At 31.8% G+C, this 72,089-nt stretch overlaps 3 protein-coding genes across 3 annotated transcripts in view; 1 reads left to right on the forward strand and 2 right to left on the reverse strand.

Annotated features, from left to right (window-relative positions):
* Positions 1 to 2,070: 2,070 nt before the first annotated feature.
* Positions 2,071 to 13,884, reverse strand: LOC127710152 (dynein axonemal assembly factor 5-like). Its single transcript, XM_052215889.1, has 10 exons — positions 13,203 to 13,884; positions 11,919 to 12,161; positions 11,565 to 11,651; positions 10,032 to 10,264; positions 9,262 to 9,471; positions 8,313 to 8,456; positions 7,538 to 7,706; positions 4,465 to 4,763; positions 3,407 to 3,755; positions 2,071 to 2,312 (listed from the first exon to the last, which is right to left on the reverse strand). Exons 1-10 carry the CDS (start codon positions 13,831 to 13,833, stop codon positions 2,191 to 2,193), a joined length of 2,487 nt encoding a protein of 828 aa, XP_052071849.1. The 5' UTR covers positions 13,834 to 13,884; the 3' UTR covers positions 2,071 to 2,190.
* Positions 13,885 to 14,090: 206 nt separating this feature from the next.
* On the forward strand, positions 14,091 to 29,653 carry LOC127710154 (palmitoyltransferase ZDHHC6-like). The gene is made up of 8 exons (XM_052215890.1): positions 14,091 to 14,518; positions 18,492 to 18,583; positions 19,094 to 19,250; positions 19,983 to 20,165; positions 23,545 to 23,703; positions 25,575 to 25,762; positions 26,300 to 26,349; positions 26,961 to 29,653. Exons 1-8 carry the CDS (start codon positions 14,273 to 14,275, stop codon positions 27,074 to 27,076), a joined length of 1,191 nt encoding a protein of 396 aa, XP_052071850.1. The 5' UTR covers positions 14,091 to 14,272; the 3' UTR covers positions 27,077 to 29,653.
* A 28,414-nt stretch (positions 29,654 to 58,067) lies between these two features.
* The window catches only part of LOC127708796 (diencephalon/mesencephalon homeobox protein 1-B-like), a 15,271-nt gene continuing 1,249 nt past the window's right edge, over positions 58,068 to 72,089 (reverse strand). The window contains exons 3-7 of the mRNA XM_052213922.1: positions 62,174 to 62,265; positions 61,381 to 61,482; positions 60,207 to 60,886; positions 59,331 to 59,410; positions 58,068 to 58,292 (exon numbers count right to left, since the gene is read on the reverse strand). Of these exons, the coding sequence (XP_052069882.1) occupies positions 58,132 to 58,292; positions 59,331 to 59,410; positions 60,207 to 60,886; positions 61,381 to 61,482; positions 62,174 to 62,265 (1,115 nt within the window). The 3' untranslated portion in view covers positions 58,068 to 58,131. The remainder of the gene's footprint in view (positions 58,293 to 59,330; positions 59,411 to 60,206; positions 60,887 to 61,380; positions 61,483 to 62,173; positions 62,266 to 72,089) is intronic.

A 72,089-nucleotide genomic window follows, 5' to 3' on the forward strand; every position in this document is an offset into this window, starting at 1 on the left:
TTTTCATTGTTGGGATATGAATGGATGAGTGATCTACATTTAGTTTTCGCAGCCAATTGCATATCTGAAATAATATAGGCAAAAGGTCTACCATAATTGGTGTATGGAATGTTTGTTAGGTGAACATGTCCATCTGGCAGGGTTAATCTGACCTTGACTTCATATTCATTGTTTATTGGTTGATGTTAAGTTTTCTTTAAGTTGATTTGACATTTCACGTAAGTCCTTTCCATAAGATACTATAAGCAATATGGAAAAAAATGGTGGCAGGTACAGGTGGGATACAAATTGCTCTGATATTTTTATGTTTTATTCTACAATTCGAAACCACTAGACTATGAAGGAAATACAAATTAAACCAGAGACAATTTTTTTTTATGCCTGCACAACAATCTTTAGAGAGAGCAAATTCAACTATGCTTCTTGATAAGCTACGTCCAAGGCCAAATCACGACTGGGTAACCGCCCTGCATTTCATATATTTTACAGATAAAGAATTTTTGCTATGATATGATGTGTAAGTTTTTAGATTAGGCACCTATATTTAGTGTATGGAATGATTGTAAGGTGTACATGTCTGACTGGAAGGTTTCATCTGACCATGGTTCATTGGACAATGTTTAGTTTTTGTTATTTGTTTTTTTCTCAGATGCTAAAGCAGTAGGGCCATTATATTTGGTAAATTGAATGATTGTAAGGTGTATATGTCTGCCTGGCAGGTTTCATATCACAATGACCCCCTTTTCATGGTTCGTTGGTTAATGTTTTTTAAAAGTTTTCATGGTTTTGTCAGTTTATCAGATACTATATTTAGAATGATTGTATTGTGTACATGTCTGTTGAGCAGGTTCATATGACCTTGACCTCATTTTCATGGTTTATAGGTCAATGTTAAGATTTTGTGGTTTGGTTTGTTTCTTAAGTGCTGTAAGCATCAGAGCCACTGTATTTGGTGTATGGATTGGTTCATCTGAACATAACCTCATCTTCATGGATCATTGATAATGTTAATGTTAAGTGTATGTGATACTTTTAGTAAAACATTCATATTACAGACTTTCAACATAAATTCTATCATGATAGGTAAACCAGGGGAGACATTTTAGTGTGTGCAATCTTGTTTAAGCAGTTGCTGAACCATGAAAATGAGTTCAAGGACATTGGACATATGACAGAAGAAAAGTTTGTAGCATAACTCATCTACATCCAATGTATTTAGTATCAAGGTCTACTACCTTCTGAAATACAAAGCTTTAACAAATAGTTTAAGCTGTTACCACTGTCAGAATTGCATCCCTGAATTCTGCATCAAGTGTCACAAGTGAAACAAAAATCACTGAGAGAAGACCAAAGGGACTGAGCTTTATATTGTCTTTGAAACTGAGAGCCAAGAAAGGTCACATATCAAAGGCCTGTCATAACAGGCTTTATCAGAAAACTTTAAAAGTCACAGGAGCAGGACTCCAGGGGGCCTTATATACTAATTTTGGAGAGAAAAAAACCGAGGACTATACAAATTTGATATGGTACTTCATGCAGTTGAGAAATCAGATACATAATATGTAAACAAAATAAAAATGATGATCTAAGAAGATTTCTTTTGAAATGAACCTAATCAGGCCTTATATTGATATAGCTATGCAGTATGGGTTTTGGTCATGGTTGAATGCCGTAGGGTGACCTATAGATGCAAACTTTGACGTTAGTTGGTCTTTGGTGGAAAGTTGTCAAATTTTTAATCATACATCATCTTTTTTTTATACTAATCAGAAAACTGATGTAATGTCTGGTAAGTAACTCATGTCTTGCTTTGTGACATTCATCACATGTGAGATATAAGTTGTTAAACCAAATCATATACATATGTTTTCTTTCCTGCCATCCATCATAAGGAAATTCATTCCAAGTTTAACCGTAGCCAAATTAACATAGATGTTTAAGATAAAGCTTACATATGTTGAATGAAAAGGATCCATATAAGTTTGCTTAAAAGTCAGATGAGCTTCAAATGTAGCATATCAAAACTACAACTAAATACTTAATAGGCGTGGACTACAAAGAATTCATTAACTCAGTACTGTAATGATTTTATGAATACAAATAAAACTTGACATGATATGGTGTTTGAACACATCAGCATATTATCTATCTAATATATCAATCATTATTATGTTTTGTATTTAAGTTTCGTTAAGATGTAAATATCTTTATGAGTTCATCACAATATTTATTTGTCCGATGTTTGTGTTTGACACCCTCTATTTCTGTGATTAACATCTGTGGAGAGAATTTTCCTGCTTCTTTCAGTACATCTGTAAAGAGAACACAAAAACAACTAAAAATCAAATACATTAATACATCTTTGAAACATGGTCCCAAATTTTTTTTATCATGCTTTTAACATCTAATAGACATTTAAGCCAATCACGGAAACACTGGGATATCAAATGTAAGAGATGTTGGTCACAAATCATGAAAATAAATAACTCATACTTTGATAGAGATTCAATCGACTAACAGTCCATTCCTCAAATAGTGGAAAGTCAGTCGAATTAAGAGTGTGCATTCCCATTATCAATGTAGTACTGTAACCAACATATAAGAAAGTTTACTTTTGTTTATTTAAAAAAGCATGCCTTTTCTGAAACTAGATGTTGATTTTGCAATAATAAAACTCAAAATTTATGTACATTTTTGTTAATCATCTTCAAGATTTAGTAGTTCTTTTCACATTATTTCCACATGTAAAATATATGTGTTTTAAATATTATTGATATATGTCTGTCTATATATAAACATAACTGCAGTTGCTCAAGTGTAAAATGTAGGTTATAATGACCATACTGCAAAAAGGGAGTAAAAATAAAACCATAAGTTCCTAAGAAATGACCCTAAAGATAAACATTTATCAAAGATTTTCTTCATATATAAATGTAGCTATAGGTAAAGGCAACTCATGCTGTATTGCATTAGAAAAGGTATATAGCATAATATCACAAATTTTCTTACAATAAGGCTTCAACACAACTGGTTTTTTTTTTTTGGCTCTACTGAAAGGGTCAAATCATATGTTCAAAATTTGAACTTTAATGAAATTGTTATTTTCTGTACTACTAAGTAGACTTTGTCTGATTCCATATGAACAGAATTACTTCAGATACACTTTTGATTTCAATAAAGAGTCAGTGAATTCTGAGACACCTTTGATCTCAATAAAGAGTCAGTGAATTCTGAGACACCTTTGATCTCAATAAAGAGTCAGTGAATTCTGAGACACCTTTGATCTCAATAAGGAATCTTGTCCAATTATGAAAACTGTTGTTCAAATGGAAAGTATAAAAATCTGTTTGGTCCAATCACTAAAAATACAGTCTGTATAATTCTGATATAAAATTGTTCTACCTACCTAGTATTGAACTCTGTATTTTAGGTTCAGGGTCATCAAGATGCACCAGAAGACCTTTATAAATAGACTCAAGGTGCAGCCTATACAGATCTACCTTGTATTTCCCATCAAAACATTCCAAATATGCAAGGAATGTTTTAGATACAACAATTCTAATCTCATCACTGCTATCATCTAATCGCTTAAGTAACTCGGGGTAAAAGTTGTACAGATTGTCCTGGTCGAGGGAATCCCTCATCAGCTCTAACAGCCTTGTCATCACACGACAGGATACCAGTCGTGTATTCTTGTTGTCACTATCCATGGAGGTTTTAAGTTGTGTTATTAGATCTTCAATAACAGGTTGCATCTAAAAACACATAGGTAATATTTGATTTCAAATTTCATCTTGTCCTAAAATTGGTTGGATACAAACTTATATGCAAATATTGAAGTTTAATTTAACTTCAGCATGAAAATGACCAGAAGGTGATGACTAGTATTTAAGAATATCAAAGAAAAAAATAATTTGAATAAATGAACTGAAGCGTAAAATATACACCAGTGATGGTTTTTACTCATGAGACTGACAAATAGCTGGGGACATGCTAACACAGGCATTTGTAGATGTCATTGGATTTATAGGAATTACCTCAATTTTATCCATTCCCAACTAAATACGTCAATTTTTGGGAACAGATTTTATGTTTACTCAAAATAGGTTTTCTGACAATTATTAGTCAAATATATAATTTTAACAGATAATTTTATAAATGACAGATAAGAATCCTTTAACATTTTCACTGATAATTGAAAACAAAGATGAATTAAGAAAAAGTGTGAATAATATAGCATTTTAAACCCTGGTCTTTATCAACTTTTTTTTGGGGGGAAATAGAAAATTCATCATTTACGAGAAAAAAAATTGCAGATTTAACTCACTCTTTATCATTACAGTTTTAAGTAACCTTAAGTTACATACAAATGTATTTGGTATAAATTTCAAACTCTTGTTAACCCTATAACATTCTCTGACAATTATAACAGTAAGATTAGAAACACTAAAAAAAATTAAAAACCTTTTCTTTGTCCAAGACTCCACTTTGTAACAAGGCCCACATACAAGACACAGCACTAGTTCTGATAGCTGATGCTATTCTTCCTGCTTGCCATACCATATTAGGTATAACTATATCCTTAACCACGGTCACTGATATGTCTCCAAACTTTCCTTGGGAATCTAATGTCTCCTTCGCATTCATCAGGAGGTGGGATAGAAGGGTGAAGAACTTAACCCTCATCTCAGCATCCTTCTTCGGGTTGAGACAGGGTACTAATATAGCCATGACTTCATCTAACAATTCTCCAACAATTGGTCCTAAATTGAGAAAGACAGTTCTGCATAAATACTCCAATTTGTTTAAAATGTCCAAAATTGTGGACTTAACTTGTTACCGGTACTTCAAAAAAATACATGTATCAAAAGTATATTTACAAAGAAATCTAAATTTGACATAAATCATATAGTGTTTCCTCTATCACACAAAAAGGGCATGGTAACTTTATTGAAAAAGGGCATCTAGAGCACGTTAATATTTATAAAAAGGGCACCTACAGTGTATGGAAAATTAACAAAGGGGCACCTACAGTGTATGGAAAATTAACAAAGGGGCACCTACAGTATGCTGAAAACAAGAAAGGCAATAAATTGTCATATTGCATTGGTAGAGTATGGACTGCTAGTTGTTGATGGAATCAGAACTCAAGATAGCAAGTGTATTGTTTCAAAATAATATTGTATATGCATCTTTAAATAAAGATGAAAATCTACATTATTTCGGGTAACAGCAAGGGACCAAGGATATATGTATCTTACTAGCGATAGATCTTTGTCAGACTTTGAAGGTTAAAGGCATAAATTTACTAGGCAGTAATTACATGATTTGACTGATGTGGCACTTAAATATGAAGATTAGGATATAAGATCTGAAAATCTAGTTCAAAATTTCACTTCAATTAGTTTCAGGGGACAGTCCTGATCAACAAAAGTTGGGCCCCTTTTTTTTAAACCAGGATTCACAGTATAAATGAACTTGTAGAACTTTGTAAGACTATTACACTGCATAATCATTATCCTTATAAAAAGTTTAGATCGGTTTTTAGAATTCATTTCTATAAAGTTAGAACCAAAGATTTGTACAAATTCTTATTGAAACGATTCTAATAACTGTAAATTGTAAATTAATCGAGAATTGATCACGTCTACTTTCGATTTACAAATGAAATGTAAACGGGAAGTGACAAGTAGATAATAAATTCAGAATGAATCCGGATTCATCTACAGATTGGTTCGTTTTAAAAAAAAAAAGGCAGTAAATTATCATTTTTTGAATTTGATTTGCTTATTAAGAACTATATTTGTCTCTCTCATTTATTTTAAACTAAATTTATTTCGTATTTTACATTTTAGTGTCCCCAAATTCACAGGAATACTTTCATGCACGCCCAGTATATCGTAAACAGTACAGGAAGCACCTGTTTGACTCGTTAAAACTTTTCTGAACGTTTTGAATAAAGTTCTATCTTTTTAATCGAAATTGAATGTTTTATACCAAAGATCACGAAAATACGTACATTTGACGAAACTATGACAAACGAACTGCAAATTGTGATAGTTTTAAAGATATTAAAATTAAAAAGCGAACTATCTGGGGGAAAACATTTATGTTCAAATGACGAAACTACGACAAACGAACTGCAAATTGTGATGGTTGGCCTTGAGAAATATTGAAATTAAAAGGCTGACTGACTGATTTTACTGGGGAAAATTATTATGGTGGTCAGTTAAGAGGTTTATTAATAATTAACGGATTAGTGACCCATCCGATGGCGATAAGTGGATTAACAATAACTTTATAGCAGCTGTTGTAAATGTTAATTAGCTGAGGGTCATAAACTTATCAAAAACATGAAGACAGGAAGAAAGGGCATTTTTGAGACAATGGCATCATCCAAAAAAGTGAAAAAAGGGCATGGCGTCATTTATTAAGACAAAAAAAGGGCATGGCGTCATTTAAAAAGGGCATGGCGTCTATCCATGCTAAACATGCTTGGGGGAAACACTATCATACCAAACATATAAAACACAACTTCTCTTGAAGACTGTATGTTTGACAGATGTCTGTTGGTTATTTTTGTTGTTTTGTAGCTTTTTCTGTCTGATTGATGATTACCTCACATCTCCTCTTTATTCTTTTTCAATACCATAATATAAGAAGAAGTTGCACATGATGTTATGCAAGGTAAACTTCCACCTATTGTTTGCCATTGACCAAAATTTCAAAGTAAAGTCAAACAGGAAGTGACTGCCCCTCAGATTTGACAATTGCTTACAATTAGATATGGTTGATATTAACATGTGTTATCTAATTTCAATAATAATAATGAACTTGCAACAGGTTTGTTTATTTTTATATTTTAATTTAATAACTCAAGTTGATATTAAGCAATATCCAGTTCTCACTCGTTATAAAATATTTAAATTTTGTCTGACATTTTTGCATAGCCCCTGTCACTGCCGTCATATGTTTTGTCCAGGATTATCTGTATATTATATTTTCTTCAAAAGAAAATTTACTTATGTACAGGTAGGCCATAGGATTTTATCAAAGGCTACATAACCATCCTCTGGTGAAATTATGTTTTCAAAGTTTATCAATTGAAATAACAATTCTAAGAGTATCATTGATAATTTGCATATTGCTTGTTAATTGGCAAATCACAAAATTGATTTGTATGCATAAACTTGATAAAATAACGTATGTTTTCAAGGTTTAACTCATATTTCAAGTATTATATATTTTGTAGTCATGGGAACAAAAAAGCATGAAACTCCAATTTTTACTTTTTGTTTTAAAAAAAATAAAAATAAATCTCAACAAAGGTTCTGTAAACCAAGAAATTAAAAAACCAAGGCCTAATTCCTAATATGAGAATTTTGGGCATAACTAATAAATATCTAGAACTATCACTTGTCTCCATAGTAACAAAATATATAGTCTTTTGTAAGAACTGGTTGACAACACCATATACTGCATCATTAAACATCTGAATAGTGAATTCTACTTTATCAATGAAAAAAAATCAATATACCTGACTCAATCAGTAGAGTATCTAATACAAGTCTTTCTGGTGTATGTGTATTCCACATAATATAACTATCTTCAAATGAATTTATCAATGGCTTAGTATGTTTTCTGAATAATTCATCTTTTGTTGAAAAGCCTTCCACCTCTGACAACTTGCCAAGCAAATTATGAGCCTGTAAAAAAATGTACAAAAGTTGAGTTGTCTCCCTTTCTATTCGAAAGACCTAATTTTGAATAAAATAATATGATGTACAATGCATATTATAGTTTTCAAGATATTTACCTGATAAAAGTGAAATATATCTATTTGGAAGTTTCTGAGAAATTTACCCAATAAAAGTGAAATAAATCTATTTGAAAGTTTCCAAGATATTTGATAAATTAAATAAATCTATTTGGAAATTTACTATTATATACCTGTGTAACAGTAATAAAAAGATGACAAAGTTACCAAAAAGGTTGAGCTGTTAATGTTAGATGAAAAAAAATACTTCACAATTCTTATAGTAAGATACCAGTATATCATTTAAATTATCTGAAAAGTATAACATGTTTGCATGTTTGTCTATGAGAAACTGAAGAAATCCATGTGTTTTCCCCTTCTGTAGAAGAATCTGTGCAAGTTTGATTAACTTGATTTCCTCAATCCTCTAGTTATACATAAGATTGTGAATGAACTTATATATGTCTTACAAGAAGGATTAGTGGTGTATCTTTTAGTGTAGATTTTTCTCTACCATTCATGTAATACACAAATCTGCTTAATCATTATTAAATACCTCTTCAGCTGTGGATTCTGCCTGTTTTAAAGCTATAACAGTTATCAGTACGTTGAATATGATCTGGCCAACATCCCTCACATCTGTCTGTCCAACCTCCATCATTGTACTCATACATTTCAATAACTGTTGCTGTAGTGGAGTCTGCAAGTACAATGATCAATTCAGTTTCAGCTTATGGTAATAAAAGTCAGAAAATTTCTTTAAATTATATGATTTTAAAGTTTTGAGCGGGAGAAAAAAGGATATAATCAATTATCGGTGTTCCCACTGTCTGTATCACTCTGCTCAGCTCTTCATAAAATTGCATATCAAGGCTTTATGAAGTCAAATACGTTGACCTGGCCTTAATAACTTTGACCTGGACATATCACCGACTTCATAATGAATGAACCGGCGTTGATAAGTTTGACTCAAACTTATCATGTCACCTCTCGGTTTGCTGGTGAAACAAAAAAAATACTTTTCTATCATGCAAATCCGATAAGTTGATTATCAGGTTGTCTGCATATTGATATAGTAAAATATTACCTCCTCAACACAATATAAAGCCTTTTTGAACTGAGCTCACTCAACAAAAAAATTCAAATCGTCACTCACAGCTGATATTTTACAATATCAATATGCAGAACAACCTGATTATCATTACATATAAGTCGGGACTGTCAATTGTCTGTTGTTTTTATGTATTCAATTGAATATATTAAGTAAAATGTGACAGTTCTTTTCTAAAACAAGAATGTGTCCATAGTACACAGATGCCCCACTCGACTATCATTTTCTATGTTCAATGCATTGTGAAATTGGGGTCAAAACTCTAATTTGGCATTAAAATTAGAAAGATCATATCATAGGCAACATGTGTACTAAGTTTCAAGTTGATTAGACTTCAACTTCATCAAAAACTACCTCGACCAAAAAATTTGGAAAAGAAATATTATTTCAATACCTGAATAGTTAAGCATATGTCAGGATTTGCCACAGTACAACATATGTCTGATAGATATGGCTTCAGTTTACTTCTTTCTGTTCCTTTCATGATGTGTGCTAGAATCATAAGTGAGGTATATGACTGTGTAGATTTGATGTTCCCTTGTACAAGTTTCCACCAGACTTCTGGCTCCACAAAGTAACCTACAAGCTCTGCACTTCTCTGTACCTGCAAATAGAAATTTATCAGTTTAAATTAAGTCTTTAAACATGTTAAATGTTATATTATTTTACCAATTTTGTGTAATGTGTAAGGTTTCCTGTTGAGGTTATGTATCAATTTTAGTTGATGCTTGATGTTACTTTATACAAATATTGATTTTATGCATTTTTAAGTTATAAATTATGATTTAATATTAAACAACTAGTTTTTATAAATCTCAGTACTTCTTCAGTATTGTCAGATTATTGATACTTTACAAAAAAAAAAAAATCTATTATAAGAAGTAAAATATATATTTAAGTGCTGGTTATAGAAAAAAAAAAGAAAAAGCTTATTGTTCTGCACATAAATCAGGCCATTGGTTTTCTTTTTTGAGTTATTACACATTTTGTCATGGGGCCTATCATAGCTTACTATGCAATTTGAAGTTTGTGCAGTGGCCTAAATTTGCTTACATCTATGTCATATGGTATCTGGTGAATAGACTTTGTCTCATTGGCTATCATACCACATCTTCTTATTTTTATATTAAATGTAGAACTATTAGCTATAGCCATAAAACTTACATCTTTGACAACTTGTACTTCCTGGTCAGCACATGCTTTATTCATGCCAGATATCAATGGTGTCATGTGTTGTGTAATGTAATCCTCAGCATTTAGTAGTAGTACATAAAGCAGTGATGCAGATTTCAATCGGGTGGGTGCCACCCAGTCCACAATATCCCTCATTAAGCCATTAACTATCTTTGACAGATTTCTATTAACTAATACCCGACATCCAAGGTTGGGTCTCTCAACTGGAACACATGAACACTATATATGAATATGATTCACAAAACAAAATCGTTCCATGAAAACCTGTTCTACACCAATATTTTAATTTATGATGTTGAACTCATTAATAAAATGCAATACATGTACAAAATATCTTTAATAAGTTCATGATCTATCAGATATCTGACAAGGATTACATGTAAGCTTTCTTTTGTTTGAATTGTACAAACGAAATTTTTGCAAAAAATGATTAATTTCAACACAAGCATGTCTGATATCTGAAGCTTCTATTCAAGAATCATACAACATATTAAAAATTCAACTAGTGTTCTAGTGTTAAATAACAAACACATGGTGCATAATCTCATCTGTAGATTCATTTTAGGGCTATGTACCCCTTTGTTTTTTCAATACTATAAACATATGGTCTATTCATATTTTTTGAGATAGAAGTCCCTGGTCTCATGGTTTTTGTGAAAGAATGAGAACACTGTATGGAACTAGATAAGAAAATTAACAGCCTTTCTCATTGACTCTCAAATTTTGAAATTTGTAACTGAATCAATAGATAATTACTGAATGCAATGCTACCAATGATTTCTCATTATTCTTTTTTATATAGACAACTAAGACGAGCACAATTATCAACCCTATTTAAGTTCACCTTTTGATGTGTGATCAACTTAATTCACTGAGCACAAGACTTTTTGGTTATTAAAGGAGTTTAGCACGTTAGGTGAACAATAAACAGTAGCATAATAAACAAGTGAGAAATCTACATTCAAAATATTATAACAAAGATCCCTCAAATAGTCTGTGCCTTTTTTGTCTGGACTTGACACAAAATCCCATTTTCTATTTAATCCATAAAATAATAAATATCATTGCTGCTAATCATGTTTTCTTACAGTATATGTACAAAATCATTAATGTATTTGCTATGTTGATAATATGAGGCAGTTGCCACCTGGTGAGCTTCAGAAGGTTATTTATTGGCTTTTAAAAAGTGGATTTTTTTGTACAAATTTGCAGGACATCATATGCTCATTTTTTGGTGTAATCAATTACAAGAGGAGGGGAATAATATGCTCCTTTGTGATGTTTAACAAAAAATAAATAGCTTAAAAAAACAGAAAGAGGTTTTATTGACGATATGTTGTTGAAGGTTATTTAAGGCCATAGTATATAGACCCATCTCTACTCTTGTACCAATAATGCTCAACCAGGAGTATATCATTGCACTTTGAAATTTTGTAATACCTAGCCTTGGAAAAAGGGCTATACATTTGTAAACCTTAATTATATATAATATGTTATACTAACCATTTGGAGGATAATGACTTGGAGCTTCTTTTTCAAAATCAAGTTTGTCTTTGAAGTCACTTTCATTTTCTTTTTCATATTTTAAACCTGAAAGACATTAAAGCATGGGTACAGAATATAAATTATTATTTGTTAGAATTATCATGACAGTTACAAATTTTTATGTATTCAAAGGAATATCTATAACAAAATATAAACATTCTTAATTTATTAGAGAAACATGTTAACATTCAACTGTTTAAAAAATTATAATTACTGCCCATTCAATGAAGGTATATTTACATAAAAAAATTAATTGAATCGTTCTTTGCCTTTATCATGAACATTTATTGAAAGCTGTTTACTGGTACTCACCTACATCATACCACAATGAGTCTGCCACTTCCTGAATCTCAGGCTGACTATCTGATATACCGGTCAACAACAGTGGCATTAACTTATGATGAAATGAGTACCTATCTGGCAAATCTAATAACCAATGACCTGTTACCATAACAACAGCTTTTCTAACAGCAGGGGAATCATCAAATAATCTTTGGGCAAAATGAGACACAATTGTGTCCACTGCTTTACCATTACCATACTGAATAACATCACCTGTAAAATAGACGAGAATACAATAAACAACTGTGTACACATGGTGTATACATGTTCATACTGAACTAGTATACATATTTGTTTAGGGGCCAGCTGAAGGACGCCTCCGGGTGAGGGAGTTTCTCGCTGCATTGAAGACCCATTGGTGGCCTTCGGCTGTTGTCTGCTCTATGGTTGGGTTGTTGTCTCTTTGACACATTCCCCATTTCCATTCTCAATTTTATGCACTCTGAATTACACCTAGTCCAAATGGGCTTCTCTTTACTTATTCAAAGGGCATTGTAAGACTGCATTTGGATAAATGAGAACAATGTTTGGTCACCCTACAGGAAGGCTGAAAGTACATTTACTTGTACAAGCAACGAAAATGTGCAAGAGTAACATTTTTGTACATTGAGGGAAATGTCATGTACAAAAATCATTGGTGAATACTCAAGCTTCCCACCCTCAGATATTCAAAATTGAAAGTTGATTATGATAGAAGTCTACAAGCTAGTGGCCATTGATTTATTATTATTTGAGATGAACAGCACAAACAAGACAACTAGAGGTCATTCACTGAAGCTAAAGAAACAACAAAATGTCTAGATCTCAAGAAGTATGTTTCACCAACAGAGTTATGACATCTGGCCATGGGACAGCCTATAATTATAAGATGTGGTATGATTGCCAATGAGACAATTCTCCACCATAGACCAAAGAGGTAGAAGCTTTAAGTATACACCTATATATTTTTTTTTGTACCTGAAGAGGTTACAAAATGTATCTCAGCAAAAACTCTTTTTGACTTTGAAACAGAATATAAAATTTTAACCAAAGTCAGAAAGTTACAATCAATTACACTAACAATGCTAACAATGCAGTAGAGTGTATACTGGCAAAACAGTACATGTATTATCCAGTATTTGGATTTTACACCAATAAAATGATTTGATTTGATTTATTTGTAACAGCGTTCTGAAGATCCTAAGTAGGTTGGTAGGTACATACTGTCATACATATATTCACTGTGCACTTTCTCCTTTAAGAACAAATACATACCGATTGTTTGAATGACAAGTGTTCTAACTTTTGAATGTTGATGAGTTATGGACATCAACAGTGGTTTGATTAAAGATTCAGACTGCATATGAAAATATTCTGGTACTGATTTTGCTATGGCAGATGAACATCGACAGCTTTCCTTCTTTACTTCAGGGTATGCATCTATTAAAGTTCTTTGTAAGATCTTTATAAAGTCATCTAAGTACACATGAACATCTTTTCTAGAAAATTCTACAATTTCCGAGCAGAATTCCACTAACAACAATCTCAATTCTTCTGAAGGTTCTGTGATGTCTTGCTGGCCTAATCTTTGTACAAGAACTGGCATAATGTATGGTAAATTTCTCACTGGTTTTTCAATAACTTTGCAGTAATCTTTTACTGTACTTATTGCTAGGCTTCTGCATTTTTCAACTGGATCTGAAAAAGCTTTCAACAATGGTTTAATGATTTCGCTTAATATATGAGTCAATTCCGACTCTTGCAACGATGGTTTTCTATCCAAAGTGTCCTTCCTAATCCCTTCTAAAGCTTTCTTCCTGGTATTTCTGTTATCTTCTGTCAGACAATTGATATGCCTTGCAATTCCTTGCAGAGTGGCATTGGAATTTTGGTCCAGGCTCGCCATGTTGTTGATCGCAACGCCTCGATTTGGATTCCCTTTGATAAAGGTAAACAAGTCAGAGAAGTAACGAAAGGTCTTTCAAAAATGCTATAAAATGGAATCATCTTTTCATATTTACTTGGTCATCATTACAAATATCATCAATTTGAATTTATCTTATTATCCTCAAAATATTGTGATATATATTTTGAAATAGTTTGTTTCTATTTTAAGGATTATTTAATTGCTTTCTTTTAATTTGTGATCAGATTTAGTAGCTGTGTTTTAGAGTGGAAAAATTAACACGAGAAATGCGAAAGCTCGCACTGGTTCCGGTTTGCAACCAAAACAAGTCAAAACACAAAAACATGAAAAAATGCCATTTAGACCAGTAATATAACAGAAATAGTTAATTTTCAGTCAAACATATTAAAAGTTATAGTTTAAAAACAATATATAAGCTATGGCGACGAAAAGAATAGAAATTAACTTATTGCAACTTTTGCATTGGGGTCCAATAATAGCTTTATCAGTTATTTTCATGATATCAGCAGCCTCTGTCAGAAACACTTTGATGTGGTGGCCAATTTTTACATTAGGAGGAGTGATAAATTTGATGATATTTCTACTTTGGAATGTTTTGACGCTGTATAACTATCTTTTAGCAGCATTCAAAGGACCAGGATTTGTCCCTTTAGGATGGGAACCAGTAAGTTTAATTGAAATTATCATACTCTAGGCATGTTGAGAAACCTATAGCAGCAGCTTTGAAGTACATTTTTGTATGCTGCTCCTGAACAAAATGAATATTTTCTGTGAAACTTTCACACTATCTTACTCACATGATTTAGTATTGCACTTCCTATTTCATTTCTTCGTCTGAATGATTTTTGGGGTTTACTTTGACTGGTATATATATATGTGTTTATGTGGCATGGGCTGTGTGTTATGACTGGACATATATAAAAATCTGTTTAAAAGTATAAAATAAATACTGAAATTGCTAGATGTTAAATAACCTAAATGTAAATAGAGACATAGAAAAACAATGGAAACAAACACAAAAAATAAATCTGGTTTTGATATTTAATCTATTAATCGTAAGTTATAACAATGATATATGTATAAACACATTTTATAAGTTATATTGATGTCACCAATGTTATTTTTTAAACAAAATCATGCCCATTTTTTGTCACTTCTGGTCGTTCAATTCAAAGAAGCTGCCTGGTCTCCAGAAAGTGAACAAATTCCTGCATAAACAAATGGTTTATTAATTTGATTTGCATCTCTTTTATTCTGGCATCAAATATAAAAGATAAGTGATTAACAAAAGCTGTCAAATAGTTAATTATCATTATCATTGTTGACACCTCTTTGATTAATTCCAATTAAAGTCAATTGAATCAATTTCCAATTTAGAATATAAATTTTCAGTAATCAGTATGGATAATTGTATAGTCTTAACATTTATTAAGGGCTTATCTTTAATTTCTAATCTATATAAGTAAGTAAATAGTTTATTTACATGTCACATATTAATTGACATAAAAATAATCAACATTTTATAAATATATAAACTTCCAACAATTAATATCCAGCCATAAAAACAACTTTTGTGACACTTTAAAACTGTTAAAATTTTTTAGAATTTCAAATCTTTCACTTAAAAACATACAAGTATCAAAATTGGCCATTAAAAATTACTAATCAATATACATGATATATTCAAATTATTATTATTTATATATTTCTAAAATTGTCTTATATATATCTTTATTCAATACCATCATATTTAAGTGTAAACAATGACCTAAATAAGTTTAGAAAGACTGAACTTTGATTACAATATTATTAAATTTTAGAATATATTTCTACATGAAACCAGATTAAATATTTACAACACATGACATAATCTTCTTTAAAAAAAAACTTTGATTTGGGTAATTATACATTAATATTAAACTACTTCAGTGGTCATGTGGTAGCATATTCACCTCAAGTGTGTGCAGTCTTTGGTTCAAACCCCAGCCTGGTAAAACCAGACTTAAAGATTGGTATTTGCTGCTTCTACGCTAAGCACTCAGCATTATAATGAGTAAGAGCAAAGACTGGTAAGCTCTTAGTCCAAATAATGTGTCACGGTAGCATGGGTAGGGTGACATGTTCCTGTGGTTTTTACCTTGTGAACTAGCACGTTAAAAATCCGGCTCTAGAGTGTCGGTCTAGTACAAAGCAGGGAAAATATTCATCTTGCATTAACATTTTCTCATCCTGAATATGCATTTAATTTGCTGGTGGACATTAAACAGCCATCCATTATCATCATCATCATTTTACATTAAATGAAAAATCAGATTTATGATTTAAGAAAATAAGAGCGAAATGAGTCACTATTTGGGGCAAATTGACCAAAGGACCTTTATGTTTTGGCATGATATGGCCTTTTTTTCTATCAGTACGCTACAGTACACATAAATATCCACTTCTAAACTTTTGATCAGAATTTAATGCAATCTAATTAAAATTAAATCTCCGCACTTGCTCCTCGTTGTTTATATGTCGCGCGACATATGTTGTTTTTTTATCTGAAATTATTATTTGGGGTTTTCCTAAGCAAATCATAGACTTTGCCATTACTTTGTGTGTTGTCTTCCTCCGTCGTTGTTGTCACTAACTTTTACAAACATCTTCTCCTCTGAAACTACTGGCCCAGATTTAACCAAACTTGGCCACAATCATCATTGGGGTATCTAGTTTAAATATGTGCCCGATGACTTCGCCTGCCAACCAAGATGGCAGAGATGGCAAAAAATAGAACATAGGGTTAAAATACAAGTTTTGTCTATTATTTTGAAAACCGTTATAAACAGAGAAAATCTGAAGAGAGCAAAAATTTCAGAATGTTGAGGCAATGAGCTCTACCAATTGTCCATATACATCAAAACTGTCAGAAAACTTTAATTCTGCATTGTCGAAATCGTCAGTCAACTCAATATTAGAGTTATTGCCCTTTGATGACGATTTTTACCATTTTTTTGTGTTTTTGCCTTATATCTTAAAAATTATAATAGATAGTTAGAAACTTAAATTAGCAAATATGATCAGAAAGACAAGATCTACAATTAAGACAATATGGAGGAAATCGTCCGACAATTCCTTATTGTAGTTATTGCCCTTTAATGGTGATTTTTACCATTTGTTTTGCGTTTTGCCTTGTATGATAAAAATTATAATAGATAAATAGACACTTTAAATCACAAAAATAATCAGCAAGGCAAGATCTACTAACAAGTTAAATTTTGCCGATATAGTTAGTAGACTGTCACTCTTTATAGGAGTGATTGCCCTTAAATGAGGATTTTTTTTACACCCTTTTTTGTTTTGAGCAAAAACTAAAGAATATAGAGAGAAACTAAACAGACTAAATGATCAGCAATACAAGATCAACAAAGAAGAGATTTTTATCATTCTTGCCTACAATGTTGGAGAGTGTCCTTTGTTGAATATGCACATAGACCAAGGTGAGCGACACAGGCTCTTTAGAGCCTCTAGTTATTATATTAGTCACATCATTTCTATGTATCATCCTATTTTATTAGATTCCAGAATACTGCTTTATATTAAGTAAACATTTTTGATATATGAATGTGTAGTATATCAACTTAAATAACAATTAACCAATTTTCAGTAACTAATATTTGTAATTGATATGACTACACAAAGTACACATCTATTTTTTTATTATATTCAGATGCAGTTCAATGATATCTGAATGTTTGTGATATTTCATAAAACTCTGAAATACCACCCAATTACATAACCTTCATCTTAAGGAGGTACATAACACTACAGGGAGATAACTCTGTAAAAATCAGCTAGACGTTTTAATCACGTTCTATTGTTAAGGAAATATTAAGCTTCTCAATGATCAAAACAAGTGTTTGTGAAACTGCTATCTATCCAATGAAATTTTTCAGATAAAGTGTGTTGTTCAAGTTTTTTGAATTTTATACATTTTTGTCAAAGTAAATATTTTGTCAAAATTTTATGGAAATTAAACGAGCCAAATTAATTCTAGTCAAGGTGTTTGGTACCACTTTAAGTCAATTTTTGAAATGCATCTCAAGAAAGCAGTGTATTTCCACTTTTATATAGCAACATAGACATACTGTAATATAACACAGTCAAAGGGAGACAAGTCATGTTTTTTTTTGTTCACTATTAAAACGAGACAAAATTGATACAGAGAATATGTAATTGATGGTGTATTTTATTTGTTGTTTTCTTCTATTCAAAACTAAATTTTTAAGAAGGTATCATAGGTTATTCAAAAACCATGTCATAAAGCATTGAGTAATACTGTTTATATACATACATCAATTATGTAGTAGTGAAATTTATTACTGCCTGTGTGAAAAAAGTGTAATAAATTTTATTTCTCACTTGTTTGTTAGATAAACCTTGAAGTCAGTAATAGGAGTGACAATTGTTATATAGTTATCCAACAGTTATCATACATTAGTTAGTCTGTCTGATAATGTAATATACATGAATAACAAAAGATTACAATTGTCTAACCAGTATGACCAATTAAATTTATGTATATTTTTCAAAGCCTAATAATCAGCAACTTTTTTATTTTATTTTTTATATAAACAAAAAAAACATTTTATTTGCAGGAAGAAGAAGAAGTTAAACAATATTTACAATATTGCAATCTGTGTGAAGGATACAAAAGTCCCAGATCACATCACTGCAGGAAATGTGACAGGTAAAAACAAACACAGATAAAGGTCATGTAGGTCAAATTACAGTACATGTATTGGGTTTTGAAAGTCAAAAAACTTTTTAAACAAATTATGTCATAAAAGAATAATACAAACCAAAAAAAGAGTAATATAGAAATGAACAAATATTGGTCTTTTAAACTATTTATGAAACATTTCCATTTTTATTGAAACGTTCTACATTTACACTATGATAAAAAGAAGTCAAGGAACTGCTTGAATGTTAGCTGTGGAACCGTAGCTCTTATGGTCCTTATGATATTTTTTGACAATTTGCGAACCATAGTTCCACAGCTACTTGAATGTTAAGCTTAAAAATATCATGGAATGTTAAAGCAAATCAGTTAATATATTGCAAATACTGTTTTTAACACAAAATTTTTTTCTATAATAGAGACAGCAATTTTAGTATGATTTTGATGATGGTACTTTGTATGTCAACTTGAGTTTAATAAATATACTATATATCATGAGTATTACTCTATGTTTTTCAGGTGTGTAATTAAGATGGACCATCACTGTCCATGGATAAACACTTGCTGTGGACATTTCAACCATGCTAATTTTACATGGTTCTTGATTTTTGCACCAATTGGCTGTGTTCATGCTCTATTTATTTTAATTCCATCTACATATAGGGCAATTAATTGGGTAAGTGTATAAAGAAACATCTACATCATTTGATAGAAAGTTGACTCATTGGCAATCATACATCTTATTTTTATATTTAGGAAGAAAAGAAATTTTATATTAACATGAACTGTTGATAATACATATTTTGTTATTTTGCAAAAAATTGAATGGACTAGAAATAGTGATCCTCTGACATGAGATGATACAGAAGTTCCTATCACTAGCATACACTTGCAGTATGATTTTGAAACTTATGACCAAATACATAATACGTTGAAAATATTAAGAATGTGAATTCATTACATTTTCTTGAACAAATGCACCTGGCAGATTTATGTCACCTGTGAGTTAACCTCAGTTTAAGAGTTCATTGTGATTAAAAAAAAACAAATCCAGTATTTCAACAGTCAAAACATTATAGTTGTCAACTTTTTTTTTATTAACCATATTTTTAAGCACTTGCAATAGACAATTTATTATTTATAATTTGATTATATTAAAATCTAATCTGTTTATTTGCCATGCTCTGCTGAATTTGAAATAATAACATTGTTCAGTGTAATGATTTATGACCAAGTAAGCTTTAGAAGAACTTAAAATGGGGATATCCTCTCCTACACACACGCAGTAATAAGGCAGTTTATCATATATATTTGATTGGCTGCAAAACATTTTTTTTAATCCTAATTTTTCTTGTTATTTAAATGAAAAATGTTATGTTACTTTTATTACTTTGTGTTATATTTTCAGCAATATTATTTCTACTATACAAGAGAACCTGTTGTATATCTTGGACTATTTGGTTTTATTGGTACCATGTTTGCCATAGGTTTAGCAGTAGGTGTATTTCTAGCTGTAGGAATGCTGTATGTCATACAGATGAGAAGTATATTGAAGAATGAAACTGGTATAGAATCCTGGATCATAGAAAAAGTAGGTACAATACACATAACCAGGAGGTCTCAGTGTCCAAAACCTTTGCATCTCTAATAAATGACTACCTGTAAAGATATTTAAAATTTTACCTTTAGTCCAAAAAGTTTTTTAGAATGAAGCTATAAAAAGTGCATGTTAAATTGTGTTGAACCTTTTCCCTGACATTTGATATAAATGAAAGATTTTTAAAAATAAAATAGCTATAGAATGCTGGTTTTTCATTTTGCTAGAAAAACCTTTGTCAAATTAAGTTCACAACTGTAGCATGATTAAATTGAAAACTTATTGGGAATACATTGCAGTAAAAAATGAATTATAGACCATATGAATGAAGAAGGAAAAAAAGTAGCATAAACAATGGGGAATCACAAACAAATAAAAACTTTCTGGATCTGTTTTTGATCATTCAGAGCTCAATATTATAGAATATTTTGTGAACTCAACAACTTCAACAGCTAATGAAATTACACTGATTTACCATGATAGTGATTTATTTCTTTAATATAAAAAACAAAGATAAGATTGGAAAATAATTGCTTCTATTACAATGGGTCTGTTACAGCATTTGAAATTATAACAACATGCTTTTCTGAATTGCAAGTTGATGCAGTTTGCAATACAAATCGAAATCATTTAGGTAACCAATCAGAAAATTAGAATCTGAAACAATGTTGTAAAAATAAGATTATGTTTGCATACATTTTTATTGTCTCCATTTTCAAGATTTTGAATAACGAAGAATGATTTGCATTAATATAATGATTAATCTGCATTTTTATAACATTTTGATTGTATTTTCTTTTTGTGGTTTAAAATTGATGGGTAAATGTAGTCATCTCATTATCTCACTTAAATTAACATGGTCTCAAAATAATGAAATTCTGATTTTCTTATTACCAAAAACCAGAATGAAAATTGAAAAGAGGGCAATACATTAATACATTTGTTTCTGTATGATATATTCCTTTAAAAAGAAAAGTATGGTAACCAATGAAACAACTATCCACCAAAGACTAAAGAACAAGGATGTTAACAGTTATAGGTGTCTGTATGACCTTCAATAATGAATAAAACTATTACTGTATATTAAGCTATAAAGTCCCTGGATGACAAAATGTGCAAGCTTGTAAATTCAATATTTCAAAAGGAGTAAAAACTATCTGCACTGTAATCTTTGTGCCAGTGAATGATATTTTAGACAAAATATATTTTGCATTAGTTTTTATACGCCCGTTTACGGGACGTATTATGGTATACCTCTGTCCGTCCGTCTGTCCGTCTGTCCGTCCGTCGTCAACATGTCGGTCATTAACTCAAAAACGCTTTAACCAATTTGCATAAAACTTTGGTGAATTGTTTATATCTATTGACGTGAGCTCACTTTCGTTTTTTATAAATTTTTGATTTTACGTTTCCGAGTTATGGGGTTTTATTCATTAAAAAAAGGGGGATTTTTCAGTTTTCGGACAATATCTAAAGAATGCTTTCACCAACTTGCAAGAAATTGTGGTGAATTGTTTATTTCTATTGACATGAGCTCCCTTTCGATTTTTATATATTTTAGATTTTACATTTCCGAGTTACAGGGTTTTATTCATAAAAAAAGGGGAATTTTCCAGTTTTTGGACAAAAAAATCAAAAACGCTTTCAGCAGTTCTTATGAAACTTTAGTGAATTGTTTATATCTATTGATGTAAGCTCAGTTTAGAATTTTATAAATTTTTCATATATCATTTCTGAGTTATGGGGTTTTATTCATTAAAAAAGGGGGGATTTTCCAGTTTTCAGACAATAACTTCAGCAGTTCTTATGAAACTTTGGTGAATTGTTTATATCTATTGATGTAAGCTCCGTTTAGAATTTCATAAATTTTTCATGTATCATTTCTGAGTTATGGGGTTTTATTCATTAAAAAAGGGGGGATTTTCCAGTTTTCGGACAATAACTCAAAAATGCTGTCAGCAATTCTCATGAAACTTTGGTGAATTGTTTATATCTATTGATGTAAGCTCCCTTTACATTTTCATAAATTTCTAATATGACATTGAGAATTAATTGAACTTTATTTGTTTATAGTCTGACAACAGATTAACTAAGTATTGTGCAACAGCACAGTGTATTGCACAACAGCAAGAAATCTTAAATTGAATATAAATTCAATTCATATAACCAATTTCAAGTTCTTTGACTACATTTATTCAGAAACCTATAATATGTCAAACATTTAATTACAATCCAAATTCAGACCTGTATCAAGCTTGAATATTGTGTCCATTTTTGCCCCAACTGTTCAGGGTTGGACCTCTGCGGGCATATCCAGCTGCGCTCAGCGAAGCAGTTTATTACAATTAGATTTAAACCAGACCTGACTTTAGAATTGATAAAAAAAAAATAGCAAGTACAGAAAATAGATAAAGACATAATTATAATTGAATGCTGATCAGTAAAAATGGATATTTGCATTAATTATGAATAAGATGAAGGGTAAATTTCAGTGAGATGTAGTACTGGAATCGAAATTGCCCAGGCCATTTTTCACAGCTTTATATTGAAATGGAATTTAAAGGATTAAAAACCTATTTTGCAGTCATTGAGAATTTGTAAATTCTGTCTTTCACTCACAAGCTTTATATACAGTTTGAGGGGAATTATTAAATTCTGATAAACTTGAATAAACTCTAATATAATATAATCCAATAATGTTCAGCTACAAAAAAGATGGGGCAGCCAAAAACATAGATTCCTTTTGACAATTTTCTTGCAACTGGTAAATTATTTTAAATTTCAATTAGTAATAATGAAACAATTATTAGGACTGAAAATAAATAATGGTCAGTCGAAACAGTGTTAAGTGACTTTGACTAAGTTTAACTGTAGTTTCAATTTGCATTATACTATTAAAACTTCATACAAGCGAGACATCTCTGGGTCATCAGTTTATTAAAACATGTCTTTGTAAGTTTTGAATACAGTCAACCACTAAAAAGCACTGTGCGTGATGATGGAAGTAAAGATTTTATCATGCAATTAGAATATAAGTTGGTACATTGAATATATGGAGAAAATTATATGGCTTTTTCAATATCACATCCACCTGAAATGCAAATATATAATACAGAGACATATGCTTGATGGATTATATTGGTTGTGTATGAGATTGAAAAAGCCATACAGTATCATATACATTTTATTATTTATTTAATAAAGGTGTTTTTTTCTGCTGGAGTTAGATCAAGCCTGTACAACCCTGACTGATATTGATATCATCACAGATGCTTGATACAGAACGATTTCAATTGATTTTACTTAAAACTTACGTGTATTTACTTCTAAATATAAAATAAATGAAAATGTGTTTGATTATTTTAAATTTTAGGCATTAGATAGAGATAGAGATGATGATGAAGAATTTGTATACCCCTATAACTTAGGCTGGAAGGCTAATCTAGCTGAAGTATTTACATGGACAGGGTATCCTAAGTCTGATGGTGTTGTCTGGAATGTCAGGGAGGAATGTAATCAGTTTACTCTTACTGTAAGTACAACGTTGAAAGAGGTTGTCATATTACTTTATAACTACTAAGCAACTGGAAAGGACTGTCATACAGGTAATATTTTTAGCAGGTGATAAAACCAAATTCAAAGCATTTAGAAAAAGCCTGTAACAAGTCAAAGAGAATATGATTGTATAATTGATGAATGTTTAAAAAGATTTTTCAAAAAAATTTGCCATTATGTAGAGGCATTGAATTTTTTCAAGCCTAGGACTTAGTCATTATTACACTTTTAAACTGGCAGCAGCAATCACAGACATTTCATATCATTACTTAATTTTGATTGGCCAATGCATTCCAAGTTATATTTTATATCCCAATAAATTGCAACATCTCTTTGATTGCATGGTATCTCTGTAAAGATGTTAAAACAGTGGATAGAAAAACAAAAGAAAGGCTTAATTTAAATGGTATAGTTCCATGGTTATAGCATAAAATGTTCAGATAAGAATTGAATGCTTCTTTTTGTAATTTTATAGGGTTGTAAAAGCGTTGAATGTATGCATATTTTTAGTAGTGCTTCAGTGAATGCTTTTACACCCCAATGAAATTACAAAAAGAAGCAAGCAATACTTAAGTAGCAATCATTTTTTGTCCGGCCTTGACGGAGTCAAAAAGCGAGACATAGGTGCTGTTTCTGGCGGCGGAGGTGGCATCACAATGTATTAGTTTGTGATTAGGTCTAGTTTATGGTGAACCACTAGTGGTGTGTCAATGGTATTTGGTATGCAGTTGTAATATCATTGGCACATCTCATTTCCATGGAGATTATTCGGCCCTGCCCCCTCAGTCATGGTCTATTGACTTTGAAACTTTTGCATAGTTTACATGTGTTAGTTTGTGATTAGGTCTAGTTTTTGGTGAACCATTAGTGGTAGGCCAATGATAATTGGTATGCAGTTGTATAAGTATTAGCACATCTCATTTCCATGGTGAATATTTGGTCCTTACCCCTCAGTCATGGTCTATTGACTTTGAAACTTTTGCTTAGTTTACCTGTATTAGTTTGTTATTAGATCAGTTAAAGATGGACCACTTATGATAAGTCAATGATATTTGTTATGCGAATGTATTGGCATTTGCAAGTCACATTTCCATGGAGATTATATAGCCCCACCCCCTCATCATGGTTCATTGACTTTAAAACTTTTACATAGTTTACAAGTTAATGTTTGTTAAGGTTTGTTTAAAGGGAACGACTTATGATAAGTCAATGGTATTTGATAGCAGTTGTATTAGCATTGGCACATCTCATTTCCATGGAGATTGTTTAGCCATGCACCTTCAGTCATGGTTCATTGACTTTGAAGATTTGCATAACTTACATGTTAAAGTATTGCTAATTTGATTTCAACATTTGCATTATCAAAATAACAAATAGGCGAGACATATCTCTGTGTTTTTTATGCCCCCGCTGTAGGGGAGGGGGCATTTAGTTTTACCCTTGTCTGTCTGTACGTACGTACTTAAGTCCCAAAGTTGGTTTCCGTTCTTTGGTTTGACTCAACCAAATGTTATGAAACTTATACACAATGCTTATTACCACAAAACACAGATCAAGTTTGAATTTTGGTGGTGTCACTTTTACTGTTCTAGAGTTATGCCCCTTTACAAACGGAAAAATTGCTGTATTTATTCGTTTCTGTTCTCTAACTTAAGTTTGCATCAATCAAATGTTACGAAACTTATACACAATACTTATTACCACAAAACTCAGATCAAGTACAAATTTGGGAAGTGTCACTTTTACCGTTCTTCAGTTATGTCCCTTTATCACTTTATATGATATGCAAGCGGGGGCATCATTTGTGTCCCATGGACACATTCCCCATTTATTTACAATATTTTACAGATTGAGCAGATACAACAGAAAGCTCAAAAAAGGGAGAGGACCTTTGAATATAGTATAATGGAAGACTATTCAGGTGCCTGGTTTCCCATAACTAAAGGTTGTAGAGTGTGCATTAGGTTTCCGTGTACAGATGAACCTAGGATACCAGTCACAAAGGGAGATAAAGTATTAGTTACAAGGTGGAAAAGGTAATAAAACCATACAAAAAACTTAAACTCACTATATGTTTCTCTTAATATTTGCTGTTTATTAGATCTGTCACTGGGATTGCAAACAGATAAAAAATTAACATAACTTTCAATAATAAAATACAGAGTACATTTGTACATCAACAAACATATTCTTTCAAAGATTTGTCATTTAATAGCAACCTTTTAGACAATCTATGTCCCTATCAATAAATTGGTATTTCCTCTTCATTATAAAATGAGGAGATGTGGTATGATAGCCAAGAGACAACTATCCAACAGAGACCAAATGACGTAGATGTTAGCAACTATAGGTCAACTTACGGCCTTGTTTGGTTGTATGCATTTCATAATTGGCTACAGCCTCTTTAAAGATTTAATTAATTTGTTGTGGTAAACATTAAATATATACCATCAGTAGAAAAGCAGTACAATTTTATTTGCCAAAAGTCTTCAGCAGATATGCTAGTATATACCTTATTGTTTCAGGTAAAAATTTCTTATTCATAACTTAATCTCAAATTCATTTATGTGTAGACACTGGTTATATGGCACAAGATTAAAAAGAGAAGAAGAAATGAAAGAAGGTAAGATAACATATATGGATGCTTTAACAAATCTATAAATCTGTTGTGGGTGTCAATAATATCAAATATTGGTTTTTGTCTCCCCTTGACGGAGTCAAAAACCGAGACAAAGGTATGCTGTTTCTGGTGTTGGTGGCAGCGGTGACGGCGGCGTCAAAAATGTATTAGTTTGTGATTAGGTCTAGTTTATGGTGAACCACTAGTGGTAGATCAATGATATTTGGTATGCAGATGTATTAGCATTGGCACATCTCATTAGTATGGAGATTATTTGGCCCCACCCCCTCAGTCAAGGTCTATTGACTTTGAAACTTTGCTTAGTTTACATGTATTAGTTTGTGATTAGGTCAGTTTATGGGGAACCACTAGTGGTAGGTCAATGCTATTTGGTATGCAGTTGTATAAGCATTGGCATATCTCATTTCCATGGAGAATATCTCTGTTAAGAGTTTATTTTATTGGAACAGCATATATGATGGCTGTTATTCACCTATTTCTCTTGTCATTTCTTAAGATCTAATATAAAGTTGATAAGCAACAACAATTACATGATAAACTTTGCATGTAATTTAGTTTCTGCCTTTTAATTGAATATTTTGTATGAATTGCAGGTAGTACTAAGAAGCGATACAGAGGATGGTTTCCTAGACGATGTGCAGTAGAAGTAATATGTGATGACCAAAACCATGCAGGGGAGGATATTAATGAAAACAAGAAAGACAAATGATGAATTTGATGATTAGGAGCATTTAAATCATATAGCATTTTAACTATAGAAACTGTTAATGAATACTAGTCATTGAGAGGGGTTGGTCTATATTTCTCGAACTATACATCTTGAAGATGTTATTACAGGGATGGTAATTTCTCAACAAGATTTTGTGTTTACTGATCTCACTAATACATGCACTGTCAGTAATTGATGTTACTAATATTTGTAAAATTTACCTTATGGGTTTTTGGTGAATGTTCTATTAGGTGATTTTTAAAATGGATCAGTGTCCCTTAGAAATAATTTGATACTTTCATAATAATTAGTTGACGATACAAAAACCAACTTTATTCACAATAGATCAAAATCCAGATTTGTCTTCCAGCTGCTGACAGATATAGTATAAGTACATGGGTCTTCTTTTCTCTTCTGACTACAATCGCAAAATCAAGCATCCAAGATGGATAAAAAAAATTGTGTTTTGCAACCAAAGACAAATTAATCAAAATTGTTATTTTTAAACAGTAAGATGAAGCACAACAATAAAAGCATTGTTTCTTTGATATGTGGTTGTTTCTCAGTTTTTCAAGCACATCAGGCACATCTCATTTTAAAAATTTGTCAGCCACTGAATTAAATCATTGAACAAAAACAACAGTTTTGTTTTAGATTCATTCAAATAGACACAAAATATAGAAAGACAATAGCAATACTATAGAAGTACTGTACATTCAGATTTTTTTTGTAATGTTTTTATGATTGCGAGGGGACAGTTTTTGTATAAATGAAATCCATTTAAAATTTTGCTAGCATTATTTGTAGGTCACATTTCATGAAAAGGCAATACTTAACCCTTTTTGTTCACTGACCAACACTCACAATAGTAAATGCACATGAAACAGTAATTTGGTGTTTGAAAAAATAGAGCAAAGTTTTGTGTATTTAACTTTGTGTCTTTCATTAGTGAGTTCTGTTATGTATATTTTTTTGTTTATATAATTTCATCTCTATTATAAAAATCATATTGGGGTACATACTTTTTTATACAAGCTTTCTTCTTTTTTTTTATTATATGGATTTTTTTTAAAACTTTACATCAACTCTGATTCTACTTTTTTCTTTATAAATTTTTTTATCAGTAGATCATAAAAAATATTAGTCTTTGTACAGGCACTACTGACTTGTCTGTAATAGGCCCATAATTATGTACATTGTGTATTTCAATATTTATCTCAAATATTATGGGGTAAAACAGGGTTTTTTTTCTAGAACATTTTGTACATAAAAATAAATGAATTCTAATTTATATCAGGAAATTGTATTAGTAGCAGATGAATTGTTAGTAATTTTGATATTAGATTAGTCCTAAAGAAAGACAGTTTTTGAAATGAATTAAAAATAAAGGATCATGCAAAAGGGCATAGGAAGTGAAATATATTTTGAGAATTGATTATATTGGGAATAAATTAATGATATTTGATTTATATATAGAAAATCAGAGTTTAGATATAACCCAAGTTATGAGATGCACTGTATATTGATGTTTTTGTTTTTGATTGTTTACTTCTACTTTCCTTATTATCTTGCAGTCATATTTGACAAATAGGAAAGGATTCGTTTTATATAGACAATTTTCAAAATTGCCAGTCCTTTTCTTATGTAAAGGACAAAGGGCCAAAATACATGATATTTACAAATATATGTATTTATAACTGTATATATATATCTTTATTTTGTGACTTATTCATTTAGTTTGATTATATATGAGAAGCCCTAAAGATGACAAAAATATTGTCTGCATTACAGTAAACTTTTTACATATCAAATATATATATATAAACTTTTAGTAAATGCAAAGTGTAAATGTTGTATCTCCTTATTTAATTTGTTGTTGCCTGTAGCAAACCAAGAATTATTTTTTAAAATGTTGATAAAAATCTTTACTCAGATGTAAAAATCTTTCATTACCAATTTCGATTAACTTGACACCTGGATATGCTTGATTTAATTTGCCTTTGGATGTATGACAAACAATAAAAATCAAATACAGTCAAACAATACTGTTTTGCAGTCACTTATATTGTAACATTTTCCTTTTGATTTTTAAAAATAGTGCTAAATTTTTGCAAAGTCTTTGTTCTAACAGCATCTGTCAGTGAACAAAGTATGAATTCCTTTTGTTAGAGCTAAGATCAAATTACTGGTGTTCTTTGTTACAGTATTAACAAAAAAGTATCGAAGAAGACTTGTGGTGTTTGTATGTGTTTTTAAAATTTTGATTACTATACCTGTTTGATAAAGTTACTGGGTTTTAACTTTTTTTAGTGTGTTAAGTCTGTCTGTTTGTGTGTGATATAGCTGAGCTTACAAATAACATGTTTTGAAGTTATACTTCAAATATCTGTGTGACCGGATGCACTACAGAGCATTTTTTGATTGATCTAAAAGACCTAAGCGGTAAACAAAGAATTGTTTGTTTTTATTGTTAATTTTGATAGAGGAATGAATGTTTTTGTTGTTGCCGCTTAACTATAATGTGACAATTACTGTTAGATTTCATGTTGTAATGAAATACAGAATTTAATCTTTTTATTGTTTGAGAGAGTCCCCGGCCAGGTCAAACCAAGGACTTAAAAAATGGTATTTGCTGCTTCTTCACAAAGCAGGTGTCATTTATAAATAAGCGAAAAGAATGGTAGGCCCGGACTCGTACTAATGTGTCTGGGTAGGGTGACAAGTCTTCCTACAAACTGTTACCTTATTAACTAGCACATTAAACATCCAGTTCAGTGTAACAGTCTAGTAGTGAGCAGGGTTCATATTCATATTGCATTAACATGTTCTCATCTTGAATATGCATTTAATTTGCCACTGGACATAAAGAGCCATTCATCATCATCATCTGATGCTAAGTCCCAACATATATATGGTCATCTATTGGTAACAGTGTTAACTATTTGTATAAAGCCTAATATTTCAATAAATTAGATTTAGACAAGCCAAATTTTGTATGATGTGGTCTTAATTTCTCACTTGGATATATCATTTGTCCTTGACCTCATGATTGTGGTTCAGTGATTTATTAAAACTAGTGTTTTGTTTTTGTGATTTTTTATAACTAGTAGGTCAACAATATCATTACAGAATTACATAAAATTACAACAATCACCTGATTTTCCTGGATGTATGATTATATGTCATTATGCTTAGGACAGTTCCTTTAAGTGTTTGATAGTTTTCTTTATTTTGGTCTTTAGAAACATTGTAAGGTGTTTACGTCCATTTATCAGGGTTCATTTGACCTTGACCTCATTTTCATGGTTAATTGGTCAATGTAAAGTTTAATGATTGGATTAGTTTGTCAATTAGCATAAGTGATGTGTCAGCTATATTATGTTTATTGAGTTATCATTACCATGCACACATGTCTGTCTGACATGGGCTATCTGACCTTTAACTAATATTCATGGTTCCAATATCCCATTCAGTTTATTGATTTGGTCCATTTGTAAAGAAGTGAAAAATTCACTTTACACCATTTCTAAATGAAAATTTCACTTCTTTATACCATTTCTAAATGATGTCATGTAAGACCTAATAACTACAGAAGTGAAAATTTCACTTCTTTACACCATTTCTAAATGATGTCATGTAAGACCTAATAACTACAGGCATTTAAATAATTGCAATAGCCCTTTGTAAGTTAACTGTTACATTATTAAAATGACCTCTTAAGAGAGATTTGCAATATTTAAGCAAATATATTTTTTATTAGCTCACCTGGGGTCCGTCGTCCGTCATCCGTCGTCGTCGTTAGCTTTTTACAAAAATCTTCTCCTCTGAAACCACTGGGCCAAATTTAACCAAACTTGGCCACAATCATCATTAGGGTATCTAGTTAAAAAAATATGTCCGATGACCCCGCCAACCAACCAAGATGGCCGCCATGGCTAAAAATAGAACATAGGGGTAAAATGTATATCTCTGAAACCAAAGCATTTAGAGTAAATCTGACATAGGGTAAAACTGATTATCAGGTCAAGATCTATCTGCCCTGAAATTTTCATACAAATCTTACAACCTGTTGTTGGGTTGCTGCCCCTGAATTGGTAATTTTAAGGAAATTTTGCAGTTTTTGGTTATTATCTTGAATATTATTATAGATAGAGATAAACTGTAAACAGCAATAATGTTCAGCAAAGTAAGATCTACAAATAAGTTGTCATGACCAAAATTGTCAGTCGACCCCTTTAGGAGCTATTGCCCTTAATAGTCAATTTTTAACAATTTTTTGTAAATTTTTGTAATCTTTTACAAAAATCTTCTTCTCTGAAACTACTGAGACAAATTTAACCATACTTGGCCATAATCATTATTAGGGTATCTAGTTTGAAAAATGTGTCTTATGACCCCGCCTTCCAACCATCATGGCCGACTTGGTTAAAAATAGAACATAGGGGTAAAATGCAGTTTTTGGTTTATATCTCTGAAACTAAAGCATTTAGAGTAAATCTGACAGGTGGCAAAAATGTTCATCAGATTTAGATTTATCTGCCCTGAAAATTTTTAGACGAATCCGACAACCCGTTGTTGGGTTGCTGCCCCTGAGTTAGTAATTTTACAACAATTTTGCAGTTTTTTGTTATTATCTTAGATATCATTATAATATCTAATATCTAATACTATTAATTATGATTTTAACCTTATTTTACATGATTTCCAAAGCATCAGTAAATACAGGTGAGCGACACAGGCTCTTGAGAGCCTCTAGTTAAGTTATCTTCAGGAAAAAATTCTTTTAAATCTGACCACTCAATAAATTTTAGTTCTGACATCACATGATTTATATACATGTATTGTACAATTGGAATTCTGAAATAGTCTGTACATCTGACTGGGCATGTAAAATAGTCTGTACATTTGACTGCGCATTAACATAGTCTGTACACCTAACTGGGCATGTAAAACAGCCTTAGGCTACATCGTTTCCTATTACGGAGAAATAAGAGCATAAGAAGATACTCATTCCTGCATATTAGAATAAATTCTTAAGAATTTTAAGGACTTATAATTTATTCCTCATTTATATATACTTAACATATGGATCATCTGTATATTTTAATGTCATTCTATCTTTATAATAAAAGTGCACCAAATAAAGTTAGTTGAAATATATTTCTTTTTAGTATGTTCACCTGTATTGAAAAAAACCAGTTGCACCATGAAAAATATGTTATGGTTCACTGATTTTCTTTATATTGTATGTTTACTAAACTTTGAATGAAAGCTTGAAATTTCTCGACATGGTATCTTTAATTAATTATGTGCCTTATCTATGATAGTAGAGGGGTATCATATTTTTTTGTCTGTGTGTCCATCTTCCACTAGTCTGTCTGGTAGTTTTGAGGTAGGTTAAAGTATTGGTTAATGATAGATTATAGTCACATCACTTTCAACTTGAAAATTAGTATACATGTTCATTATGAAGAGAACTGTATTATATTTATGCTAAAGTGTTTTGAACCAAATTTCACAGTTCAAAGAACATGGAAATATGATAGATTTAGTTTGTGGTCACATCAACTTCATGTTCTTTATTATGTAAACTGTTTAATACGGTTCACTTAATATGGAAATATATATATTGAGAGTGAGGCATGGTGTCCTATGGGGACATATTCTTCTTGTATATTAATTCCAAAAGAATGGCTTGTATTGAAGAACCCTGTATTTTTGAGCCACGAGGAAATACTTTACCAAACTTTGCCTGATAAATACTCCTTGTAGCAAGGAAGAACCCTATCAAAATTTGGGATCAACAGGTCAAAAGTCAAGATTGCAACAGTTAGTGAATGACTAAATCCATTTATACAACATTTACCAAACTTGATTTGATAATGAGATCCCAATGACCTCTTATGATTTGTACGTAATTAGGTCAAAAGTTGATGTAAAAGCAGTAAGTTTTTGTAAACTGGATGACCAGTTTATTATTTTAAACTGTTAAAACTGTAGACAAATGATAAGTGTGTTGAAGGTTTTTGAATGGTGTATGATGTTTTTTCATTGAGTTGTATACAACTGTTGACCTGTCTGTTTTGTCTCACCTGCAATGAATGCAAATTTTAGAAGCTAAAAGAGCTGGATGATGTTTTTTTTTCTGGCAAATGTTCTTTGTCCTTGACCTCTTTTCCTTATTCTGTGATCAGCATAAATTTCATGATAAGGTCGGTTACTCAGATGCTCAAAGCAATTGGTCGACTGTAGTTGATATATATACTGTTTGTTAGCTGTACATGTCTGTCTGATTGGATATATCTGACCTCGTTTTCATGGTTCATTGATCACCATGAAGTTTTTCTGATTAGTATAAAAATTACAAAATCTGGTTTCCTTGCCAATGAAACAGCTACCCACCTGAGACCACACAGTAGGTCAGTTTTTCAGAAGATAAACTTTATTAGCTGGATATAATGATTGTAAGGTGTACATATTCTTCTGACAGAGTTCACCATTACCTTGGCCCTATTTTCATGGTTCATTGCTGCTCAATATTACGTTTTCATGAATCATGATTAGGTCTGTTAGATAATATGAATAAGAGGTCAACTATAATCTATGGATATAATGATTAGATAGAATAAGTTGTTGCTGTCAGCCTGACTGTTCCTTTGAGCTTGACATAATTTTCATTGTTCATATATATAAGGGAAATGATTATCTAGATGTTGGAGAACTTTATAAAGAACCGTTCAAGTCTGATAAAACTTAAATTCGAACGAGAGAACATAGATTGATAGAAACATAACTGCAGAAAGAAGTTTTTCCTTAAGTTGTTCGAGGTTTCTAAATTGCAATCGTACTACATTTCCTCACTTTCTAACCTGATTTAATGAATTATTTTCTAGCATTCTCTATCATATCGAAAATGTCTTAATTCAAAACTACATAGTTCTAAAATACAACCTTTATGTGTAGTTCTGAACATATTTGTCTTTTGGTAGAATCCAGCTTTTGCTTAATCCAAACGTTATTACATTTCTCGTGTTCCATTTGGTAGTCTATAGTCAATTTCGTGTCCTTTGGCATACGGTGAATAGTTCTCAATTCGGCAATCCAAGTCCAGTTGCCTGATTTTTATATCATAAAATAAACATGGTTGGTTTTGGCAGTCTGTATCATTTGAAACTGTGTTTCTTTAGTACGGCCTTTTAAGTTACTTTCATACATTTTGTCTTTTGTAAGAATCCAGCATCTTTGAGTCTATAAATTACCCTTTCTATAAGTTCCTCGTATGGTTGTTTTTGTTCAATTTATTGCCATGTGGCATATGGTGGACAGTTATCGTATTGGCAATCCTATTAATTTTTTTTTTGTCAAAACTTCATGATTGTTTTTTCAGCAGTCTCTATAACTCCAAAAAAGCCTAAATTGAAACTACGGTCATCTTTAGTACACTCTCTTTAAGTGATTTTATAATTATTCACATTTTGTTAAAATCCAATGAATTTGAATCTTTAGCATTCTTTATCACTTCAGCAACCTCAATCACCCATTTAAATGCATTAACTTGAAACTAACCATATCCTTAGTTCAACCTCTGTGTAATTGTGTTTATATCGGTACTTTGTTAGAATCCAGCTTTTTCGTGTTTATAACTTTCCTTTCCTCAAGTTCTCATTGTGGAAGCCTATGTTCAGTTTCTTGCCGTTAGGTATACAAGTGGTGAATAGTAGTTTGATTGGCAATCATTTTACATTTGATACTTTTTTTATTATTAAAATTACATGATTCGCCATCACTTCGAAAGTGCCTTAATTCAAAATTACAGATATCTTTAGTACAAACTCTTATTAATGCAATTGTGTATATTTATATATATTTGTCTTTAGTTCGAATCCGGCTTCTTTGTGTCTATTTTTTACCTTTCTTTAAGCTCTCCTTGAGGTAATTTTTGTTCGATTTCTTGTTTTGTGATATATAGTGGACAGTTGTCTTATTGTCAATCAATTTCTTTATTTTGGCATCACAAAAGTACATGATTGTTTTTTTTTCAGCATCTCTATCGCTTCTAAAATGCTAAATTTCAAAAATACGGTTATCTTAAGAAAGACTATATGTGTAGTTGTGTATATAGAATCCAGCATTTGTGAGTCTTACCTTTCTTGAAGTTCTCTGTGTGATAAGCTGTTTCCAATTTCTTGTACTGTATATGGTGGACATTGTCTAATTGGCAATTTTTTTATGTTATCATAGTTACATGGTTATGCAGATTTCGGTATCACCTTGATACTGCCTTCATAACTTCACAACTGTCCATTTATATATACTACAGGACGAGAAACTGGGCATATAATAAGGCTACCGTACGGAAAAAAGACTCATACTGCAAGGAATACTTTAAGGTGTGTCTTGTAACAGAATTAGGAATAAATGAGCACCCGGGTAATCCCACATACAAAAACATCATTTGACAAGGATGAGATTTTGGCTAAATCATAAGTCCTTCAAGGCTTCTTTGAACATTTCATTGAACAGCAAATCTGAGAACTTACCTTGTTTGTATTGGATACCTAAGCTTCACAAAATTCCGTACAAACAACGGTACATTGCCGGCTCATTTGCATGTTCTACAAAGGAATTGCCCATTAGATGACAAAAATTCTGTCCGCAGTGAAAGAGGGTCTTCAGAAATACTATGAAACTGTTTACTCGCGTAGTGGTATAAACCATATGTAGATTCTAAAAAACTTCTTGATAATTTTAAATCCCGATCTTTCTCTGAAATTAATTCTTCCAAAACTTTTGATTCTTCAACCCTGTAACCAACCAATGTGAAATTGAAAAATCGTCTACAAGAAATAATCCACAATGCTTTTCAATATAAAAATGGTAGCTTACGCTATAAATTTATTGTTTTGGGATACCATACGTCATATTTTGTTAATAGTGAACATAAAGGTAAAACATGCTACACAGAGGAACAAGTAGTCAGTATGCTGGAGTTTCTTATTGACAACATATTTGTTTAATTTGGATGTAGACTTTTTCTACTATTGCCGGCATTCCTATGGGAACGAACTGTGCGCCTCTCCTTGCTGACCTCTTCTTATTTTCATATGAGTCGGAGTTCTTTCAGACACATGTCAAAAACAAGAAGATCAAAGAAGCCAGACCTTTAAATTTCACATTCAGATATATTGATGATGTTCTTTCCATTAACAATCCAACCTTTTCTGATTTTATTCAATTAATATATCCTCCAGAACTAGAAATTAAAGAAACAACAGACACGGCTTCCTCTGCCTCATTTTTAGACTTATACCTCGAATTGACATAAGCGGTCATCTCAGTACCAAAATCTATGACAAACGAGACTATTTTAATTTTGAAATAATAAATTTCCCCAACCTTAGCAGCAATTTACCAACTTCACCTGCATATGGGATGTACATTTCCCAACTCATTCAGTATTCAAGAGCTTGCATCTGCTACTCAGACTTTTATAAAAGCGTCACTAGTGTCTGAGTGGAAAGTTGTTGAGCCAAGGTTATGTCAAAGAACGTCTCGTCCTTTTTTCTAAAAATGTTCATTGGAAGATACCAAAACCTTGTTGATAATTATTCCGTATCAACTTCACAAATAAAACATGATGACCCTGAAGTATAGATTATAGGTACTGACGTTGTTTATCATCTTAATTACGTGTTATAGTGTTCTTTTTATTTTGCTTGTACATTTTTAACCTTTATTGATTTTTTTAGTCTATTTTTGGTAATATACTTTTGACGTGGCTCGGTACTTATGCATCCCGACATTGTGTTATTGTGCTATGGTCAATTTTGTATTCTTGTCTTTAATTTTTGCTTATGTACTTTGTCTATAGAGTGTCTATATGCCATTTTGTTTTCCTTGTTGAAATATTTATTTGTTTTTATATAGTGATTAAGATTATATTACAATGTTGACTGCTGTACCCCAATTTTTGACATTTTTACCTATTATGTCTGTTTGTTTTGCTCACACATTGTTGTCAATATAATGGAATTCTATGCGACTGCCATACAAGTGAGAGGTTTAGCTAGCTATAAAACTAGGTTTAATCCACCATTTTCTACATAAGGAAATGCCTGTACCAAGTCAGGAATATGACAGTTGTTAGTGTGTTTGAGCTTTTAATTTTGCCATTTTATAAAGGACTATCCGTTTTTGAATTTTCCTTGGAGTTCGGTATTTTTGTTATTCTACTTTTTAAAAGACAAATAGTACAACGTACAACAAACAGCCTAAGTTAGATCAACAAAGTTGAACGAAAAAAAGCTTTCATGCCCCTGTTGTGAATAAGGGGTAAAATGCTTACTGGCACTAACTCCCCTCCCCAAAAACTGTTGGCGTTTATGTAAGAAATCAATGCAGCAACTGGTGAAAATACTGATTAAAGATTCCGGGTGTAAGTACTCTGTTGGCTTGGTATGCAGTGCTTAAAGTTGGTGACAACAATACTGATAGGTCAGATAATACCAACAGAAATGCAACGAGGGGTGAACCTTCCAAGTTTTCAAAAGTTAACAGAGGGGAAAAGTGTGAATATGAATAAAAAAAAAATGTACATGATACGTATAGTATCTAATTTGTGGAAAGACTTATTTCCACATGAACACATTTTTTTATCCTGGAGTCTGGATTACTGTTACAGTATAAACAGACTATGAAATAAGAACGAAAATGATGATTTACGTAAAATATTTTCACTTGAGCCACAAATTGCGGTTTTAACGAAAGATGCATTATTAAGGCACTTCTATTAACTTAGGATTCAATAGACTGAGATATTGAGCAATATTATACTGATCAACAGTCTGTCATTGTCCCCCAAGAAAGTGGGCACTAGTTGGTTTTAGCTAAAAGTAATTATATCTTTTTCGGTCATAAAGTTCGCCAAGACTTACTATTTATTCATCCCTATATAGCTTTCATCTTTTTTTTATTTGAGACTTCCTGATGAAGGTCAACCAAGAAAAGCATATCGGACGCACCAAATTAATGAAGTGTTTTGTTTTCCTTCAATTTTTGTCAGTAATAACAAAACTCATTATATAAACGACATTTTCTTTACATGTTAGAAACAGATTATAAACGACGTGAATACTACAGATCATGATCAAGAGATAAAAAGTACACGGATGCTTGAAGATTGATACCAGGATTTTAATGGTTGTCCTAAACATGGAAATTGTAGTATTGACAAACAAGGTGAAAAGGGGAAAATAAAACTACAAAAAAGGAAGCAAAAATAACTTCGATAGAGTTATTTCATAGATTGGAAGATATATTGATAAAGTCTGTGATGTAATAAACAAAACGAATATAAGTGGATATTAGTAGAAATTATTCAAGTTAGATTGTATTATCGAGTTAATTTAGAATCTTGATAAAGAACAAGCAGGCTAACAATTTAATAATCGTGTAGAATGCCAGTCATATTTCATTCCCTACTGTCTTTATTGGCGAAGCTAACACAATTATTTCTGGGTTTATATTTTATATAAAGACTAATCGCCTCAGAGACTATAGAAAATCATATTTTAAAACAATAATTTGTGTGGTGTACACAATCCAGACCCGAGATGTAGCTTGATTGACGGGAAGACGGTAAGGGTCAGTGATATAATTGGTAAAAGACAAAATTTTCTTCAGATACATTAAATAAAGGATTGTTAATAAGACGGACAGAATAAGATTACTTTCTTATTAAATTTAATCTTCATTCTGTTTCAGTTTGATTTAATGCACTATAAATTAATGGAATACTGTAACATATATCACTTTAACATTTGAATAGATGCCTTTTTGTCTTTTTCGAAATTTGTAAGACAAAAAGGGCGTTTGAAAGAAAATGACACGCTGAAGGTTTTATTTCACACTTCTGCGAGGTCAGAAAACTTATTAGACTTAAATAAGAATAATTGATTTGAATCGAGAAATATTGAAAATGAATTCTAGAATTTTCACTATGTATTTTCAATTTTAGTTTATGTGTATTTCTGTTGCAATAGGAAAAATAATTTATCATGATCACAATTTCGCATTCAAACAAAAAAAGAATCAAGAGACTGAATATGTTCCTGATGTAAATGTGCAAAGAAACATAACTTGGTGGATGTTGAACAACGTTTTAAGATTTAATTATGCATCTGTAAACAAAACACGATTTTCCTGAGTATTTTGGAAAAGAATATCCATTTAAATACACCTTTTATGTATCTTAATATAATAACTCTATAGCGAAAATTCTTACCATAATTAATCATTAATGAGAAACAGATTGTGTTTTTCTCAACTTTTTATTTTCACTTAAATTGGTTACTTATGCTCCACTCCAGATGTGAACTATTTTTATTTTTCAGGGGGTGTTTGTGGTGTGGGTATATATAATTGGTATTATTGGTATGATTCAGTAAGTCACAAAGATCCCTTTTTTTATTCTAATTTCCTGATACCAAAAACACAAAATACAAAGTTGAACTTATAGAGTAGTTTGTATTTTTTCCGTTTGTTTTTGTAAAGCTCTCCATGTCTTTCTACATCTAAACACTTTCTATCTTTTTTGAAACCAATGTTCACAGTGAAAGTCACATAGAAGAAAAGTTCGAATTATACGGCTATACTTTGATTTTCAACCATTTCGTATATACCACTTATAAACTGCAAGTTTTTGGGAGCTACGCAGTCCGTGCTCGCCAATAATTTTTCACATAATGATCTGATAAATTTACAATCGATAAAATTTGCACACAAAGCAAGGGCCCACGAGGGGCATTGCTACATTTATACAATTATAATTGTTAAAACAAGTTACATGTCTCGAGAAAAATACACGGACAAAAAATATCCTGATAAATTAAAAAAAAAAAAAAGTGCATTGAAAGTCTTTATGACAAGACGGTTACACCAATGACAACATACTGAATTGTTGCATACTATTCTGGAGTTTTTGATCCGAATAACACTGATCATTAAGCAATGAAAAATCAATCAATCAATCCTACTAGCTACAGATATTGCCAAAACGTATCTGTGAAATGAAAGTCAGTGGTCATGTATAATAAATTCATTTTATTGTACATTACAAGGTAGTTTCGCATACAAGTATTACATTTCGAATATAATTAATAAAATAATAAAAAGATAAGTAATACGCCTATTTCTATGATTAAAAACAAAAATAAAGTACTTGCAAAGCGTTTTGGGTCCGTACCGGCAGACAAGACAGCCAACAACGTGGAAGTGATGTATGACGTAAATACTACATGGAAGTTCTTACAAATTAAATTATGAGTTCTTCAATGTACAAGGCCGTTCGCTCCACAGTGAGTCAGATAGTAAACAATCAAGTCACTACCACATCTCAGCTTAAGGCTTTCTATGAACATTTGAAGGTCCTTACTGTGCATTTGCTACTTAAACTACATACAAAATCGGTCAACCGTCGTTTCATCACAGTTTCTAGAAAGTGTTTTACATCTAATTTTCTATACTTTAACTAGTTCCCCTACTACAACAAAAGAACGTCTTGTTATAAACCTTTCTAATAAAGCATATGAAAATAATGGAGTTAATTATTTCTGGAGTGTCAAAATCTCTTTAGATGTTATGGATTTATAAATTACGTGCTTTTGATGGTCCGTTCAATTCGGTTGACAGTTTTGACATGTTGAATATGTGCACTACGCTTCCGCAAAATCTCATCAAACAAAAGTTCTTAAATGTTCCTTTGAAAATTCTGATTGCAGATTTGTTTGCTGCAACTCATATAAAGCCTTCTTCTGCAATGAAAAAGGTAAATATTTTAGAAATACTAGCCGAAACTGTAATGAGATGATAAAAGCTGTTAATTTTCTCCGTGAAAACAATTATACATGTTTCTAATTATATTGAGGAAAATTTATATGAGGGAACTAACTTTAAATAAATCTAATATAAACAGCAATAATTGTCCTTGTTTTATAAGAATATTTCAGTTTTACAGGGGAAACTTATTATACAAAATTAAGATAATTTTGCGTTCCCTATTGCTATTTTTCCCTTTTCTGGACAGTGAAGTTCCTTATGGTTGTATATTTCCCCAACTCGTTCGCTATGTATGCGTCTGTAGTGATGTTTTAGATTTCAATGAACGAAATCTATTTATAACTGGTAAATTGTTCAGTCAGGGATTTCGTTATCGCAAATTACTTTTACTAAATTCTTTCATAAATGCAATGATGGTTTGGAAGTTTGACTGTATCTTATAATTCTTATTCAAAACTTCACGTGATTTCACATCCTTATTTGAATGATTTCTTTAAAGCCCGTAAATTTAGATAGGATCCATGTAAACTCAATGTTTTATATGTAAAAATCATTCTCTTATTGTTGATGCATGCATAAAGTGACATTTCCCGTACCACACTGAACGGAGTGTGATATGAATAAGTGATACGAAACTGAATGCTTTAATTTGGTTGGCCTATCCTGTTATGTGTTACGAAATTGCAACATTTTCATTGGCTAATCGTAAGGTCAATTATGACTTTCAAAAGTCATCCCCCCCTTGACAACTTAGATTTCCGATTTCTTCAATAATATACAAAACACTCACATGTTTCACCTGAAAATATTCTTTTTTTATAAAGTTGATTCCATTTTGCAGCGTTCAAAAAGTTGAAACGTCTGATTTTTGCCTGGGTTCCTGACACAATATTCTCAACATATTGTTTAAACGGACTTATATTTGAAGTGAAGCTTGCGAAATCGAAAATATTTCAACAGGACAAAAATAATTTAATAATTTTAACCATAATAGAAATAGGTTTAACAACTCATGATAATTGATTATCGCTTGATATTTATTCTCGTTATTTAATTTTGATAATAACAAGAAATTCGCGATGACACTTGTATATGTTTGGGTGACCTGAATACATCAATATGAAAATGTTTTATGATTTGAAGTTTTTTAACGTTATGTCTTTGTCCATATATCTAAAACTGAAAAGAAATATACATAGACATATTCCTTTTCTACATAAATAAGTTCCCGTGATTCCACTTATATTAAAAGTACCAGTTGCCATTATCTGAAATAAATATTTCCCCGTTAATTCCATCTCACAGTTGTTTCTACATTTTGTGGTCTGGCAATTACATTATTGTCCACTATATTTCTCCCGTACATCAATTTGGCTTAAGGCAACAAATAGTTAATGTGAATAATAAAATAAAGTCCGACTGAACACCACACAACAACTAGGTTATCAATAATTTAAACAAATTTACCCATCAGAGATTTTAGAACTAATTAAGGTGTCTAATTCATTTAGAGCTAGAAAACCCATAAATTACGCCTGAAAATGAGACAATTCCAATTACTTTACTATGAGTTTAATAAATTACAGGGATAATTTTAGACCTTTGGACGGCCAATTAACCAATTCCTTTTGCAAAATGTGACAAATTTCTCTTCCAGTGCACCAAATTATAGTGAATATTCAGTTAAAGCAGAAAGCTAAATGAGGAATAGTGTTTTACTATTGAATTAATGCCGGTCGCTTCGTGTTGTAATTCGATTACAGCGAGTTTTGGCGAAGGAAAAGATGGACGGAATAGCCACTGGGACCTATCACGTGTCCCAATTAGCGCCGTTTATGACATTAACCAGTCTTAATTTAAATATCTAACAACTAACTTCGATTCCACTCTCAAAAATGATCTAGCATGATTTATTTAATTCTATAACAAAAATAATTAAAATTGATATATACTTTCTATGTATACTTATTCTTTTCTGTAATCAACAAGTATGTGCATTCAAAGTCTTACAGTCTTTGAAAATTATAAGATATATCTATGGGCGTGAAAACTAAGAGACAATTATATTCCACAAATAACTTTCTTAAACCATTTTTGTTTCAAAAACAGTCAGTTAATCTTTTTGGAATAAATGTTTTATTTTTTCTAAAGGTATGTTTTTTTTTTAGATAACTGTAACTTAGCGTTCTTTAACAAAACAATTCTATGAATATATCATAAAGATACAGAAATCAAATTTACAATTTTATTGTTAGTTGGTGATATGATAAGCTTTGTTTAATAACGTCTTAAAACAGAGAATATAGAACAAATCCTTTAGCATTTATTTCAGTCCAGGGTCATTCTTCAAAAATCGTTTAATCTTGACTAAAGTTTTCAGTATAAGGGCTTCATTTGTGCCTTTGAGGTTCTAACACTAGTTTGTAATAACTAGTTTAAAATACTTTTAGGTCGATAAAAATTGCGATTAGTAAAATTTACCAGAATTTAAGTTTAGAAACAAATTTATTCCTTTTGGTACCGAATGTCATTTTTAAGAGGAAGTGATAAGACAGAGAAGACGTTAACCGTTATGTTCAATAAAGTAATAAAAAAAAGATTTACAAAAGTTATACAGTGTGCGTATATTTTTTTACTTCTAAAATTTTATACGTATGAGATCATCCCCTAAAAACAATCAAAATATAAAAAAAAAAGACTTTAGAATCACCAAATGACCACTGTCCTTCAAAGGACTAAGATATTGTTAATTTCTTCTCGGCATGATACACTTGACACTGGACGTTAAGCAACACGATCTATTATATAGTAAGGTCAAACGTTCTTGATGTGTTTTTTTAATATTTGCTTATGGTCTTTAAGAATTGAAATTTCTTCTTTCTTCTAAATATGTGATTGAAAGGAGCTAGCAAATTGCACTAAGACGCATATAACATACGTAACATTTGCACATCATTGACAACATAAAGGCGGAAAGGAGTAAGCTGATGAAACTGAATGTTAAAGGCCACTGGAAAACAAAGGCTTAAATTTTTGGTTGCTTAGAAATTCTCACTAAAATCTTTCAATATACAAAGTCTTTACTCTCTTTATTCTAAACATATTCGATAATAAGAACAATTGCGTCAAATTGTAAAATTAGGGGTTATAGCTCTAGTGCAAGATAATCTAGGTAGAACTTATAGTTAAAATTGATGCGGAAAATGCCTGTACCAAGTCAGGAATATGGCAGTTGTTTTTCACTTATTTCGTTGATTGATAGCTTTTGATTTTGTCAGTTTTTATGGACTTCCCCTACTAGTATTTGAATTTGCCTTGGAGTTCGGTATTTTTGTTATACTTTTCTATGCATCTGTAAAGCGATACCAAAGATAATTTTCATCTGTGCTTGAGGTCGCTACAGACCACTAATCTAATCACTTCCACAACTCGCTTTATGTTCTTCAACTTCGCTCGAAAGACAACTCACAATCAAATAACTGAATGGTTGTTTTAAAATTCTTTATTTTCAGGAACCATTTTCAGACATTTTCGATAAAGCTTTATTTAAACCTTACTTTATCTAATCGCGCAAGCATGGTTGTACAGGACACGTACAACAGATATATTTATGACCACTGAGTACAGCGATATCATCTATTCACAGGCGGTTGGGACATGGACCCCCTATTTTACTCTTCCTTTTTCTTTATGTTCATTAAAAAAAAACAATATTCTTAACTACTGGCAAGAACTGATAGGTGACTTAGATCTGAAGAAGTTACATAAATCTTATACCCCTAACCAATCAGGCATCTTTGAGTGCCTGGAGATGTCTGAATGTCAATTAAGTTATTGTGTAGAGCTTTTTGTTTAATTTCTCATCATCCGTCCTTATCCAATTCCACTGCGATTCGTGCCATTTATTTTGTTAAGATTTTGACTCCTGTTATTCACATTTTACTGTAAATAATTTTCACTTAAAAATATCTCTAAACAAGAGGCTCTCAAGAGCCTGAATCGCTCACCTGTATTTCAGAGGAGAAGATTTTCAAATGTAAGCAAACTTGATGAACAAATTGTGTAAAATTGTCTTTAAAGGGCAATAACTCCTTAAGGGGTCAATTGACAATTATGGTCATATTAACTTTTTTGTAGATCTTACTTTGCTGAACATTATTGCTGCTTACAGTTTATATATATCTATAATAATATTCAAAATAATAACAAAAAACTGCAAAATTTTGTTACAACTACCAATTCGGTGGCAGCAACCCAACAATGGGTTGTTCGATTCGTCTGAAAATTTCAGGGCCGATAGATCTTGACCAATTAAACAATTTTATCCTGTCACATTTGCTCTAAAAGATTTAGTTTTTGAGATATAAGCCAAAAACTGCATTTGACCCTTATGTTCTATTTTTAGCCATGGCGGCCATGTTTGTCGATGGATACAAACTTCGGATACAATTTATAAACAAGATACCCTAAGGAACATTTAGTTAAAGTTTGAAGGTAATTGGCCCAGTAGTTTCAGAGGAGAAGATTTTTAAATGTTAGCAAACTTGACGAACAAATAATGTAAAATTGTCTTTAAAGGGCAATAACTCCTTAAGGGGTCAATTGACAATTATGATCATATTAACTTTTTTGTAGATCTTACTTTGCTGAACATTATTGCTGCTTACAGTTTATATATATCTATAAATAATATTCAAAATAATAACAAAAAACTGCAAAATTTTGTTAAACTACCAATTCGATGGCAGCAACCCAACAATGGGTTGATCGATTCGTCTGAAAATTTCAGAGCTGATAGATCTTGACCAATTGAACAATTTTACCACATGTCAGATTTGCTCTAAAAGATTTAGTTTTTGAGATATAAGCCAAAAACTGCATTTGACCCCCTATGTTCTATTTTTAGCCATGGCGGCCATGTTTGTCGATGGATCAAAACTTCGGATACAATTTATAAACTAGATACCCTAAGAAACATTTAGTTAAAGTTTGAAGGTATTTGGCCCAGTAGTTTCAGAGGAGAAGATTTTTGAAATAGTTTACGACGACAGACGACGACAGACGACGACGACGACAGACGACGGACGGGCCCCGGTGAGCTAAAAACACGTGTATGAAGGTCAACCTGATCTTCAAATTGTGTCAAATCAGCAGAAAATAATAATAAAGCAATTCTACCACTAAACAAACATTAATGTCTCATTGGCAATTATACCACATCTACTTATTTTTATAATAGTTTAAAAATTTAGTTATACAACGTAACCTCCGACTACTAACCAAAATTTGTCGTTATTAGAGGTTTTCTGATCTTGCAGATATTTTTGCATTTTGCCTATTTTTTTCAAATTTCAATGGTCTTTGACTGAAATGTTATTTCAAATACTAGACAAATTATGACCGCATTTGAAATGCATAGTAAACAATCTCAAATAATGTATACTGGATACTGTTTTGTTAATTATTAATTTTTTACCAAACGGGTCACTTAGTTTTCCGTGTTGTGTTTTGTATACTATTATTTGTCTTTTGGTCGTTTTTCATTTTATGCCATGGCGTTGTCAGTTTGTTTTTGACTTGTGTGTTTGAATGTCCCTTTTGGCATCTTTCGCCTCTCTTTTAATAACTCCTTGTCTTTAACGAACTAATTAAAAAAAAGGGCTATCATAGTTAACATCTGAATTGCTAATGCAGTACTTATAAAAGTTATAAATGAATAGGAGTTTCCATTACATTTCACACAATAATTTTTTTTTCACATAAAATTGCCTTGCATAAATGAACACATAATAAAAAATGAATATTAGCTAACCCTTTAATTAAAGATGCATGGAACTCTTGCACTAAGATGAAGAAATTAGAAAAATAATAAATTGAGATGACGGGATTTGTTTGAAAATTAGCCGATTACAATATTAAACATATTAAAAAGTGTTAAGCGCAACAAAAAACAATTTGAAATTTGAAATCTCATAAAGACAATCATAAAAAATATTGAGCTGACGTATCTGTTGTAATAAAGACGAAACCTAACAAAATAAGCAAGTGAAGTATTCATCAGAAACATAAATTGTATTTACACATTCTATCAACAATCATTAGACGAATTAGGGGAAATACTCCAACGATGGGATTACTGATAAATGTTGCTATCCAATCTATTGATAATAATCAAATGCTAAATGATTTCTCTCAATCAATGCCTTCAAGCAGAAAAATCCCTCTTCATTCTATTAGTCAGAACCAAAATTGTGCCTAACGATACGAAGTGTAGCAAAGTACCTAATAAGCTAAGGAATCCCTATAGAACCAGTAACTAAACATACAGCTTGTGTTTGTCCGCTCAACTCTATTAATGCCTCTTTAGAGATGATAAATTTTCTAATTCACAGAACCAACATAATGTCTTTAGTTGGTGAGTGAACATATTAGATTAGGGATGTTAAGCGGGGCTAAATTAGAAAATACCATTTTAGTTATGAACCTACTTGAAATTGCAAATTGATCAAATACGAAGCGTACCAAGCTAATATTACATTTACTCCCATTGAGATAACATTTAAAATACAATTTATTTCTCGTCTGGGATAGAATTTGCTTCTGTTTTGTATTTGTCGGAGCATTACTGTTAAGTTTTAAAACCCAAACAAGTCAACTTTTATAAGCTAATTGCATTTAACATTTGATGTTTGTACTTAAATGATAAGTTATCAAATACAATTTCTGAATGCTAGTCTATACAACTATTGAGATTAGCCAATTTTTCAAGAAACACAGATATCTTAGATGAGTATTTTAAACGAAAAAAAACCAAATAAATATATATGAAGAAATATTGAAATGTTTAACTTCACGTGGAATTTTATGCGACTGTCATACAAGTAAGAGGTTTAACTAGCTAAAAAACCGGGTTGAATCCACCATTTTCTACATAAGGAAATGCCTGTACCAAGTAAGGAATATGACAGTTGTTTTCCATTCGTTTGATGTGTTTGAGCTTTTAATTTTGCCATTTGATAAGGGACTTTCCGTTATGAATTTTCCTTGGATTTCGGTATTTTTTTTTATTTTGTTATTTAAAACCGGTACACAGAACCTGAATCTGTTCAATAAAAATAACTCAGAAAAAAAAATATCTTCGCAGGTTTGTCATTCTTTTTTGAACTGGCCAAAATGTTTACGTGATCTGTAAAGCTTTCATAGAACATTTGGCAAATTTTGGCACTGGTCCTGACTACGACATTAGTTTGTATTTTTGACCATAATGATTTCAATTGTTTCCCATATTTAACTTTGGCGCAGGACGTTTTTGCATTTTATTTTACATGTAACACGAAAGGACATTTGCGTTCCAAACAAGATGGACATTTGTGCTTTTAACCTTGATACACGTTTACCAAATTGCCCTGATATATGCGCCTTTTACCTATAAATGTTAACCTGTAATCTTCAATGAGTTATAATCATTACGCTTATGAAAGAGTCAGTCATTGGGACTCTCTAAGGAATGCAAAGAGTGTATATGTTAAGTAGGGAAATGGTTACATAAATTTTTCGGGCAATAATTTCTTGCAGACTAAGACGTTGAATATTCTTTTGCTGATGATGTATGATGGCTGAAGCTCAGTAAGAACGTAGATGTTTCTAAATTGCAATTTATCTGACAGAAAATTACATAACCATTGACTCTCGATTTCCCGGAACAGCTATCCGCCAACTACATCATAATTAGACACATTGATGAACTGAATGAACTGGCACCTCAGGTCAGAGAGAACAGTTATTTTGTAGTGCATTATGTAAATTAAAAAATATCACAACTTGTACAGTGTACATAGTGTATTACGTTTTGGACAAGTCATATCAAATCATATTCAATTCATACAAAAGTCTACCAGCTCTAACTCAAACTAGGGATAACATTATGTCAAGGGATCTTTAAATCAGCCCAACAGCAAAGACATACTAATTTTTTTTTACCTTTATCAAATCTTTTTAAGGGTAATCTCATTCCCCCGTACTAACTATTTTATGCTTTAATATGAAGAAATAAATTTGGAAGGTGTATGAAAGTAATTGGCGAGTAATATGCTGTCCACACTAAAAACTAAATCAAAGGACGATAACTGTGATCCAAGACCAGAATTGAAAGAGAGACAATTTAATTGAGATGTGGGATAAATACCAGTTAGGACAGATCACGCGTGCAAATTTGTTCATTCTTTGGGCTACACGAATCTAGCCAAAATCTGTGATGACTTTTAAATGTTTTAAGAAATTATTAGCTGGATATAAAGTTAAAAACTTTTAATAATATGAATTTAGCTAGTTGGTCCCAAGTCCCAAACACCAAACCGCAAATGTTATGCTGAAAAAGCGCAAATGTCTATTTTTAAATGCGCAAATGTCCTTAAAATTGAAGCGCAAATGCCCATTTAAAAAGCACAAATGTCCTATCAAAAAGAGCAACGCCGTCCCTCAATACTTTGGATAACATTCATTCAATAATATTTAATTAAATAATGAAAAATGAAAAGGCCTTATTTAACTTATTTTACCACTGCAGAGCACCTAATTGCCACAATGAAAATATGGTTTATCAAAATTATATTTTTGGTTTCTTTTTGTATAGCATTATATAAGAACAATAATTACCGATGTTTAATACTCGTAATTTTTTTTTGGGAATATTACTACCCGAGGGAATTAAAAGACCTACAAACGAAGCGAGACCGGGAGTGTTACCATGGTAAGAGTCTCATGATATGCATGCATCATCTGTCATGCAAACCAGTGTTTCTGTATTGGTATGATATCTCTTTGATATTGATATTCTTATGTAAAAATGTTTCTTTCTATGGTTATATTCGCTATTCACATATTTTTTTTTAGTTGGTATTCACGATCTTTTAGATGTTATCATTTTCTCTCTAACGTTTGATTCTTTGAAACTTGTAATATTAAAATACGAGAAATAAATATTCTTAATGCCAAATATGGCTCAAGAAATCAATTATCTTGAAATTTTGCATTATACCTGGCTGGACCCACAATAGTCCACAAGGGACACCATCTCTTTCCAAATTGTGAACAGCTTTTTTATCAGCAATTAAAATAAGAGTTACTGCGAAACTACTTACTCTTGGGGTGGTGTGCATAATATGTGGATAATAAAAAACTCCAAAAGGACATACAATATAAGTCCCTCTCCTCGTGCAATAGTATAACATATTTGACTTCTCTTCCTTTAACACAAGTATATTCCTCATTCTCAACTTAAAACAGATTGAAAGAGTTAGTCCAACTTTGTTAACTTTGTTACACAAACAATATAGTATTTTACGAAGGGACAAATCACACTTTGTAAAAAAAAATATGATTCAAACAAAAAGAAATTGACATCATCAAGGTGATTTTTTTCTATGGACAACATATTTGTAACCTTTGGAGGACATGTTTATCCTTCTCTCCCTTGGTCATGTTGGTATTAACATAAAAAAGACGATGAAAATCTTAAAGATACTGAATACATAAACTACATAAACTTCACTAAAATTTGTAGAAAGAACGAAATACAGCTGGGTCGTCAAGTTGAAGATGTTCGACTAAAAATGTTCTAAAGTTCTTACCATCATTCTTTCTACTTTTAAAAATAATATGATGAGGTATATTCAACCAGCGGTGTCAATCAGCTGTGGATTCTTAAAAATTATTAAGATCTACTGCAAAATCTGCAATCACAATGTTTATAATTTTGCAGTAATATAAAAAACTGTATTTTTCTACGCTTTAAAGTACTATTCCCCATGCTCAATTGAAATATTAATACATCGTCTCATTAAATAGTCTTTTTTTCTGATTTTTGTTTTCAAAACCAATTAAATTACCCCGGGATAATATCATCAAATGCTGTCGACAACATATCTTTTGATTTTGGTGGATTGGTATTTTAACGGACAATCGGTTTTTAAATGGGACCTAATAGTTCATCCCTTCTAGTTGAATTGTTGTTGGACACAGTATAAAGCAGAATCCATACAAAATCTTCTCAAAGAAAAAAAGAAAAAAAAATATCTTGCAAAGTTCTTTTATATTATTGTCAGATATATTGATGATGTCCTGTCACTTTATAACCTACATTTCAGTGAGTGCTTACATCTCATATATTAAATTTAAGTTGATATTAAAGATACTTCCGAAACAAGAAAGCCTCCTTCAGATCTTGATCTTTACCTTGATATTGACACAGATGATACATTTCAAACTGGAATCTATCACAAACGTGACGATTTCAACTTTCTAATCGTTATCTTCCCATTTCCAACAGTAACATACGCTCTGGTCAATCGTTTGCCGTTTACATGGACTCATGGTAATTAAATGTTATCGTGTGTATCACTGGCTGTCGACAACAAAGACTTCACGCAATTACAGTATGTCAGGGGCCTCTCAATGGGGATATACATAATTAATATTTCTACACATGTCCATTCATAAAATAAAAGATTTTGCTTGAAAGTTTATAGGAATTTGTTTTGAATATATTTATACACTCACAACAAGAAAGTTTATAGGAATTTGTTTTGAATATATTTATACACTCACAACAAAAAGTTTCTTTTGACAGAATGAGTATATTCAGAGGTGATATCTCCAAGTAATCGAGTGAAAAAAAAAGTTCTATGGCGCCTTAAAAAAATAAGAAAACATATATTTACGAGTTGATGTAAAGTAACCTACGATCAACCTTTATACTAAGATTATTTTGTTGGTAATAAGAACCCTGGACCTTCATAAAAAATGATTTTAGTCCTCTGGGCTGCATAATTTTTTGCACGGAACAAATTTGAATTCCCATCGAAGACTCCAACGATCAGATTTTCGTGAACATTTAAATATCATTCTAACAAAAAATAACTCGTGAAAATATCAAGAAGCATAAGAATCCGGTTTTGTGTACAAAATTTACATTGATTGGTGCTTTTGTGGAAACATTGATATTTTTTTTAGATTTTGTTATACCTGAACACGTATAACAAAAGTTACGGGATCTATATTCTTTTACTACAAATTAAGCAGGTAATTTCAATGAATTCGGTCTTACTTCTTTTTTTGAGGACGCATATTTGAGACAATTCTGCATAAACGTTTATTTGCAATTTTATTCATGCTGATTTGAAAAGTCTCTTGCATAGCCACCCCTCTCTTATTCTTATCAGGAATGGTCGCCCCTTACAAGTATATTGTCTTGGGGAGGGATAAATCCTACTTTGTAAAGAATCACTCTGATTCAAACAAAATATTCTCTGAAACTGACATTATCAAGATGCTTGATTTCTTGATTGACAACATATTTGTTACGTTTGGAGGACGTGTTTTTCAACAGACTGTCGGAATTCCAATGGGAACCAATTGTGCCCCTTTTCTTGCCGACTTGTTTCTTTATTATTATTAGGCTGACTTCATACAGGAACTTCTTAGGAAGAAAGATAAGAAGTTAGCAATATCCTTTAACTTTACGTTCCGCTATATAGATGATGTTCTCTCACTAAATAATACAAAATTTGGTGACTATGTTGAACGAATCTATCCCATCGAACTAGAGATAAAGGATACTACAGATACAATTAAGTCTGCCTCATATCTTGACTTACATCTAGAAATTGACAATTAGGGTCGGTTGAAAACAAAACTTTACGACAAAAGAGATGATTTCAGCTTCCCAATTGTGAACTTTCCATTTCTATGTAGCAACATTCCAGCAGCGCCTGCATACGGAGTATATATCTCCCAATTGATACGATATTCCCGGGCTTGTATTTCCTATCATGATTTCCTTCATAGGGGATTGCTGCTCACAAGGAAGCTATTAAATCAAGAGTTTCAAATGGTGAAGTTGAAATCATCCCTTCGTAAATTTTACGGACGCCATCACGAGTTGGTTGACCGTTATGGAATAACCGTTTCACAGATGATATCGGATATGTTCCTTATGTCGTAACTACATTACCCTTCCCTTTTCACGAATGTGACCTACCGAATTAGACTACTTATCGGATTTGTAATAACATAAGCAACACGGCGGGTTCCACATGTGGAGCAGGATCCGCTTACCCTTCCGGAGCACCTGAGATCACCCCCAGTTTTTGGTGGGGTTCGTGTTGCTTAGTCTTTAGTTTTCTATGTTGTGTCATCTGTACTATTATTTGTCTGTTTGTCTTTTTATTTTTGGCCATGGCGTTGTCAGTTTGTTTTCGATCTATGAGTTTGACAGTCCCTCTGGTATCTTTCGTTCCTCTTTTACAATTTGAAATTGTACTCACTTCTTTTTCGGTTTCTGTGTTTCAATATATATCCATGAATTTAATGATATGTACACTATACATCTGTTTTGGAATAATAAATCATTTATCATTTGCACAAGACTAAACTGGTCCACTATAACACGAGATAATGTACAGGTTATTATGTCAACATAGCAGTAACAGTGTAATAATAACCTTAAAACTGGGTGCACTCGCTTAATTGTTCTAATATAAAAGGTATTATGAACATATTTAATTCATGAATAGATACTGAAACACAAATTAAAAAAAATATTAAGTATAATTCTAAATTAAATCGCTGTGATCCGTCCATTCGTTTTTCAAATCAACATAACAGCTGCATTTAACAGGGCGGGCACATTTCCTTATACGGACATGTATTATTTAGCATACTTATGCCCCGTCAATGCATGTATTAGTGTTTCTTTACAAATAAAGCTTTTTTTTTATTTTGGCGATGGACCAATCCACTGGACGATTTGCAATGCATGATGGACTACTTGTCTATAACTGACACACTACTTAATTTTTCACTTATTGAAAGAAAAGAATTTTTCTTACTTTTTTCTCTCGATTACTTGGTGATATCACCTCTAAATATACTCATTCTTTCAAAAGAAACTTTTTGCTGTGAGTATATAAATATATTTAAAACAAATTCCTATAAACTTTCATGCAAAAAAAAAAGTTTTATGGATGGACATGTGTAAAATTAGTTACTTTAATAGTAATTATGTATATCCCCATTGAGAGGCCCCTGACATACTGCAATTGCGCGAAATCTTTGTTATCGACAGCCAGTGACCGACAAGATATCATTTAAATATCAGGTGTCCATGTCCACACTGTTATGAAATTCATTCTATGTCAATTGTTATGTTACGTTCGTGCATGTTCACATTATACAGACATCATTAGCAGAGGTGAACTCCTTACAATAAAAACCATTCTAACAGAGTTATGAGGATGAACCTCTGAAATTGACACTATACATAATTTTACGGTCATCATCACGAATAAGTTGACCGATACAATATGTCTGTGTCTCAACTGACTAGCGACATGTTTTCGCAGTCTTAAAGTTTTAAATACCAGAATAGTCATCTAATCTGTAATTTTATCTACTAGTATTCTCTCCTATTCCCGATTGTGACAGTTTGACTGAGTCGCGTGTGATGCATACATAGCAGGAAAAGCTTACCATGTTGACGCACCCGGACTCGCTTATATTGGAGTTATGAACTACTGTTGCCTATATTGAAGCAAAAAGTTGCAGACGGACTGGTTGCATCAGATGGACCCTTTAACAAGAGAAGCCAGTTACGATACGATCTGATTTATAAATTGCGACCTGCAAACATATTTTCTGTTGTCGGTGCAAACTTTTGACTACGATATTTGGTAAGGATCTCGGTTATAGCATTATGGATAGGTGAATATATGAATGAAGATGGTGCTTCACCTTGCGTTCTCTTTTCAGCTGTGACCACAGACTATTTCGTATTGGTGTAGCTGTAGAATATTTCTTGACGGGTGATATAATAGATATAAGAAGATGTGGTATGAGTGCCAATGAGACAACTCTCCATCCAAGTCACAATTTGTAAAAGTAAACCATTATAGGTCAAAGAACGGCCTTCAACCCGGAGCCTTGGCTCACACCGAACAGCAAGCTATAAAGGGCCCCAAAAATGACTAGTGTAAAACCATTCAAACAGGAAAACCAACGGTCTATTCTATATAAAAAACGAGAAACGAGAAACACTTATGAACCACATCAACAAACGACAACCACTGAACATCAGGTTCACTTTGGCTGGTTGTCCTCCTTGTCGTCTACCTTTTTCGATGAAACCATGTTTCTCTTACTCTTTCATATTTCGCCATAGATTTTAAACAAGTTGGATTATTGGTTGATGCGAGGGAACAAATGCGTTGTCGTCTTCACAAGTAGTAAATTATCGAGATAACAAATATCCTGTTTTCGAATTTACAGCGCCGGCCCATTTCCTCGAACAATATTGTCCTTATATTCACCCATTATGAGTCTGCCCCTATGGATAGAAAAGTTTAAAATATCAACCCCTGGAAAGGGATGGTCTATTTTAAAACGGTAAACTACTGTCGCCCTAATTCAAATCCCTTCAAAAACTATATTTTCTGTGGTATGCATCGACGATTGTTCTGGTAATATCAATACCGATATAGGTATTTTCTTTTCCTATTCTAGATTGTGGTTTACTTCATGAGGTGAACATTCTTGTACGAATAGCAAAAGACGGTTATATTGAGGGTCTTTTTCCGCATGGCTTGTTGTTAAAATGGTAGCCGCATTCTTTTGTCATAACGATCGTTGCTTTCATTCACCATAAAGTGAGTTATCGTCGGCACACTGATTCTGTTACCACATTGGTGCTATTGTGGTTAAAAAAAAACGTAAAAAACCCGGTCGAAATTGATATAATAGCAGAAGTATGGATAATGGGAGTGTCATTCCCTCTGATATTTCCTCTGCATTCAGGAGATGTTAAGCCTGTCGACGCAACCGGTTTTGATGACTTTAAATGTTTTTTTATTACCTTGATCTGTCTCTTCTTAATTAATTCACGAGATTTGAACATCGGTAAACTTTATCTACTTATGTTGACTCAGTGATTGTTGAGTTGATAATTCATTACACAAATTCGTGCTGTGCTTGCCTGTACACATACGCCAGTTTTTTGATCGACTAATAATACCTTATGATTCCCCAAACAGTTGAAGCATAGATATCTTCTATGTAAATTCCGTTTTTGATGTACTTTTTGCGCACTTTTTAATTCTTTAGGGAGATGATGATTATTGCAGTAAACCAACCACTAGTTGTAAGGCGTTTATCTATTTGAGTTATCTATGATCCTGTATTTTGTTTACCTATTCTTGCATGAAAATGTATTCACTGTAACTGGGAACTTTCAAAATATAACTGTGAAACCTCTCATGTTTGTCTCACGAAGAATTCTTGTTTTAGTTGTATATTATAAGAAGCAACCTTTTTTTTTTTAAACTTTAGTTAACTGGGAGATGTACATTTCATACATATACAACTGAAGTACGTCGTACAATTTAGATCTCAACCAACCATCACTGTCGGGTGACAAAAAAAAAAACTACAAAAAAAAAACAACAAAACAGCGGCCTGATTTATGACGAATAAAAGGAAAATACAATATTTGCAAGATAGCAACCAATGACAACCACTAAATTACAGGCTCCTGACTTGGGACTGGCACATACAGAATGTGGAGGGTTTGACATGTTTGTGTGCGCCCAACTCTGACCCAGAATCTGGGACAATATTGTAACAGCAAAACAAAAGAACAAAGTGTAAAATAAGTTTGAAGTTGCTAGGCTCATCAGATCGGCGCGAATCACAATAAACAACTAACATAAAAACAAAAGACACAAAGTACCGATCTAAAAGTGCTTGCTGTTACTCAGAGTTTGGTTTGGTTTTTTTTTTTTTTAATTTCATTTACACCGTTAGGAGCCAAAGGAACATCACCGTCCAAAAAAGGAAAATTAACAATAGGGAACGCAAATTGTCGCTTTTGTCATTTTCTCAAAAAATTTTGTTCGAATCAGTTTTCAGGTACAATATATGATTTCCCCTTCCTAAAACAAGATTTTTTTTTATCGAAGTTGACCATTCTTTCTTATGAAACAAGATAAAACGATTGTTTAGTTTACTGATGCTCTTATTTTATAAATAGAGTAAAAAGACAAATCAAGGTAACAAACAAACACATAGGAAATCGCATGAGCGTTCAAAAGGGCAGGACCGGGTGCGTCGACAGGGTAAATCACCTCATCATAGATACCAGGATTAAAATTTTGTACGCGTTTCGTCTACAAAAGACTCATCAGTGACGTTTGAATAAATAATATCAAAAAGAGCAAATAAAGTACGAAGTTGAAGAGCTTAGAGTACCCAAATCTCCGAAAGGTTTTGCAAAATATATCTAAGCGTCTCCTGCTATGCATGTTTCACGCGTAATGCGAATACACACTCAGACAAACTGTTACAATCTGGAAAAGAACACAATCGGTAAAACTACAGATTAGACGACTATTCTGGTATCTAAAGATCTAAGACAGAGAAAACATGTCGTTATTCTCGGTGGTGATAAGATTGTTGGAACAGGTTTTTGTTGTTGTCAGGAGCATACCTCTTTTAATGAATTCCGTATACCATGAACACGAGCGTAACGTATCAATTTAAATATGTAAACGCCATACGATGAACCAGGAATAGTTGTGACAAGTATTGAGACGAGTAAGAATTAGAGAGGAAAAAAAACGATCGAGGAAAGAATAAATCGGCTAGAATAAGAGAAAATGTGTCATCTAAATATCCAGAGGCAATTTCAAATATGTCTATAAAGTGATGTTTAGTTGGATCCTTATGACGTTATGCCATGAAAACAAAAAACATATGACAAGCAAACAAAAGATCTAAGCCATCTAAAGGACAATAAAAAACGCATACTTTATTACTTATTTTTACTTTAATATCCAATACATAATATGATCAATTATATAAGTAAAAATTAATTAGTCAATAGAAATAAATAACTAAATTATCCTTTTAAATGACTTTTCCCATCGACTAATTCAAAATAACCCTGTTTCCATTACATAAAAGTTAAATATACAAGTTATAGTCAGTAAACGTCTTCATTAAAGCAGTTGGCTTATATGCAACTGTTGGTAATCATTGATAAACCCAATTTTTATCATTTTCTATCACAGCAAAATCAAGGTTTTTTTTAATCAAATAACGTCTTTCCAGTACCCCTGACCATTAAAAGCTTGCACCAGATGTTGCCGATAGTATATCAATAGTTTCCCAACTCAATGGTTCTCATGTATCGGTGTACTACACAGTGATTCGGAATGTTCCCTGGCTCTTCTTCGTAGTTCTGCTACACTAGATGTTCTTTGGTCTGGCTGTAGCATTGGTGTTGTACATTCTGGCTTCTTAGTGTAGCATCCACAAAATGGTAAACAAGCCGCTATAATACATTGAAAAAGAACATTAATTCACAAATCACATAAGTACATAATTTGCATCTCCCCCCTCAAATACTACTAATGAATGTTACATTTGTTTACTGAAAGTTTTATAACGCAAGTCATTTTGTTTTGGTAAAATGTTTTTTATCAAAATCAAATAAATACAGTTTGGTACAATAATTAATAGTTAATTATAAAATACAGCTTAAATTGTGTAACATAAAGACAATCTAAATCGTAACCAGTCTTCACACATTGGAACATATCAAAATCTGGATATGATACAGATGCCCATGAGACAATATCAGGGATGATACTGGAGAAAATTTACCGACAATAATAATGGGTGCCACAAAACTCTCTGCTAAAAATTATTACAAGGTCCTCAAAGATAAGAAAACCCTTGCGCCTTAACCAAGTCAAGAAACACCCTGCCCTGCTTATATCATGAACATTTTTAAAAGCTAAAGTTTGAATAAAGAAGCACCATATAAGAAGAAAAAGAGGACTTAGATAGAATAATCAAAATCGTCTACCGGCAACTTTGTCTGAGGGAGTGCCAACTGTACAGTTTAAGTGCATCTTTATAATTTATGAATTGAGAGTTGAATATAAAATGTGTGCATAAAATCATGTCAGTATCGAAACACAGGCTACGGGAAGATGGTACCCTCGTTTATCCAACAACGTCGATGACAACTCGTTTGTGGTTAAAAACGCATGATAACGAATATTGTGCGCACTACACGCGTTCTGTAAACTTTAATAGAATACCAGGAAATCCCGAATCGCTAGGACAATATAAAACTAATTTTACTAAACTATAAAGGAACCAACAGAACTACGATAAGTAAACTATCATGTCATTAATTTAGAGTGTTTAGTTGTTCCGAAAGCCAGAACTGGTGTTATCCATAGTTCCGAAAGAATAGTCATTTTCTGAATTATTGTGAAAATGGTATCTAATTTCAAGCAAAATTCTCTAAAATAAAAAAAAAGTTAATCTTTGAACTTTTCTGCTTTGTGAACTGTCTTACCTTTAAAAGCCGGATGAGTCATGGTTGGTAGAAAATGTCGTGGTGTAAAGTAATTTTCAAAGTAGTTTTTGTACTGATTTCTGAAAGATATGAATTATTTACATAAATATTCAGCAAATCGTCATCTTTTTTCTAATCTTATCATTTAATTAAGAAAGTTATGTCATCGATTTTCAAAATTAACGAAACCAATTAACAATATAATCTTGTAAGACGACAACTTCATAAAAAATATTCAATGGCAAAGTAAATATAAACTTAATTCTATAGTTCGTGTTCAATTGACATATGAAGTGTTGATGAAGGGATTAGAATAATTCGTCTTTCAATTTAATGAAATAGCTATCTTTGCAAACAATTTATAGATTGGTGCGTCTAGAGACGACAAGAAATTACTAATTCTTTTTATAGAGCAAAAGTCAAACAATAAGATGAAATAGTTATTTGGTTATAACAACCAATAATATTTAACTACGCTGTCCTACTGAGTGTAGAGCAATGGAGCATACCCAACAGTCTGCTAAGACTTAGCTATAAACCTAATTGGTATGACAAGTGGAAAAATGGAAAATGAAAAAAGAAGGTTTAAAATTTGAAAAAATGTATCTTTCGAAATTCACTTTACTATAAGGAAATTTTGTTTTGTTAAACTTGATATATGTATAAACCTATAAATCTAAAGACGAATATACTTTTATAATTTTCATTTAATGACATTGATAAATTTCCTATTTTGATCCCTGTTTATATATTTTATTTCATGTGTTTTCGGTAAATGTAAGATACTAATTGTTTTTGTGTGTATTAAGTGTACATGTGTTGTTGCATGTAAAACTATTATTTCTTTTATAGAGATTTAAGGTTAAAGAAACTTACCCTTCCATAAGTGGCATCATTGGTGGTCTGGTGCTGGCATTATTATTAAGAGCTATTAACGTCTGCATGAAAGATGTTTGCAGGAATGGTTGTTGTTTCTGCAGAAATATATTGTCTTGTGATTGGTTTGCCATGTTCATCAGGAGAGATGACGAAGGACACATATGCTGAGGTGTTGACAGAAAATTAAGTCCCGTTCGCAAAGAAGTTGACTGAGTTGGAGAGGTCGGGGGTTTGATATCATTGTCTTTAGATGTGCTTGTGGATGACTGATCGTTACATATTGATGATGTCTCCTCTGTTATATTGTCATTTCTTGAATTTTCTTGTTCTTGTTGTGATATGTCATTTGATTTATTTTCTTCTTGGAAGTGTTCATTTTCCAATTCATTTGGTTTTTCTGCACTATTCGAATTTTTTTCTGCCGTTTCAACTGATCCCGGTTCCTCATTCAAAAAATCATCGTCATGATCGTCATCAGACTGACACATGTCAACGCAAATTTCAGAGCTTGTTACCTTTTCAAGGTCAATGTCACTTTGATCGTCTGCCAAAGGGTTTATTGTTGTGTCATGTGATTCCTCATTTCCAACATCTATCATCTCAGATTTGTTATGCTTAGGCTGACCAGTAAATCTTTCACTTTTGCGCCATTTAGCTCTCCGGTTTTGGAACCAAACCTTTATTAAAAAAATATTTATCGTTGAACTTTATGGATTTTATTTTGTTGAGTGTTGAGAAAAAAAATATAAAAAAATCAAACAAACGAAAACAAACAAATAAACAAACAAACAAAAAACAATTTCATACAAAATATCTCGAGCATTTACGTCATTTCACAGAGTTAATAAATGACGCTAGATAAATTGCGGATAAACCACCAAAAAATATACAAAAAAAAAACTCCTTTACGTCACGATATTCATTAATTGCATACATGTTCTCGTAAATACTTTTTTCAAAAGAAGTTTTTGTCGAAATAAAGAAAATATGTTACACATTTTGTTGGTTGATAAAACATAAATGTTTAAAAGTAAGGCAAGTTGAAAATGACTAACAGACGGCGATATCAAATAGATATGAGCTCTGCAGTATTGGTAATATAAAGAAAAACAGGAACATTATTATTATTATTATTATTATTATTATTATTATTATTATTATTATATATTACCTGAACTCTTGCCTCTGTTAAATTTATTCTCATTGCTAAATCCTCTCGTGTAAAAACGTCTGGATAATGAGTCTGTGCAAATGCTTTTTCCAACTCTTCAAGCTAAGAGGAATAAAAGGATGAAAACAGATGAAAAAGATGAATACTGGATGCAAACTTTCAAACCATTTTGGTCAGATCGCTGGAGACTAAATATATTCAATATATGACATTGGCAATATCATCACACAATTTGATTAAGTTCTTCGTAAGGTCAAGTTACAATTTAACAAAACGTTAAATCTAACAAAACGTTCATAGAATCATCATTTTTCCAAAAACTATTAATTAAAATTAAGAAGTGCTGCTTGATAAATTCAATGTAACTGATATTAAATAATCTTTTGATACCAAATTCGTTGTTGGTGTATTGTTCTGGGGTCTTAGTGTTCTTAGTTAAAAACGTCAAAGTTTTATTTACATTTTTTATACATTTACAAACAACAACTGTTTCAAAATTCTATCACAGAACTTCCCTTTCGTGACAAACATACACAAGAAATTGACAAGAATAGGTGTACATTTGTCATCATGTCCCGCTCACACTATCTAAATTCTATGTTCATTGAATGGTCATAAAAAAGACGTCATATAAATATCTGCTCTCAGTTTAAAAAAAAATACTTGTTGAATAGTTATATCGTTCATATCAGAAACCGTTTGTTGTACAATAATTTATTATAGTACATTGTACCCATTAATGAAAACAAGATCCTGAAGATATATACCTGTGCTTAGTATAAAAAAAGAATACCTGTTGAAGAGTAAAAGTTGTACGATTTCTTCTTTGTTTACGTCTTGCAAAACTGTCATCCTGGAACTCTGTATGTAAACCATATCCTGAATCTAAAATTTAAAAACAAATGACTTAATTTAAAAAAAAAATGACTTTTGTAATTTTTTGTTTGTTTTTGTTATTTATTTGCATTATTTGAGATTTTTCGGAATTCTTGATGCAATTACTCACGTAACAAATTTTGAAATAAAAGGGGAAAAAATGACAATTCAAACAGCACACTGTTACTAAAGCTATTGAACTTTCTTTCGTAAGAAAATTGAGAGAATAACATGGGTATATATTTACTCAAAATCTACAAAATTAATACTCTTATTTCTAAATTTCAACAATCCATTTAAAAAAATATAAAACAAAATTATCCACTTCGTTTAAAAACAAAATAATTCCCACACGTTTTCGGCAAATCAACCAACTCACAAATCTTAGAAACAAGAGAGGACACGAAGAACAATGATGAGTGAGTCGACAGTGATAACCTGATGTTCAGTGGTTGTCGTTTGTTGATGTGGTTCATAAGTGTTTCTCGTTTCTCGTTTTTTATATAGATTAGACCGTTGGTTTTCCTGTTTGAATCGTTTTACACTTGTCATTTTGGGGCCCTTTATAGCTTGCTGTTCGGTGTGTGCCAAGGCTCCGTGTTGAAGGTCATATTTTGACCTATAATGGTTTACTTTTACAAATTGTGACTTGGATGGAGAGTTGTCTCATTGGCACTCATACCACATCTTCTTATATCTATTTACTATCGTTGAGCCTTCATCACAAAGCAATAAGAACATCTTATCAATGTTCGCAAATCGTTATTAATTGTAAAGATTTCTATAAAGATCTGACTATCCTTCCGCAGCATCTGAGATCACTCCTTTTTTGGTGGGGTTCGTGTTGCTTAATCTTTAAGTTTCTATGTGGTGTTTTGAAAACTGTTTCTTATGATCGTTTTTCGTTCATTGCCATGACGTTGTCGGTTTGTCAACGATTTACGAGTTTAGGTATCCTTTTGGTATCCTCTGCCTCTCTTTTATAAAATATTTGACTTTTCATTGTTAAGGTGTTTTTTTTCTATTTATGGTCACCAGCTCAACCTACACACTATACATACGTAAACGAAAACGTAGAAGAATTACTTGAAATTTATATGTTCAGTTAGAGACATATTAAACTTAGGTTTCTGGTATAGTAAAAGTAACATGTCAGAGTGAACGAGAATTTTTAATTAAATGAAAAAGTCCCGTTAATTAGATTACATTACAAAGACGTTAAAGGAAATATTCATTTTCACTTCTTGATATTTGAAATCTAAGAGAAAACCTAGAACCGTTCAAAGCCGATATGCACTGTTTTATTTTTATCAAAGCATCTGTAAACTTCGTGATTCTGACAGGTAAGAAATTCCTGTTGAGTTAATTAGCTGAAAGCAGGTGCTTTCTGGTTTCCGGCTTTTGTATGACATTTTCACAGTCATCATTACATTAATTGTGTCTTACAAGGTTTAAATTTTCAAAGGTAATTTAATTGAACCGATGGGAGTTATAAGATTTCTTACAACAAGGATACCTTAATAGTGTGTGTAAATATGATTAAAGTCCTATCACATTTCTCCATTTGCACACGCTTGCGTGCCAGAAGGAATTAGTTTGATCTATTTGTCACAGCCTACGGATTGTAGCGTGAGAGATGCTTTAACGATTGGTCTTTGATTGAATAAAACAACGTGCTAAACGTCGTGTTTAGACCAGGATTCATTTAATAGATAAATTATATTAGGATAGCCAAGAAATATTAGCTTCTATCGAAATTAACACAAGCCACAATATGTTCTAGACACTTTTTTCCGACAAAGAGTAGAATTAAAAGCTCTATCAGAAACGAAGCCGGATAAAATACTATAAAATATCAATATAGTGAATTCATTAGTGATAAAAAGCAACATAATTTTATTGCCTACAGAAACGAAATGTCGCAGGAATTTGTTAATCATTTCGATAATAACAATAGTTCAAAGCATTAAAAGAAAAACATAAGACAATGAACTTAGCCAATAAATTAAACCGCCCGATTTGGTTTCAACCGGCACACAGGTTTTCAAGAACTTCTGAACTCAATAAGAAATATAAAGACTAAAGATTGGAGACTTATTTAAACATGTCAAACTATCATATGCAACATTATTTGAAAATCTTATTATCATAATCGATCTATAAAACAAAATCTTAAAGAAGTTTGTGCATATTAAAATCTTCATATGACCACGTCTTGTGAGTTTGCTTCTATTAATTGTTCTTTCTTTGTATCCGAGTCAACAAAATAAAATAGAAGCCAAGACATAACACATTATATATTTATTTTTGTCGTATATAATTTACAATCTACTTGATAAACTGGGTTATTCGCATCTAATTTTAATATCGATACATTTTACACTCATTAAAACTATCAAGAATACATAGAAGATATTATTGACAGAATTATGTACTCTTATTGACTTTGTTTGTTTATTGCCCATGAATGAAATACCTCTGACTGATTCGAACTCTTTATTTTGCAATAAACAACGAGTAATCGTCAAACACTGAAATATTCTTGACAGATGAAATGTTTACATAATTTTTGTCAGCCTGCGACTTTTGTCGCAGAAAGCTCGACATAGGGATAGTGATCCGGCGGCGGCGGCGGCGGCGTTAGCTAACTTCTTTTAAAAAAAGCTTTATATTTTCCAAGGTGGAAGACCTGGATGTTTCATACTTTGTATATAGATGCCTTATGTTATGAAGTTTCCGTCTGTCATATGTCCATCGTCCTTGACCTCATTTTCATGGTTTAGTGACTACTTGAAAAAAAAGTTAAGATTTTTTGGAATGTTAATTTCTCTCTTATTATGAGTAATAGGATAACTATATTTGATATGTGCGTACCTTGCAAGGTCCTCATGCCCGTCAGACAGTTTTCATCCGACCTCGACCTCATATCATGGATCAGTGAACAATGTTAAGTTTTCGTGATCAAGTCCATATATCAGATACTATAAGCAAAAGGTCTTCTATATTTGGTGTATGGAATGATTGTAAGTTGTACATGTCCAACTGGCAGGTGTCATCTGACCTTGACTTCATTTTCATGGTTCAGTGGTTAAAGTTAAGTTTTTGTGTTTTGGTCTTTTTTTCTAATACTATATGCGATAGGTCAACTATATTTGGTGTATGGAAATATTTTACAATGTACATGTCAGTCTGGCAGATTTTATTTGACCTTGACCTCATTTTCACGGTTCATTGCTCAGTGTTTAGTTTTTGTGTTTTTGTCTGTTTTTCTTAAACTATAACGAATAGGTCAACTATATTTGTTGTATGGAATGATTGTAAGGTGTATATGTCTGTCTGGCAGATAACATCTGACCTTGACCTCATTTTCATGGTTCATTGGTCAATGTTAAGTTTTCATGGTTAAGTTTGTTTCTTAGATACTATAAGCAATAGGTCAACTATATTTAATGCATAGATTGATTGTAAGGTGTACATGTCTGTCTGGCATGGTTCTTTTCACCTTGGCCTTATTTTCATGGTTCATTGGTCAATGTTTAATTTTCCTGTTTAAGTCTGTTTCTTAGAAACTATAAGCAATAGGTCAACTATATTTGGTGTATTGAATGATTGTAAGGTGTACATGTATTTCCGGTTTGGTTTATCTGACCTTGACCTCATTTTCTTGGATCATGTTAAGTTTATGTGATACTTTTAGTAAAGCTTTATATCTAGGACTATCAACATAAAATCAATGGTCAGAAAAGAAGGCGAGACATTTCAGTGTGTGCACTCTTGTTATATTAAACATTGTGTTAGAAAGATTTTTGGTTCAATTTACCGAGAAAATCGGATTATATTAAAGGTGTTCAAAGTATTTATTTTAATTCAAGATATTGTTGTCCATATATTTTTGAAGGTGTTATAGTTGAAGAACTGTAAAACACCATATTTTAAGTAAACATAATTGAAAAAATGGAAAAAAAAGGTTTCACTTTCTTTTTTTTAGAAACTTGCATGACAAGCGGTAGTGAAATTCATCTCCGATATCAAAGAGCAATAGATGTGAGACTCCAGCCTATTCGATTGCTATAGTTTGCTACCTTTCCGTCTGGGTAGGGCATAAATACTTTACGAAAATAAATTTGTTATAATTTCCATAACACAACCCGTTCGAGGATAATTCTAATCTTGATGCAATTCATTATTTATGATACTAAGCTTAGTCTTTCCATGAATTTTGCAAAGTATAAGATTTTAGTGCCAATTCGGGACAGAATCGTTATCTTTCCCTTTCTTTCTAATGATATTTGCTATAATTATTCTGCCAAGAGTATATATTTTTTTAACTTTTTCTGTCAAAGGCAGATAATATAAATCACGAAGCAGAAATATAGTTTTTAGATATTACATGTTTTTGTACCTTAATTCATAGAAACTTTGAACAGTCAGTTTTTTCCCGCTATTTGAAAAAAAAATATCTCGAAAAGGAGCTCCATAACCTATCAATATGTTTAGCTTATTTTGTTCCTTAACTAATACTCTTCTGACTTATAGTATCAATTTTAAATTCTAGATTTTTTTAATTTCACCTAAGTACATCCATAATAAATATAAGATATCTCTATTACATGATATATGTCATTCTGTAAAGGAAACACTACAATAACCATAAGATAAAATATCAAAACTATAGAAGGAGAAATTAATCGAATATTGTAATTATATTCAATCATATTATATTCAATAAAGTTATCATATACTCGTATAGAGGAAATAATAAAGGAAATATCAACAGACAGTGTTCTTTGACTGGTCATGAAAATATAAGTTGACATGACCATAAAATTATAAACCAGTGGAATGTTCATATTTGTATTCTTAAACTGAAGGTCTGTAAGAAAATCATATGCGCACATTCATTTCGCACTCTAAATTCATTTTGTAAGTAATAAATATGCATTCATGACATTATTTTGTTACGTTTTGTACTCCGGTTTGCTTCAAGCGGTGACGAGGTTAAAAATGTACGTTCACTTCAATCCAAGTCTATTCTGTCGTAAATACACCTGATAGTTAAACGATTAGGACTTTTTAAAACAATTGTTTTTCTTATATAATGATATAAAACAAGAATGTGTCCATAGTACACGGATGCCCCACTCGCACTATCATTTTATATGTTCAGTGGATCGTGAAATTGGGATCAAAACTATAATTTGGCATTAAAATTAGGAAGATCATATCATAGGGAACATGTGTACTAAGTTTCAAGTTGATTGGACTTCAACTTCATCAAAAAATACCTTGAACAAAAACTTTAACCTGAAGCGGGACAGACGGACGGACGGACGAACGAACGGACGCACAGACCGAAAAACATAATGCCCGTCTACTATCACAGTTGGGGCATAAAAACCTAATAGTATTCAGTATTTACCTGGTGTTCAACATTCACAGAGGCAGATTTTAGATTAACAATCGAATTTTCTAAATATAGGGATGAGGCACTGCCAATTCTGCTAATGGACTGAAAATTTTTACAGAACTGAGAACATGATTTTCAAAAAAAAGTTGGGCTAAGAAAATCTGCAAAAGTACACACAACTCTGTTCTATAGAATTCATGTGTAGAAACTATATAACAAAGGTTTGTTGAAACTTAAAATTAGGGTAATTAATAATGTTTTAAGGTATTTCTCATAAGTATAGTAAAGAAAGTTGATAGACGTAGAGGCTTGATATAAAGATGTTTGAATAAGAAGACTCCTGGCACACTTCACGGTGTCCATATATAAAATAAAATCACAAAAATGGTTTTCGTTTGAGAGGTGTATGATTTTTTTTACAAGTCAGGCGTCTATAGAGGTAAGTTATATATTTAATTCCTGAATAGCTGAAAATTTACAGAATATGATAAAGTTATGAGAAATTTCATGCGCGTATGCAAATAGTAGAATATAATTTAGGAAAGAAGTTTAAATGAATATTTTTGTGTAAAGACCGCCGAAAGATTGTAATACAGAAGAAGTAAATGTATTTGGTAGGTATCTTAGCTATTTGCAGGATATTACTCGACTAGCAATGATTGATTGATTGATTGTTGGATGCTTAACGCTCAGTGGCAAATGTTTCGTGCATGGACGAGACTAGCTATGAAAAAAAGTATCGTAACAAGTAACCCAAGCGCTCCTTGTGCTCGAGTATAAAAGACAGATAGACAAAGGAGGTGCAAATTATAGCATGTCAATTGTGTTAATCCTTTCGATGTCATAAATACCATCAAATAAAAGAGATATTAGATAAAAGTTAAGTATATTCCGTAGTTTAATTTAGTTGTTTTTAATTTAAGAAAAGTGATATCCTATGAATTGCATTTTATATGGTTTGAAATAAACATGATGGCTTTATGTGTGAACTCTAAGGATGGTAACAACATTTTATCATTTTTATGAACCTGAATTCATATCATATATGATTAAAATGGCTATAAATACCAATGTTGAAGGATGTTGACTTGATTATATTAGCAAAAAATGAATAAGGAAATCTTCAACCAAGATTTTATCATAACTGAAGATGTTTTGTTCTTCAGATACCAATTACATTGTGATTCATTTATTATATCTCCCGCAAAAAACAATTTTAAGGGGTCTATAGGTCCTATATGTCTGTCCGTCAGTCTGTCTTTCTATTTGACTATATATCTGGCAATTTGTCTGACTGTCCATGTGCCTTGTATGCGCAACTTCTCATAACGGCTTGACGGATATTGATGAAACTTGACACAGTTGTCGAGCACTACCTGGGGACGTGTATAAGAATCCCGGCCCAACATGTTAAAGGATATAATTGTATTTACTTACTTCAATATACATATACTAATAGTATTGCTAGGCAGGGATCTGGTTTCTTGGAGTTCGTTTGGGTTATGCATGTCCTTCGATGCATAATTTTAGAAGAAAATGTAAAATTCATTAACCAGATTTTTGCTTTGAACAGCAATGTTTAGCGCTGAATAATATATTGATTTAAAAGTGGGATGACTTTTTTAAAAATGTTTTTAAAGTTTCAGCATTATGGCTCTTTGGTATTCATTAACATTTCACGAATTTATGTTTTTGACTTCGTTAATGAAACATATTCGGTGGATATTGGTCAGACCTATTTTGCAATAGTTTTATTTAATCTAATAGGCTGTTGCTTGTTGGTAAATATTTTCTGTATACCGGTATTCTTGACGAAACAAAATATTTCAGTAGGTGGGGTCTGCAAAGTTAGTCGATCAGCATGAAAGGCGGGAAATTTAGATACCACCAGGGAAAAAAAGCAGGTTGGATAGGGATAGAAATTCCGCCTTGCAACAAACCACATATGGACCCTTCAATGAGCTGCTGCTAATATTCTTTAACCTGCAAGGAACATGAAACTCTCTCTTCAAGAGGCATCGGAGTTATCGTCCCCAGTGGCTGTGTATTTATACATCCCGCACAGCAAAACGGACGCCCATCTTTAGCATAGGTTTTACTGCCGGTTAGGAGAACCTCCAGGTGGTCATATTTCTATACCCCTGTTGACCTGTGATATTAAATCTATATCATTGATGTAATATTTACCCCCATATGTTTGATAACATGTGTATTACTCCTAGATGGCGTTTTAACTATTTCCATTGTTTGGTTGTTGTCTTATTGACAGAATCTCCTTATGTTTTAATGAACTATGCTCCACATATACATTTTTACAAAATGTATACGATAACCATTTTAGACGACACTATAAAGCCGGAGACATTATATCCAGACAACAAGTATCAAGAATTATGAAAAGACGTATTCTACAGATAATAAATTTATTCTTATTCAAATAAATATATTTTTTAATCCTGGGGCCATGTCAACAAAGTTGTCTTAGAACTAGGACGTGTCTTAGGATGGTCGTAGGATACGTCTTAGTCCTATGTCAGGTTAATGAAAGTCTCCTAATATAACATATGTCCTACATTTTGTCCTAAAGTTAAGACAAATATATAGGTGTCTTAGGATAGTCCTAAAAGTTACTATGTCCTAAGTCGAAATAAAAACAACAAATATGGCCGCTTTGTATGTTTATGTAAGACGACGTGCAAATAACATTCGCCGAAACAGGGCGTTTAGGGACAGAGACAATCAATTAGTTTATTTGGACGATGTTGATATTGTTTGCAAAAAATAGGCTTTCTAGACCAATGATTCTAAAACTTTGTAGAAAGTTTCAAAATGAACTCGCTATGCCAAATAAAAGATCCCATCAAATAAAATAAATCTATTTCAATCAAAATTTGATGAATTGATGATCACCTCCAGTGGCAAACATTACATGCATATCACGACCGGAGAAAATGTAAATGTGATCAAAATATGAACCCTGCTTTGTATAAGACTGACATAGTGAGCCGGATTTTGAACATGATAGGTCTTAAGATAATAATTAAAGTTTGAAGAATGTATCTTTGCGCAGATGCTATCCCATGTCTTCTTTTTAATATTTATCGTCGCCACATTTGATAGTTTGCTGAAAAAAATTCCCCTGTGCTTATTAACGTCGCCTAGCAGAATTTGTGAATTTCGGTTTAAAAAAAAATTGGAATTCTGTTCTTACTTATGCTATTTCAATACATGTAATGAAATCGAGTGGGCCAAAGGACAAAACTAGTTTAAAGAGCTTAAATTGCAACACGATAATAGTCTATAATAAAGTTTTGTGACAATTTAGTTTGGTTGTTGTATGAAAATGTATTCATGATTTCTAATAGTATATAATAATGCATTTTTTAGTATTACATTAAAACTTTATTTTGCTTTATTTTTTCTTCTTCGTAAAAGATGCGACATCCCCCTTTACATATATACTGAAATACATTAAAATATATTTCATTTAATTCTCTACATATTTTTAATAATTATATAAATATGTTAGGATAGTCTTAAAGGATTATCCTAGGACAATCGTAGCTAGGGCTGTCCTAAGACAGCTTTGTTTTTCATCCTAAGACATGTCTCAGACACGTCCTAAATCCATCGTAAATAAGGTCCTAAGACATATCTTAGAACATATCCTTGGATACTTTCATTTACATGGCCCATGTTTTCTAAACAAATCATAGCAAACTGTTATATAATGATTTCATATGAATAGGATATTTGTTTCGTACAGATGACTTTATACGTACTTTCCATAGAAATGTACTTTTAAAACTTCTCGACTTTCCCTTACTCTATTTCACCATGTGAACAAACAAAGGGCAGTTTTTGCATTTTTCTAGTTTTGACGATGTACTGAGAGTATTCAATTCAAGCGATAGTTGTATATAAGCAAAGATGAAATAAAATAAAGTTAATATATCAGTATAAAGTAAAACGAATAAATAAAATCCTGTTAAGATAGGTGAATATTCAAATCAAACATTTATGCATAACTGTAAAATTACTGTCGTTTCTAGTTTTGACGATGTACTGAGAGTATTCAATTCAAGCGATAGTTGTATATAAGCAAAGATAAAATAAAATAAAGTTAATATATCAGTATAAAGTAAAACGAATAAATAAAATCCTGTAAAGATAGGTGAATATTCAAATCAAACATTTATGCATAACTGTAAAATGACTGTCGTTTTGTCTTTTCTTTTAGGCTTTGTCTGTCTTTTTCGATTTGTTGTGTTTCTATACTTTTCGCTTAGTATATCCTCAAACTTCTTATTAAATATCATGTTATATGAAACCGTACCTTATGAAACACTCCAGTTATTTATGCAGTTAGTACGTATAGAAAACTCGAATTTCTGAAATTGATGTTCTCAGATATTGCTTATACGAT

Source organism: Mytilus californianus, unplaced genomic scaffold, assembly GCF_021869535.1.
Source record: "Mytilus californianus isolate M0D057914Y unplaced genomic scaffold, xbMytCali1.0.p SCAF_7, whole genome shotgun sequence".
NCBI lineage: Eukaryota > Metazoa > Mollusca > Bivalvia > Mytilida > Mytilidae > Mytilus > Mytilus californianus.

Coding starts and splice junctions, on each gene's coding strand:
- LOC127710154 (XM_052215890.1), top strand. CDS start 14,273: ATGGCGACGAAAAGAATAGAAATTAACTTATTGCAACTTTTGCATTGG. Junction 19,251..19,982: donor CATATAGGGCAATTAATTGG/GTAAGTGTATAA, acceptor TTATATTTTCAG/CAATATTATTTCTACTATAC. Junction 23,704..25,574: donor GTAATCAGTTTACTCTTACT/GTAAGTACAACG, acceptor AATATTTTACAG/ATTGAGCAGATACAACAGAA.
- LOC127710152 (XM_052215889.1), bottom strand. CDS start 13,833: ATGGCGAGCCTGGACCAAAATTCCAATGCCACTCTGCAAGGAATTGCA. Junction 8,457..9,261: donor ACATATGCTTAACTATTCAG/GTATTGAAATAA, acceptor TTGTACTTGCAG/ACTCCACTACAGCAACAGTT. Junction 2,313..3,406: donor AATACAGAGTTCAATACTAG/GTAGGTAGAACA, acceptor TTCTCTTTACAG/ATGTACTGAAAGAAGCAGGA.